The sequence below is a fragment of the Acanthopagrus latus genome, chromosome 4 (assembly GCF_904848185.1).
Source record: "Acanthopagrus latus isolate v.2019 chromosome 4, fAcaLat1.1, whole genome shotgun sequence".
Taxonomy (NCBI): Eukaryota; Metazoa; Chordata; class Actinopteri; order Spariformes; family Sparidae; genus Acanthopagrus; species Acanthopagrus latus.
In genome coordinates, this window is record NC_051042.1 from 33054882 (window position 1) to 33105424 (window position 50543).

Genomic DNA, 50543 nt, shown 5'->3' on the forward strand with positions numbered 1-50543 from the left:
TGATTTAATGGCAGGTTTTTATGCATTAATCATCTCCTCCACCCACACAAGGTTGGAAACAGATGCTTTTCTTTCCTCCCTGCGTGATAATGATGCAGATTGTGTCAGATAAAAATTTTTTTTAAAAAAGAGAGTTTATTAAAAGAAAAACAAAAAAAAGAGAACAAGAAGAATATCTGATGGATCAAGTGAAGGGATTTATTGTGACAGGAGGAAAATCAGCAGCTGCTTGAGCGCAGAAATTGTGCCGGAGGCGTCTCACCAGAGCTGGTAAAGAGCAAATGAAGAGAGAGGTGAGAACATTTGTTTGGGGGCATTTTATAGCATCTAAATTTAATATTTCATTTTGGGATGACCCAGGCGGCTCGGACCAGACTGATGGGTTCTTTCAGTCGGGTCTAATTGGGCGGCTGTTGTCGATGTTCAAGGTCACTGATACAGAAAATCGTCTGTCAATCAGTAAATCAGTCATATAATCATGACCGCTGCCTCCTGCTGCGTTAAACACACCTCGCCACACCTGAATGCACCGCTGATTGACTCTTGCCGGCCTCTGCAGGATGCTTTGATTTATCTCCAATCATCATCATCATCATCATCATCATCATCAGCCTCACCGGCAGCGCAACATGTAACCCTAATCAATACAGGAACCTCCTCAGATCAACCGGTTGTTTCACACCGATCCTCTCGTGTTGCTCTGTGATCTGGTGATGTCTAAACATGAGACTGTTAATTAGATTTTAAAGTAAAAGCTATAATGACTTCCTGCTTTCTAGGCCACCTGGGTGCAGCGGAAACAAGACACAACACTTCACGATGCGGCTGATCACCAGGAAAGGTGCGAAGAAACAACAGCACTGATGTCTTTGTACTGTGTCTACTGGAGTTAGCATGCTAACCAGCTAGCCTCAGCCCAACCTGTGTCCACCCTGTACCACAAGAGAGGTTGGGATATGCTAGCTGTTAGCATAATAAATGAACAAACAAAAACAGTCAACTAAATGTCAAGAAAGAAAAACTACATCTCCACACTTTCGCAATTCAATTTTCTCTCTTTTAACAAACTAAAACGAGCTGAAATTCCTCGTCAGCCCATCGTAAAACTCACTCAATCAAGACAAACACAGGAAGTACCACAACAACAACTTTGTTGTGGTACTTCCTGTTTTTGTCTTGATTTCTCTGCCTTCTGACGGAGCTTCCTGTGTATTTGGTGCTTGTGTTTTCCACAGTTTTCCCTGCTCACCTGTGTTCGGTTAGTCATCACTTCTTGTGTATTATAAGTCCAGGTCTTCCTCTCTTTTTCTTTGTCTGTTCGTCTGTTCTGTTTTGCCACGTCAGTCCTCCTTCTTTGGTTTGCTGCCGTTTGTATTTTAACCTCAGCTTTGTTAATTTAAAGCTCACCTTTTGTTCTGTCGCCTGCCTGCCTCGTCATGTCTCGTGTTTTAGTCCTCGCAACACTCAACTCAACAGGAACTGAGTGAAACTCCCCAGAACTGTGTCGGTTCGGCTCCACACTCACCTCCGGTCTGGCCCCAAAATTAATCCTGAGTTCACAGACTAAGATGTGAAAATATTTCACGCCTACTGTCTCGTCTCATCCCCTGATTCATAGTCCTGGTCAGAGCTGCTGTAAATCGCCTCTGTACTGTATCCTCTGTCTCTAAACTGGGATCTGTTCAGTCTCTGAGGGAGTGTTTAGTCCCAGTCTGGTGACCACTGTGCTCAGCTACCACTTAGCTTCACGGCTAACTGCTCCACTTGCTAACAGCAGCTATTTTCTCCAGCCAAAGAAAGCTACAACAAATTAGAGTGAAGTCCAGTACACTGAGAAGCTGTACATGTTATGCTGCCCCCTGTAGTTTTGGAGCTACCTTCAAAAATCTGGACATTTCTCACAAATTGCACCTTCAAGCTGAAACGTTTTCTTACAGCGTACCAGAGGAAAGAGTCCTCAAACTCGGGAAAACGTTAGCATTTTTACATTTTTTATTATTTATTCATGTGTCTAACAAACACGACGGCTAACAATGTTGTCTTGTCGAACAAGGAGACTCATGTTTACAACTTTACAACTTACAGATTCATTGTTTTTCATTTGTAGTACGTTGTAGTTGGAAGCTTACTGGTGGTGATGGTGACGTCATGCAACTGTTCATTTGTCCATTTATTTAATTTCCCAAAAATCACAAAAGCTGCGTTCACCTGTGGAGATTATCTCACTGCATGAAACGTCTCAGTATCATAAACTTGCGGTTTCCACAGCGTTTGATTTCTGCAATTATCGAGATTCTAATGGAAAACTCCCGAAGGCTTCTTGTGGAGGGAACCAGGGCGATGCTAACTGCAGAACGTCGTCCCTGCAGCACTCTGTTAGTGGCACTAATGAACGCTTTACGGGCGCCTTATTGGAAAGTGATAACAGATCGACTTTATTGATGGCACGCAGGGGAGGCGCAGCATCCCAGCAGCGGACGTCTTTGAAACGATGGCGTGCAACCTGGAATGATCTGCAGCAGAAGTGATCATGATTTAGTCCTCGAGTCCCTTTTTTTCCAGTTCATCTGCTCACCTGACATGTCAAACTCCTCTCGAGATCTCTGCTGGGAAAAGTCCTCCGAGTTAAAAATCACTCATCTAAACTTTATGTTGTTCAGAATGAAGATGGACAGAAACACGGATGACTCACTCGGCCGTGAAATTAGACGTGACAGCCCGTCGGTGGAGTCAAACTCACAGAGCTGCTTCATGTTTTTAAACTTTATATCACAGTTCCTTGACACCAGTACAGTAATGATGCTCATTAATCACAGTCTTATTTCACACCGATGACTCGTGAAACTGGAGATGGAGCAATTAGTGATGAGTCACCACTGGAATTAACACCCGACCCTGGCGGTTCTTCGCTGCGAGAGCCCGACTGGTACGCAATCTGATGACCAATCAAAAAGCAGCGCTGAGAAGACATGCTGGTTTATGTGTGTGTGTGTGTGTGTGTGTGTGTGTGTGTGTGTGATACAGAATAGCTCTGACGTGATCCTCTTATGTCACCTTCTTTCCTCTCCTCCCTCCTCGCCAAGTATCCGCTCAGGGTGTTTTCCGGAAAAGGAGTCGCTTTTTTGCGAACAAGGCGGCTCAGCGGTGGTCGTATCGGTGTGTGTGTTTGTGTGTGTGTGTGTGTGTGTGTGTGTGTTTAAGGCCAGGCTTCACATCCCACCTCCCCCATCTGTCAATCTGCTGCCTCACACTCTACATAAAACTCCCAATTTATCCAAAACAAGCTCTCACTCGACGGGAGAGTTATTATGCCTCCGGGATGCAACATAACACCTACAACATCGAACGACACCACCTGCAGAACTCTTCAGTTTTATGTTTATTTCCCTCGTCACGATTGTCACATCGGCCCAGGAAATACCACCGTCCTCCTTTTTGGACTTTTAGACGTGCGGGTGGAGAGCCTGCAGGTTTATTTATAGCTCCTGACTGTAAAACATTTCAGGGATATGAGAACACAGGATGAGGTTTCCAGAGAAATGGGTGTGATGGCATCAGTAACCAGGCCAGAAACACACAAAACCACAACGATCCGAGTGCTTTACACACACAGACTCACACACACATTGATTAGACGCCTCTTGAACTAAAGGAAATATTGGAAACAGAGAACTCATCAGAATCGGTGTCAATTAATTCGCTCAGGATAATAAATGTACAGGGCAGCATGTGAGCTGATTAACCTGATAGAGGAAACCACCCAGTCCAATTTTCCGGTGATTAAAGGAGTAATGAGTGGAGGGAAAAAAACCTCTGAAGCTTCTGTACAATCATGAGGCTGAACTTCATGTCCAGTTTCATATTTTAAGTTGACGGTGTTGTGCTCTGGTTGAGTTCCACTTGGTTAGAGTTTGAAAACGATCATGTTTTGACTTTAAATATCAGCGTCACGTTCCTGTCGCGTGTCTTTTGGGTTTCGTGGTGTCTTTTGCTCTTTCTCCTGTTTTTCCTCGTCAGCCTGATTTTCCCTCCACACCTGTCTTGTGTCTGTTTCATCAGCCCGGCCCTGTTACCTGAGTTCCTCCTCATTCTGCTCTCCTTCCACACCTTCACCTTTCCCTCCTTCCAGTGTTTTTTCCAGCCGATCAGCTCCTCCCGTTTCTAGTGTTTTTCCATTAATTTCCCTCACCTGTGTTTCTCCAGCTGCACCTCATCCCCTCGTCAGCTTAGTTCGTTTCTAAGTCCAGTCTTTTGTTCAGTCATTGTTGAGTTTGCTGGACTCTGTTTCCCTGATGTTCCTCCATGTTTGACTGTTTCTGGTACTGCCAGGATCCGGTTAAATCTCCTGCACCTGGGTCCATCTTCTGGTTTATTCACCAGAACACAGACAGAGGATGTCCTGACGTCTCGCTACAAAGCACGTCTTGCTTTGTCGAACGTCAGCTCAAATAAAAATAGTAAAAGTACATTTTATTCATGTCATATCAGCTCTTTTCATGGGAATCAAACAAAAAGTTGGTGAAGTCTTTCCACTCCGTCTGGTCCTCTGTTCAGGTGAGACGAGGGAAAAAGGAATAAATCTCAGGCAGATTTACAGGACGGACAGACGTGTGATAGACGACGTGTTCACACAAACACATCAGAAGCAAAATTAAACTAAAGAGGACAAAAATAAGAGTAAATACAGAATGAAGCAACAGACTTGAAGCGAGTTTCTCTGACGGATGTTTGAAGCAGCAGCGGCTCAGAGCTCGTCTCCGTCACAACACATCTGCTGTCGCTGCTTTTTGTTCCCTGCTGCTTGCTGTCGGCAGTGAACTCTCAGCGGAGCAACAGGTGGGCTGGAGCTGCTGCAGGAGATCACTCAGCTCCTCGCACAGACACAACGTGGGCAAACTTAACACGTTTGAATCCAACCATCAGGGGTCACCAGATTAATATTTGTTGTAGCGACTTCCCGTCAGTCACAAAGCTGGAAGTTAAATTGAAACTCTTAAAACTGCCTGTAGGTATAAATTTTTATTAGAACGCTGTAAACTCTGCACACAGGTGTAGACGAGGGCTGGTGTTCCTCTACGGCATCTTTCTTAATGTTAATAAGATTTGAATGAAATATTTCCCCTCAGGACGCGAAGCCGGTCGGACTCAAAGTGTCTGGTGTCCATTTTTATCCTCACTGATTTAAAGTTGGATCATCTGATCGGTAAACTCTCCAACAAGTTTGTGACTCTTGAGGGAAAATGATTTGAATCAATATAGAAGAAAAGGAGCAACTTTGTGAACGAGTTTCAAATATACTAACAGTTTTTCTCTTCCTCTTTACGTTGCACTTTTCAGGTAGAATGACAAAACAGGAACATGTACGTCAGAGCGATGAACCTGTAACAGTTACCGTTCGCTCTACGGAGCATTTTAGCATCTTCCAGCTCGTTCTTTTGTGTTTTTACAGGCAGAAACGTTGCAGTTTCGATTCCCTCTCACTGTTCTGGAAGCTCTGATAGACCTGATGTCAACCTGCCGAGCACCAAACAGTAGAGAACACATCATCATCAGTCTGTTTTTAAAACATAGGGAGACCCGCTAAGAATAGGTGACTGACTCCTTTCCCATCACCGGTAGCAGACAAGTTTTCTTTTCTTTTTTTGAAGGGTAAAAGTCTGATCTTTTCTAAACCTGGACAAGTTTTTGTTTTGTGCTGGAACCCAACAATGCTATGACCATCAACAAGTCCTACTAGGTCCAAATATGTGATGTGTTTTTTATTCTAACTGGATGTTGCATATTCATCATTATGAAGCTCTTCACATGCAGAACTGACACCAGAGGGGAAGTCGTGTAGTCACTTTTAAACTTTCAGCCAACTGAAACAGAGACATAAAAACGGGCAAACTTAACAAATCTGAATTCAGCGATCAGAGGTTATGAAATCAATATTTGTTTTAGCGACCATCAATCACACCGCTGGAAGTTTTAATCTCTCTGTGACATTTGGGCTTCAGGATTTGGAGATGATTTTTTAACTGAGTGATGGAAAGACAGATGAAAAGGTGTTAACGTGCCGACATCCAGAACAGATCAAAAAGGAGCAAATACTGACTGATATCTTCCTCAGGAGGCCAAAACAGAGCTGGAATGAGTCTGAATGTTGAATTTACATTAATCAGGTGAACAGAAACGAGAATCAATGAATTTTAATGTTCCTCTGTGTCTGCTGGATGTGTCCCAACATTTTCAAGTGATGATGTGTCACTTACTGTTTGTTCTGCTGCCCCAATGTGGCCAAAACAGTCACTGATCGCAGGTTTCCAAACTCTGTTCATGGTCACGCTCTGATTGTTTTGTCCCAGCGGTCTATAACTGAGGTTTCTGTGACCGAGGCGTACGGTTTATTACACCTCACATTTATTTAAGTGTTGAGTCAGCTAGCTCTAAATATAATTTGTTCTGCCACACCGTTGTTATTCATGCTTGGGAGTACACAATCTGAGAGCAGTTTGAGCCAGAATCCCCTGACGTCCTCGACAATACCACCGAAACCACCCGGGACACAGATCAGACGAGGCGAGCGTCTCCGTGAACTGTGAGCCTCCAGCAGATGGCTGTCAGGCGTACGGCGCAACAAAAAAACTAATGAACTAGTGGCGGTGAATGGAACGGCCTGGTTGTTGTGAATGAAATGTTAAATTGGTGTCTCACTCATTATAAAGCGAGGAGAGCGAGAGAGAGACATGAGTCATGCAGCCTGGAGCACAATCAAAGCTTCCTGCGCCTTCGTCTCCGTCGCTGCTGACGGACCCGAACGAGCGATCAATGCAGAGAGCCCGGATAACTCCGGCACAGGATTAAGTTCACAATACATGCAACAACAGCAGCAGTCCATGTTGTGTGCGTGTTTACGTTCATCCTTTGCATTGTCACAGTGGGATCAGCGGTTGCGTAAGAGGTAAAATGATATCATGTTGTGGCTGCGGGGCGGAGAACATGTTCAGTCTGACGGTGGACGAGCGTTTCGTGCAGCTGCTTCTGTTTCCTGACATCATTTATCACTGATAAGAAACTCAAAGAAAATGTTTCATTAATGTTCTTATCATTATTAATTATGATGCTATCAGAGATCTATTGCACAGACACACTAACACTTTATCATTCTGCACAACACTTTGTGATTCTGGTTCCAAGCGTTTGTTACCTCGTGTGTTCAACCGTGTCTGCTGTCAGATGGTTTACAGAAAAACTACTGAACTTATTTACACCAAACTTAACTGGAGAATATGAGACCTGAATCCAGCACCAGAGATGGAGCCCCATATCTTTTCTACAGAAGTTGCTCAGTGGTGCTTGAAGCCAAAAAGAAGAAGTGCACTCAGGTACTACAGACTCCTGTCGACCGAGCCGGCTAACTTCCAGTTTATCTCCCAGCTAACCTGAATGGAAATACAATGATTCAACAATGCAACTCTTCTAGACTTGCAAGAGCGAATAATCCAAATTATGACAGTGAAATGAGTCATTTTGCATTTTGCTCAAAACAAATGTATCCACCATTTTACAGACGCGTCTTTCACATTGTTAGCTTTGGAGGAAAACTCTTTTTGGTCCACAGAGCACCAGGTGACGATGTGATTGAGATGTGATGAGTGATTTAAGTGAAAAGATGAATGCTAATGCTAGCTGCATGATTAGATGAGCAGGCAGCTAAACTCTGTAAATCGCCTCTGTACTGGACTCCCTGTCATCAACATGGCGGCAGCTGACACCGACACCAGCCTTGTTCCCTTGGAGGCTGGTACAGTTAGCCACTGTTAGCTGTTAGCCACTGTTAGCTGTTAGCCACTGTTAGCTGTTAGCCACTGTTAGCTGTTACTTTAGCAACAAGTAGAGCCATCTGTTCATCATCCGTTTCATTTCAGCTCAACCGTATCGGCGCGTCACTTTTAATCCACCTGTTATTCTTCCACAACACAGTGGAGACTGTCGTGCCCAGGCGGAGGTATACGCTCTACAGAGTGCCACTCTTATTGCTAGAGGTCACCCGCTGCACAGATGACTTCGAATCACCTTCCCCCCTCAACGGCTGCTTGATTACGGCAGATAATCAGAGCTCGGTTTGTCCTCCGGGTCATCAGTGAACTCTGAAAGTCAAAACTACTTTCAAGGTGACGAACCTGTAAAATCACTGAGAGAAGAAATGAAGACGGAGGGAGTTTAACGCCGGCGCTGTTTGGTTTCCTCCATCAGTCACAGCAGAAAGGACCGACTGCGTCACAGAGTTTACATGCAGGAGAGGCTGTAAAATGTCATTCTGAGGTGATGATGGGGAAAAAAAGTAATGTGTTGCAAGTTACTGCGTCTCCACATGGAATACTAAATAAATCAGTGTTCTCAGGCTCGCTCATCACTGCTGTTGGTTACAGTGGAAGTGGATCCCGAGGCTGTAATCCAGCAGAGATTACCACTCAAAGATCTTGTTATGAGTTAAATTATAATCTCCTAATGACAACAGAGACACGCCCAGACATCAAACTGCACCCAGCTGACTGTCTGAATGCTCCTCACACTGCATAGAGATGACCTCATCACTTTAAACCCTCCAATCAGCGTCTGAGTGCGGAGTAATCCATTACCTCTCCGGTAACGGCCCCCCTGGCAGCGCTGCGCTTGTTATTGTTGACTTTTTGAGGCATATTTTGCCCAGCAACTTTTACGGGATGACTCACCCAGGGCGGCTGTTACGCATGACAAAAAAAAAAAAAAAAGAAAAAAGAAAAAAAAAAATCAAAGGATAAGGTGGAGCGAGCAGATGGCAGGAGTCAGATAAAAAGGTGTTTGGCGCGGGGGAGCGAGCTATTTGAGACGGGGACAGGGGACACATGATGCCGCGCACCGGGACCATCCAGAGCTCCAGGCTGCTCAGCGGGGCGCTGCTCTGCGCGCTGCTGCTGCTGCTCTCCAGCGTCGCCGCGGCCGAGGTGGTGGACGCCGAGTCGGAAGAGGAGCTGAGCCCCAGAGCGCTGCGGGACTTTTACCCCAAAGGTCCGAACCTGACCAGCGAGAAGCAGCTGGTAAGATTCAAATCTGCGACGCACAAAAAAAAAAAAAGACAGAAAACTTACAGAGAGAAATGTGAATTATTCTGATTGTATTCTAACATATTTTGCACTCTGAGATTCAGCTGTGTTGTGTTGAGTAAATATTCAAAATGTGGCCATTAAATCCAGTTTGTGACCCCCCAAAAATCAACCAAACTCCATTCAAAAATTCACGCATTTAAGATTTTTTTCGTTCACATTAATCTGATCGATTTGTGTCATTTTAAACAGAATCTATTATTTAAATAAAACTATATGATAGATTATTATATAACTTTGCAAACGTATTTGTTTTATTTGAACATATCTTGAGTGGTTTTTTTTAAATTTTTTTTTAAATCACGGTCATTGAGCGTCTTTTTTCTTCTTTCTTTCTTGGTTTCCTCGCAGCTCGGAGCTCTCCAAGAAGTTCTTGAAAAGCTGCAGGCTAAACGACTTCCTCTGTGGGAGAAGAAATTCGGCCAAGTCCCGACGGTACATTTATATCTCATACATTGTGATTGACGCTGTATTGGTTGATGCTTGTGTCTGCGGGGAGAAATGACCCGTCTGTCGCTTCTCCCTCAGTGTGATGTCGGGGAGCAGTGCGCCGTGAGGAAAGGCGCGCGGATCGGGAAGATGTGCGACTGTCCCCGGGGAGCTTTCTGCAACTTTTTCCTGCTGAAGTGCTTATGAGCCTCGCCGGATCTGAATGTAGCTGCTGCTTGGTGCGGAGAGGAGAAGAAGAAGAAGAAGAAGAAGAAGAAGAAAGAAAAAAAACTGTCACTTGATTCCTTTGTACAGTAATTATTTAGTTATATTTTTTATGATGCAGCTGAGGAGCAGGCGCGGTGACTGCCCGACCCAAACGAATACTATAGTAGTTCAATATGAGCAGGGCCAGTAGAAACACTGAGGTCATACCCCTCCACCTGCACCTCCACCTGCACCTCCACCTGCACCTCCACCTCCACCTGCACCTGCACCTGCACCTGCACCTGCACCTGCACCTGTTGTATAACTCAATGCATTTCTTTGCATTTTGACTGGACCAATAATCACTTATAGAGAATAATGTCACTGCAGCACATTGATGGAAACTGGACTCAAATTCCAACAGAAGAAGAAGAAGAAGAAGAAGATAAGTAACAACTGACTTAAATGTATTAAACTTAATAATCTGCTACTCTCGATAATAAACATGTCATAATAACATCATTAATACATCTATTTTAGTTCAGTAGATTAAGTTCAGTAATTTCACTGTTCAGAGACAATTAAATGATGAATAAATCATTTGTTAATGTTAAAAATATCAGTTGTAACTCTTTAATAATGTCCAAATAATGTTTATAAATGAGCTACACTGTAATTTTGAACATCAGTTGCAACTTGCCAACAAACAACTGTGAATAAATAGATTATAAAGCATTTAATTGCTTGTTAACAGTGAAATAACTCAAAAACTAAAGTTTGATTAGCTTTACATTTGTTTATTTGAATGATATGACAGATATTTTAAGGTGTGGGATGACCTCAGTGTCCTGGTAGCTGCGGCCCTGTGTACGATACGTAATAAAACATATTATATCACATAAAAGTGAAAGTCTCTGCAGGATATTATGGTGACAGACAGGAGATGAGAACACCACAAAGAACCATGACGTTCCTGTAAATATTCAGATCCACTTTATGTCTGTGAAACCACAAAAAAAAACATAGTTGTGATGTAATAGGAGCTGAGAAATAACCCACAATGCACAGCAAACTCACACACACACACACACACACACACACACACACACACACACACACACACACACACACACACACACACACACACACACACATACACACATATAAAGGGAGTATTATAGTGATTCTTCGTCTGGGCAAATCCAAAACCTGTGTTATGAACTTGAACTATTTTTGTTTCAGATGAATGTTTGTGTATGAGTCATGACGATAAATAACGATAGATAATAAACTGTGGACCATCTTGTTTTGTAAAGCAGTGGAGTCGCCTCTTGTTCTTTAAAAAAAAAAAGTGTGCCTGGAGTCTCTTACATAACGCTCGTGTTTTGATTTGTGTTGATGTTCGGTCAATATTTAGTGAGTGACGTGGATGTGACAGCCATCTGTGACGCCACACCTGCCAGGCCGGGGGTGGAGGGTGCTTAAAATGAAACCTAATCCAGCTGCAGAGGAAGTAGTTATGTAGCAGAGAGTGACTCTCACATCTGTCGCCGTGCCAACAGCCTCCCATTCACTGTCAAGAGAGCAGCTGATGACGTAACGTTCATGCAGATGGATGCAGATTTGGTGTGACCTGAAACTTGAAATTAAAAAAAAAACAAACAATATGCAGCTATTTTTTTTGCAGGGCAAATCACACGTCGGTAACAAACTTCATCATCTCCGTCACTCAAGCTGAAAATCAGGTGAAGTCTGAGCGATGCAGTGTTCTGTAAACACAACATAAACAAAACATAAAATGGCTCCATGCAGCTTATCCGGAGTAATCCAAGTCTTCCGGAAGCCCCCGACATCCCACATCGATTTGAAAAGACGTTATTTAAACCCTTGTTTAAGCTCAAATCTTCACTGCAGCTGCTTCATTTAAAGTGTTCGCACGCTGAAGTCTGAAGTGGCTGCATGAGCTCAAACGCACATCCAGGTTGTAAATAACATCTTTTTAAAATCAATTTGGGATCTGGAGGCTTTCAGAGACTCGGATGATACCGGACAAGCTGTAATTTTACAGTTGTTTGTGAGAATTATCGCTCCAGAAATGTTTTGTGGACAAGAACAGCCGACTCATCTTCACGAGGGCGTAGATAATCACTGAGGTTTCATTTGTGGACGAACTGTTCCTTTAAACATATTTACAGTTCTTCAGTTTTCACATTCATTAGCTGAAGAAGGGAAGTTTCACGGTGCACATCTGAGTGTCAGACGCCTCAGTACGAGCATCATATGGTGACATCACAACCAATATGCAATGTAAAGAGTTTCAGGTGCAACGCTGACAATGAAACACAAAATACCAAGTTCGTGTAAAAGGGAAAACAATAAAGAAAAGAAAAGAAAGTTATGAAATGACCAGAAAGAAATATCTACTTTTGACCTCTTATATCTTTAAATATTGTTTTATCTTAGAAGAGATGTGTTTTATTTGTGCACACATTTAAAATGCAAAAGGATTTGGTGGAAATCAATCAAGATTTCTTCATTAAAAAGTTAACAACTACAATCAGCTAGATTTTTGTTATATATATTTTGTCGAGTTGTGCACTTTCATTATCCCAGACGTTTCCAACAATGTTCAAACCAGAGAAATGAACAAGTTTTTTTCAAAGTCATGGTGTGTTTCATGAGGTCGCCCGTCACGATGATTAAAGTCAGAGAGCAAGAATAAAGTAACTATGAATAAAACATTACATCGTCTGGGAACATTTCTGTCTGAGGCATCGGGAGGATTTTCATCAGCAGTGCTGTTTGTTTGACTGTGTGGTCGTCACTCAGTCACCAGTGAGTGAGTTTGTCTGCAGGATCAACAGCAGGATTATTTTTGCTGTACATCAGCTGCAAACCAGCAATGAGCAGCACAGGATGTGTGTGTCTGTGTTTGACTTCAGGTCGATCACTGAACTCAGCACTCACCAGAGACTCTGGTTCTCTCTCTTCTGTTCCTCTCTCCTCGCTGCAACACAACGCTCATGAAGTAAAGTGCAGCAGCCGGCAGAGACGGATCCCAGCTGCAGTCTGGTTGATAAAGTCGAGTGAAGATAAAGTTACCTGTGAGCTCTCGTCCCGTCAGTACACAGCTCCGGATCAGAGCAGGATCTGATGAGACTCCAGGTGTTTATTCCTCCAGGAGGTCGTGGCTCTAATACCGACTCTGTGACCGGCCCTCTACTCAACACTCTGTAAACATCTCCTGTCTGTTTTCACAGAGAGCCCCCTGCTGGCAGATGTTACATGTTTATGTTTAATAGAAACTTATAAACTTCCAGCAAGACGTCCGAAACTTGTGCTCATTTTTCGACTTGCTGCAACAGATTAATAATCTTCTTTGAGACTTTTAAAGGTGCAATATGTAAGAACTGTCCACTTGTTGAACTCATACTCATGACAGATAGGGGGGCAGCATATCACCAGAGTAACAGCTAACTCCTGCTAACTGTAGCCAACATCACAAAGTTAGCTCAGTTAGCCGTGCAGCTAGCGGTTTGGGCTGAGAGCCTGGAGCACTGTGGAAGTGTTTGCACGAACAGGATCTTTAAACCTTTAAATCTGAGGCTAGCTGGTTATGCTATGCTAACCATTGCAACACAATACACAGACGTTATAACATCAGAACTGTTGATCCTCCACATCCTGTTGATAATCAATAATAATAAAACTGCCCGTGTGTTTCATCAAACACTCTCACATCATGGATTGTAATTTGACGATCGCATTTTCATTCATCGTCATGTGTCGTCTGCAATAAGAGAAGAAGAAGTAATTAAACCTTTATGAAATGTAAAAACTCACATCTCGGCCATTTTTACATGCTTTTAAATTCAACTGGGGGGACTGAATGAAAAAAATATAGTTAGAGAAAACCATTCAGTCACATATTGTAAAACCACTGGACAAACAGGAACATTTGCGGTGGTCGTGCCGACAAACAGGCTGTTTATCTAACACCTGAACAGCAATACCTTGTCCAGACAGCGAGGGATTCGCTATTGATTCCTCCGGGAATTACCTCCAATTCCGATAGAGAGATTGCATGTGTCTGTGAGGGCCTTTTTTTCACACGTTCAGACAGTTCGAACCCGCAGCGATCGCCCGTCGGGAGGAACATTTGTTTGTGTGTGATAATTTGACAGAGAGGCGAAGAATGACTGATAGAGATGTTGACGGAAAAACCGCGAAAACAGACAGAGCGACAGAGGCGGAGGGTGATTGAGAGCGTGATGGATGGAGAGACGGAGCAGGAGACAAATGATACAGTCTGAAATAGAGATTGCTCTCTCGGAATGACATTGTTGGGTGTAAACCGCTCAATACACGAGCTGCAGACAAAGCTGGAGGCAGTGAAGTTGATTTATAACACATTCAGATTAATGTGTGGAGCTCTGCCTGTGTTTGCTCGTGGTGTGTGTGTGTGTGTGTGTGTGTGTCAATGCAAACAAACTCGTACAAATGCAGATCTCGTGTAGCGTGACGTCTGTGACCGTTATCATCACCGCTCCTGACACGGGAGAATAAATATGGGAACGATGTACGTGACAAATCCAGTGATCGTGGTTTGAAAGTATCTTTTTACTTCTACTCGAGTAAAGAGAGTCGGTACTTTCGTCACCTCTGTAGATGTCGAGGATTTGTTTCTTCAACAGAGTTTTGACCGGTTGTGCAGCTGTGATCTTTTCTCTGCAGTTTGCACGTCGACTTTGTGTCGGCTGGTTTGAACAGGTCTGACAGTATTTTTCTAGCTGTGATAAGTGACTCTGTAACACGTCTGTTCAGGGTAGCAGGACACGGTCATCAGCATAGAGGATATATTACTCTCTCTCCCTCTAAGCAGTTTAATCTTTCAGGTGAAAATCACCTATAAGCAGTGCTGCCCTCTAGTGGTGACACCTGAGACCAACTATAAAAGACAAACAGATTGTCACATTATGAAAACACAGATGACACAGCAGCAGTGGTGGAACGTACTGGAATACTGTATTTAAATACAATTTTGAGGTACTTGCTCTTTTCTTAAATATTGTCATTTTAAGCTACCATCGTTCTATTAGACTTCATGGCCTCTACATTAATGTGATACTTGTTATTGTGCAGATTTAGACACAAACTAATACTTTATGATATATTATGAAAAGTTCAGTAAAAAGAGAAAAAAGTGATGAAAACAATAATGCATCAAAAGGGACATGATGAAAACACAATTCTGTGAAATGTGCATAATGATAATAATAATAATACTTTTGGTTATTTGACTGCAGAGGCAGAGTGACAGTATTCATTTACCCTGCAGAACTGCTACTTCAGTTGGACTAAACATCTGAGGACTTCCTCAAACACTGCAGAACTGTGTATCAACTTTTATTTGGAGCATGCTTTGTTCAAGTTGCAAATTTCCCGTCACAGGACATTCAAATCGACCCAAATCAACCCGAGCTGCTCTTGAATAAATCTGACGCGTCATCCTGCCGTCACCGTATGTGAAGCAGTTTATTTTAAGCACACAGATCATATCAGCGCTCGAGTTCAGATTGTCTAATGAAGTGCAAAATATCTCGGTGCGCTCATGTGAACGTGGTCCGGTCAGCTGTGTTGATGAGGCCGAGGGCGTCCTGCTGATGTAAACAGGTTTCAACTGTGCGGGGAGGTCAAGACTCAATGTCACTCAAATCGCTGAGAGTTTATAATTATTTGATCAGCACTTCTGGCTTCTCTTTAACCGTCTCTAATGAGGAACTGGGTCATCCAGTTCAGCGTCTCAACTAGCCAATTATCACTAATGAGAGGCAGAATGTGACACAATCCGACATATTGATTCCAAGAATTATTTTTTTCGTTTAGTGTCATTTTTCCCCCCGAGTGAGATGAGATCATTAAGTTCTGACAGAAAAGTTTTACAGTCTGTTTTCAGAGGGCTGCTGTACACAACATCTCCACGCTGTTAGGAAAATGCTGAGTTCTTTTCTTCTGCAGATAGAAACCAAATTACCTTTTTACTCGGTTAAATCGTTTTTATTTTAAAAAAAATATAAAGAAACAGGACCACTGTAAACGTACAGTTACACAGAACTGCGTGGTCACTCACACGTCAATGCAACTCTGTTCACCTTCAACCAAAACTGGAGAAAAAAAATCAAAAATCACAGCAGCACTTCACCCTCGAACACATCAGAACCGCACACGCTGTATCCAACTGTGTTCAAAGGAACTTTATTAATTATGACACCCCAATATTTTCAACAAAGCCAGTGGGTCAGTGTTTTTAAATCAGTGAGATTAAATAATGAAACAAAAAAAAAAATAGGTCTCCTTTAGTACTTCTGTGTAAAGTCTAACAGGTACTGTGGTTGGCAAGAAGAACACAAAAACTGTAAAGTACAGTCGATTCTTTGACGCTTTTCTTCAAGTGCAAGAAAATACTTTTATAAATCACAGCTGAACTCAGAACTGGACCGACTGGAGCTCTCTGGTCACCGTTACACCAACAGCATGTGGAGCAGTTAATGTGAACTCAGGAAAATGTACTACTTAAACTAGCAAGAGACAACTTCTTCTTTGCCATAACTTTAATCACTCTGGAGTAAATACGGCTCGCACAGTTTAAAGGCTTTAGGAAAATGACACCATCCGCGTTATCAACTTGGAACACTTTTAATAACTGTGGGAGGTAAAGAGGGAGAGCGATAAAAACCAAAGTAAAACAAGAATTAACAGACGGGCATTCAGTCGGTGAAGAGCACTCCCTCCGGATTGTGTCAAAAAACAAAACAACATCAGCTGTCTTCTACCTTGGCATGCTGCTAGCAGTACCAATGTTGCTAACGCTGTTTGTGACAGCGGCTCCAACAGTAAAACCACGAGGAGGACTAAAGTTGAAAGGTCTTCTGTTTCTGCTTTAAGGTGAATTTTTCTCAAAAACATGGGTGTCCCCAGATCACTTCAGTGAGGTCCAGTCCTGTTCAGCTCAAGTCTGTCGTGTGTGTTGAAATACAAATGCAACCCGTTACAGAAACAGCCATAAAACACCAGGGTTAATGACACTGTTACATACAAACAAATGTTGATACCTGACATGACATTTAAAAGTCACTTATGGTTTAAAAAAAAATTCAAATATCAAATTAATGCCTTAATTTACACAATACGTCAATTTCAACCTGTATGAACACTAAAGTCGATGTCATCATGTTTAGAAAACTCACAGTGAGGAAACTAAAAAAAAAAAAAAAAAAAAGAGACAAGTCATTGGTTCTTCCATGTGACTGTCGTTTCCCTTGCAAATGAGAATCTACACTAACAAAAGAGCAACAACGTGAGGCTGGAGAGGAAGCTGTCGGCGTGACTGCACAAGTCACACTCGTGAACACACAGCAGAATTAAACCCGTCACGACAGGAATGAACAAAGGGGAAAAATACATACACGACAAATAACCACAGCAATATAGTGCGATACATTCTCCTACAGTATCAAAGGTGGCATTCTGACATTCCTCCATTCTGACATCAACTTCAAACTGTTTTGACTTCTGGGTGATTTGCCTGTTCGAGGCAGTTTGACTTTTAATGATGGCACACAATCCAAAGCACTTCAATACACTGTTCACCGCCTATAAAACTCTGTAAAACTAAAAGCGGTTGAAATGCAGTCGATACAGTAAAATAATCTTTTTTTGTTGTTTTGCAGATGTATCCCAGATATTTGTGTGTCATCACTACTATGACTAATGCCAAAGTAGACTGTGATGGTTGAATTTACTCAGTGATCAGTCAGCAATGATGGTCAGCTGCATTACAGACTGGTCCCGACACCATCATGAATTTCAGTAGCTCCATTAATTGTCACTTCTCCAGGCTTCAAACAAGCATCACAGCAGGGCAAACGTCACAAAGTGTCTGCTCTATGAGGAGCCGTCTTCCAGCTGCTCGTCCTGAAAAGGGTAGCTGAGTGCAGGAGGAAAGCCCTGACTCCGAGGCTGTTCATCCAACAACATCAAATCCTCCACATCTCTCCCTTTGTACCTCCGTCTGCAGATCTTTACAGTCACTTTTCGCCCCTGAAAAGCTTTGAGGGCCTCTTTAGAAGCCATGGCTTTGGCAGCTGACTCATCACGTCCGTATCCTGTCCCCATGTAAACAGTCTGACAGCGAATCTCACACACGTGGCCTTCCTTCTGTGTGCGTGCTGTGGGGAGACCTGCAATGTCCTTCAGTGGCACAAACACACAGGACAAGGTCTGTTTACACGACTCCACGCAGCTCCGGAGAATTTCAAAATGGTCCAAGTTGGGGCCGAAGCCCCCAGCCGACACCAGCTTCCAAGCCACTGCCTTGTAGAGGCGGTTGAAGAAGGGCTGGTGCTCTGCTGGGGCCTGGGGAGGAGGTCCTGATTTCTGACCCACGGGCCGAGTAGCTGTCCTCCCAGCAGGTCGACTGTCGAGCTCATTAGGCCCACATTTGGCTTTCTTCACACAGCTGTCAGCATCGGCCTCTGCAAACGACACAACAGGAAGGACAGTGATGACTGCACAGAGAAACAGCTTTAATGAGGAAACAGACTCCAGCCTCAGGTGTGGGTGTGTAAAGGAAAAAAAAGCTGCATGTAGGTAATTACACTGGGACCCTGCTGCAATGGAAAATAACACTGACACATGGTGAACCATAACAAGCTACAGGCTGTTTGTTTGTATACACACTTAGTACCTTCCACCGCTGAACTTATTCATAGCTTTCTATTAAATCACATCATTTATAAAGGCTATTCAAGGTGACCACTTCATGGCAAAAACACATTCAGTACAGTGGAGTTCAGAAGCCTGAGACCACATTAAAAATATGGTTTTGTTGCGTAAACCTGGACATAACAGAGTGTTTGATGGTGCTGCTGGATTGCACCATGCTGAGAATGTGCTTTTAATATTCTTTCAACCCACGTGTAAAAAATATGTTGGTGCTAAGGCAATCCTCTGGACCAACCGGCCTCGCATAGAGTGTCCAGGTACTGTACCACCTACGCAGTTAGATGCCCTACCAAATGCCAATGTAAGACCTCCGTTACAAAATATAACAAACCCGTAACACAAATGAGTTAATAACCTTAACATCTAATGGTTTGTTTCCTGGTCGTTGGAGCCTAATCACTCTTTACATAAAACAATACAACATCACTATTAACCACAATACGTACTTCAGGCTAAATTCTACACGTTTCACACAAGCACTGAAAGTAAATACAGTCTGCTTTATTAAAACTGTGCGGTGTCTCACCAGTTGTGGCGTTCCTCTTTCCTCTGACTCCATCTATTGTCGTTCTGTGAGTTGGGGCATCTGTGACAACTATCCCCTCACTCATCTCCTTGATCTTGTCCATCACAGCCTGAGGATAGCTGGGGGGTGAAGAGAACAGAGACAAGTGGAATCATCATCTGCACACCTCGATCTTTGCTTTCTGTAGTTTGTCACCATGTGTTTCTTACCTGCAGCCCAGGAAAACGTGATTGGCCCACACCATGGACAGGGACAGCAGCCTGTCCAGACTGCTGCTGGGGACTCCCGGCTCCACAGTGGGGAAAGCCTCCATGTTCCTCAGGATGAACTCTCTCCGAGCCAGCCACTGTTTCCTGGTCTCACAGTAGCCCCTTAAAGTCTCGACCCATTGGGCCAGCTGCGGATTCTGGCCCAGGTAGTCTGAAACTATGTCCTCTCCGCTCCTCTCCCCCGCCATCCCTGCAACAACAATACAACGTCAAACAAGAAGCGCACACTTCATTCCTTTAAATGGCAAGTTAGTTTAGCTAGCTTGAATCGGACTAACTGATCTAATTAAACCACGTAACTCTACAGATGACTTGCTATAGCTGTAAACCTACTAATTAGCATTTTTAGATCTGGTGTTTTGTTGCTAACTCGCCTGATAGTAGCCCAGTTAAGCTAGCCGTTCACTGTTTTCAGGAGTGCCACTGACAAACTGACTTTAGCAACTAACGTTAAGTTACGCTAAGCGGCTAGCCGACTCTTAACAGCTCCACTTAAAATCACACTGATAGTTTCACCCTCGAGATAACATGATTAAAATAATGCGAGTTGCGTTAACTATGCATATAGTGTACTAATAATGTGTAGAGTGATCATTTTGACTGGTAACTACGACATACCAAGCTCTCTCCGTTGCGAGGTGTTGCTAGCTAGCTACATGGCCGAGTGATGACGCAAGATTGAAGGCGCTACGTTTGCACAGGAATGGACTACATTTCCCAGAAGCGCAGTGCCAGCTTTCGCTTCATTTGTTCCCCCACATAGTTGATTTAAGCCCCGAATCGACAAAGGCCTCGCCTTCATGTCGTCTCTAGCATAACAAAGCCGACTAATGTCCGCGACATTTTAAAATTAAAGTACACGACAGGCAAAAGCAAACAGCCCGCGCCCCGTGATGCTTTGCGTCGCGACGTCACCAACCTGCGACAGCTTCGGGCGGCAGTTTGTTTTGGTCATTGAATTGAGTCTCGCCGCTGCACGATCGTCGATTTCAGTGATTTAAAGTTGAATCATAATGATTCACGAGCTGTTACTCGCGTTGAGCGGCTACCCGGGGACGATTTTCACATGGAACAAACGAACAGGACTGCAGGTAAGAATGAAAGACTGCAGCTCTCTGACGAAGAGACGCTAACGTTAAGTTGCATGTTAGCTAATATGTTTTAGACCTGTCAAACCCTGCTGTTTCTGTTATACAGGCCAAACATATTGAAATTATATCAATGTGCCTAATGACAATAATGTTCTAGCTAGATTTACTAACGTGAAATTCAGCAGTTACAAGTGAATTATGCAGTAGCAGGCTACAGACTGCACTGGATTATTTACCTGCCTCAAATTATTCAGAACAATGAGGGCAAATTGGAAATAAGGAAACACCTGAATTAGGTTTTATTAGAACTACCTGGAGAAGACAGAAGAGAAGCTATAATGAATTATATTATTCTAAATGTGTCAGGCATATACAGTTAGCATTAAAAAGACGCCAGTTGCAAACTTTAAAGGCCACTGTATAGTTTTGAAGAAGAAATTGAAATGAATTATCTTAATATTCACAATATTAATGAGGTTATATGGCACAAGTAATAGCCTGTAAACGAACTGAATCTGCAAAGTAACTAGTAACCAAATTTATCAGATTAATATAGTGAAAAAACCCATATTAGTTGACTCCTAGTTTAAACCTGACTAGTCCAGAGGCAGAGGAGAGAAAGCATTGTGTTGTTGTTGTTGTTGTTGTTTTTTTCAAACATAACCACTTTGTTTGACCCGCAGGTGTCACAGGACCTTCCCTTCCTCCACCCCAGTGAGACCAGTGTCCTCAACCGGCTCTCTAAACTGGGCTCAGATTACATTCGCTTTACAGAGTTCATAGAACAACACACGGGCCATGTGCATCCACAAGTGAGTGAAAGTTATTTGGCTTGGAAACATTTTAATTCTAAAATGAAAATTTAAACATGCATCTTTTTAGGAATCCTGACTGTTCATTCAAAGTAGTTTTTTAATGTTTGGCTACATTTGTAGTATTGTTGTTCTATGAAGATATAAAGTTGTACTTTGCCTTTTCTATCTACTACAGGGTTTTTACTTTTTTCTTCAATTTGTTCTTTAGGAACATCACACGAATCAGCCCAACCAGACGGGACTTCATGGAATTTACTTGCGGGCTTTCTGCACAGGGCTGGACTCCATGCTGCAGCCGTACAGACAGGCCCTGCTGGACCTTGAGCAAGAGGTAAAACCATGTTGCAGCCAAAAAGACTAAATGTTGAAGCATGTGATGGAATGCTCATTTAACTTGTGTGTATGTTTCAGTTTCTTGGAGATCCACATCTGACAATATCTCATGTCAATTACAAGCTTGATCAGGTACATTTCTGAAGAGACAATTTAAGATTTTACCATTTGAAATACGTTGAAGACACTCTCACATTGGGAAGTCTTTCCACAGTGTACACATCTGTCTGTCTAACACTGAATTTTTCTATTTGTAAAGTTTCAGTTGCTGTTTCCTTCAGTGATGGTGGTGGTAGAAACTATAAAATCACAGAAGGTAAGAACTGTTTATGAGGTAATTCACCAGGAAATGTAAATTCAGTTTGGAGCACAGTGCTGCTAGTTGAACATGAGAGGGAAAGACTCGACTGACTGATTACATTAGGCTTCACCACAGAGACCCAGAAGATAAAGAAAACAGAGAAAGAAAGACAATCAGGCGATTAGTTTTACTTGCAAGGAGAACAGAGTGTGCGTACTGTCTCACGCTCCAAACTGCTCTGCCGCACTCCCTGTTCTCCTATCTTTTATTTCCTTAGGGTGGTTACAGAAAGGTCATTGTGGTTAACTCTTGCACAACTTTATTTTTCTCAGCACATGCATCTGCTAATATTGTCTTCCTCTTTCAAAGTAGGACATAGTCAAGGTTTCTCTTATCTGGTTATGAAGCAGCTGCACAGGGAGTTCGTGGACTCGCTATAGTAGCAAGTGTGTGATTTCTCTATGCAGACAAGAAGCTGACTCAGCAACAGTTACTCTTTGCAAAACATTCAATAAGCGAGTGATAATATGTACAGTGATTCCAACAGGGTTGTATGTAACTGCAACACTGAAGTGAAAACCAGAGCTCTTGTTGCACATTTTACCCACTTTATCACCACAGAAGCTGTTAGAAACACAACGAGAGAAGTTGTTTGTCAAAAATTGAGAGCAAAAAAAATTTTCTTTGAGGGGAAGCATCGGTATTCGCAGAGGTAGCACTGTGGGAACCTCCTTAATTAAGAAAATGACAAGAAGTCTGATCTGTACAAACATCTGGGTACCAGAACTGACAGTTGTGTACATTTTGTGTCGTGTGTGTAACTTCAGATCCACGGCTGTCAGATCCTGGAGACGGTGTACAAGCACAGCTGTGGGGGGCTTCCTCCCGTACGCATGGCCTTAGAAAAGTAAGTCAGCTCACTTTGGGAAAGACTTGATTCCAAGTTTTAAAGTTGTGTTTACATCGTTGGGGTAGGCTGTCGACTGTTGTGTAAAGATTGATGACACGACAGCTCCCCAAAAGTGAAGCCAGAACATCTTGATCGCCCCCTGGTGGCTGGATGCAGTATAAGTTATGAACCCCGCCCCCTCAGAAGTGAAATGATTAAAACTTGAAGCTTAAAAGTACGAGTTAAAAAATAATTTGTCTGTAAAGAAATGAGTAACAAGTAGAAAACAAGTTGTAATGTATTGTATAATAAAAATAAAGGATTGATTCCAGCTTTTTACTTTGAACCATTTTTTTACACTACAATGCATTTCATAATTTCATTCATTATCTTGTTTTTTTTCCACACTTCCTGCAGGATTCTCGCTGTGTGCCACGGTGTGATGTACAAGCAGCTAGCAGCCTGGATGCTGCATGGATTGCTGCTGGACCAAAGCGAGGAGTTTTTTGTGAAGCAGGGGCCCAGTGCAGGAGGAGCCGCTGCCAACCAGGAGGAAGAGGAGGAGGACCTGGGGCTGGGAGGCCTGAGCGGGAAACAGCTCAGAGAACTGCAGGACCTGGTGAGAGCCGACACCCCAACACTGAACAGCCGCTCAGTTTGTGTTTAGGAGTCTTCATGATCATCTGTGTTTGTTGTGGTGCAGAGGCTGATCGAGGAGGAGAACATGTTGGCTCCGTCTCTCCAGCAGTTCTCCCTGCGGACAGAGATGCTGCCTTCTTACATTCCCATCAGAGTGGCAGAGAAGATCCTGTTTGTTGGAGAATCAGTCCAGATGTTTGAAAACCACAACCACAGCCCCTCGAGAGCTGGTAGTCCACAGTGCTATGATCTCTGCAAAGTCTAGATTTAGTCTTTATTTCACCAAGAGAATACGACACATGATGGTTTTGTTGTGTTTAGGCTCCATACTGAAGCACCAGGAGGACCTGTTCGCTGCCGAGCTGCACAGACTCAAACAGCAGCCTCTTTTCAGCCTGGTGGATTTTGAAAATATGATCGATCGCATCAGGAGCACAGTGGCAGAGGTGAGCTCAGATACTGCTGTGTAATAGATAGTTAAGCTTCAACGCTCAGTGTGACTAAATGAAAATGTCACAATCTGTCTAACTTCCAGCATCTGTGGACTTTGATGGTGGAGGAGTCGGATCTGCTGGAACAGCTCAAGGTACATATGAATCACTCCTGGCTCTGGATCCCAAATCATGACGTGAGGAAGAAACAGTACTAATGTTTGTATTTGCTTGCAGATTATTAAGGACTTCTACCTGCTGGGTCGTGGCGAGCTCTACCAGGTTTTCATTGACCTTGCGCAGCACATGCTGAAGACGCCTCCGACAGCCGTCACTGAGCACGGTAGATTTTAATACTTAGACCTAAATCAGATCTGTGAAGTTCGTCTCAGACTTTAATGTTTAATAGGTACAGAATCATTCTGTAGCTGTTGCTGCTCCTGTTTTATAACAGAGCAATAGGCTCAAACTACTGAGAGAACAGTGGTGGCTTCATATCAGCCACTGAGTCACGATCTCACAGGTTTTAGCTTTTGAAAGGTTTCTTTATTAAAGGGAAAAAGTTGTTTTCTGGGTACACTTGTGTTTTTAAAATGTATATTACTGAAAGAAGCAACATAGTATCAGAGTTAGGACTGCATGATAAAGTAAAAAAAAAATAGATAGGTTGTAATGTTATGTCAGATGATGTGGTTGCAGTAGGATTTGTGATTAGTGGAAATGATCATTTTGGCATCACAATTTGAATTTTCACTGGAAAAACTATTACAATCAATTGCCAAACAAACATATTTCCTTAAATCATTTACTTTTATTAAATCAAATGATCTTATGTTAAACTGTTCTTCTATAACATCCGCAAAACCCAGCATGTGCTGTAAAATAAATGACATGCTCTTTGTTTTTAAATTGATGTTTGCATATATGAGTAAAAGTCAAACACATAAACAGAGACAAAGTGATGTTTATTTTTGTTGTAGAACAGTGTTGATAATGTGTAGCTAAAAGTATAATCTTAAACTTTAGATGTTTTCTCTGTTACCTGGTGATTTTAAGCAAAAATGTCAGAACATTTTCTGGTTCCAGCTTCTCATAAATGAGGATTTTCTGCTTTTCTTCATCATTTATGACAGTGAATAAAGAGTCTTTGGATTTTGGACTGTTAGATGAACAAAAGAAGCAATTTGAGGACATCACTTTGTCTTCTGGGAAAGTGTGACATGCATTTACAACATTTTATAAACAAAATGATTATTTGTTAAAGTAATCAGCAGATTGATTGATGGTGACAGTAGCTGTTAGCTGTTAGCTGTTAGCTGTTAGCTGTTATAAGAAGGAACCGTCTGTGTTCCAACATGTTCTCTGTTCCTCAGATGTGAACGTGGCCTTTCAGCAGGCGGCTCATAAAGTTCTCCTGGACGACGACAACCTCCTGCCTCTGCTGCACCTCACTGTGGACTACCAGGGCAAAGACAGCAAAGGTGTGCTGCTGACACACACACACACACACACACACACACACACACACACACACACACACACACACAGCTCACTTCACGTTCACTATATAAAACCTTACTTACCTTGATGTTTGGCGCCACCCAGTGGTTGTAAGATGTATTTATAAATGGTTTCACCACTAACAGAGCAGCTGGTTCATTTCATGCCAACTCACCCAACATTCACAGCGTTTCCCCGTTCATCTCTTTCTTGAAAAGAAATCTTGTAGGAAGTTCTGTTAAATTCATGGGACTTTGTAAATCCAACTGTTATATTCTTAATACTTTTTTTACCATTTTCCTGATTCATTGTATGTTATTCTACACCTCACCTATTACTTATTTTTCACTGGATTGCATTGAAATTTGTTCTGAGCATCCAAGAGACAGTAAAGAAACTTGGAAACATTCATTAATTTAAATAGTTGGTGCTGAATGTTTACAATAATCAAATTAATGTTAGACTGACTTCGTCCTGTTCGGTGCTCATTCTCTTGATCTCTGTAATTTTGTCCGATTTAGTAATTATCATTATTATATTTGTGTATTTTTCAGAGTCGACGGGCCCCAGAGACGGAGCCACTCCTCCCCAGGACACTTCCCCTCGCGAGGTCCCTCCTACAGGCTGGGCGGCTCTCGGTCTCACCTACAAGGTTCAGTGGCCGCTGCACATCCTCTTCACTCCTGCTGTCCTGGAGAAGTGCGTTCTCATGCAGTTTCACATTTCTAGGATTTACTCAGTGGTTTGCTGAGTGCAGCTGTTGAGCCTCCTCTCCTGTGTGTTCAGGTACAACGTTGTGTTCAGGTACCTCCTGAGTGTTCGGCGGGTGCAGTCGCAGCTGCAGCACTGCTGGGCTCTACAGATGCAGAGGAAACACCTCAAGTCCAGCCAGACTGATGCTGTCAAGTGGAGGTTACGCAACCATATGGCCTTCCTGATCGACAACCTGCAGTATTACTTACAGGTAATGAAAGTGAAGGAGGCACCACATGTGTACACAATATGTATGAATGCACATTTCCCAAAGACAGAACAGATGGAGAGCACAGGAGGTTTTTAAGAGCAATCATGCTTCAGTTTGCTTTTCATATCTGCTGCTTTGAAGGTGAGAGAGAGAAACTAGGATTGCCAGCAGGCCAGACAGTCTGGTTTTAGCTCAGGCAAGTGTGTCTATGGGATTATTTTCTTATGATTTAGTCACAGCAGAGTCACAGCCCTCTCATCAACAAACATCTCGCCCTGGAAAAGCCACCATGATCAGTTCTTCATGCTGTTATGGAACCAGTGCTTAGAGCGGCCAAAGTCTCACGTCACAGCAGTAATTTGTCACATCAAGATTCACTGAAAAGTCTCATTGGACGCGACATCAACAAATACAATTCGGTGAAACTGTTCGAGGCAACGTTACCTGGCTCACTGACAGTCCTACGTTTGACTCTGTTGTCTTATATAAGAGAACACATCTCTTCTCAGAAAAGGCCTGTATCTTCAATCACACTGCATCAGCTGAGTTGTTTTCCTGCTGTGTGTCTCAGGTGGACGTGCTCGAGTCTCAGTTCTCTCAGCTGCTCCAGCAGATCAACTCCACCAGAGACTTCGAGAGCATCCGTCTGGCCCACGACCACTTCCTCAGTAACCTGCTCGCCCAGTCCTTCATCCTGCTGAAGCCGGTATCAGTCACACTGGTCTAATTATGTTGGAACTTCATCAACTGTTGAAATGAATCTGTTGTTTCTAACGAAGACCGTTTGTTCACTTCTGTCCTCAGGTGTTTCACTGTCTGAACGAGATCCTCGAGCTGTGTCACAACTTCTGCTCTCTGGTCAGCCAGACGGTGGCGTCGCTGGACGAGAGAGGAACTGCTCAGCTGGACATCCTGGTCAAGGTGAGACACTGTTAATGTCTCTCCTCATCTCTCTAATGATGTAAAAATTGAACGGTATGTTTTATAAAACCACCACGTTTCAATTCCAGGGCTTTAGACGCCAGTCCTCCTTACTGTTTAAAATCCTCTCGAGCGTCAGGAACCATCAGATAAACTCGGATCTGGCTCAGCTGTTACTGCGACTGGACTACAACAAATACTACACCCAGGCTGGAGGCACGCTGGGCAGGTAGGACAGACTTTGAATGTTATGTGTGGTGGGATGAAACGTCCAGATGCAGATTGTTTACAGTATCCAGCACCTTTTTTGTTTTAGACTGCTCCTATCAAACAGGCTCAGCGTTCATCCATGTATTTATTTTTTCTTTCTTTTCAGTGTTTAAGAGCGCCGGGGATTCAGATTTGAGTCGATCTCTGCTAAACTGTCACACCGGACAGAACACATGTCACATGCCTGCTGCAATTATCTTGAAAGAGTCAGTTCACCAACGTTGTTCAGTCATTTTCCGACCTCAGCTCCGGTGTTATCCAGCAATGCCGACAGTTTCTGGTGGATGGATTTGACTTTAGTGACTCAAGCTGTCGTTCTCTTTAGTTCTACAAACACGTTTCAGCTGGTGGACCTCCTGAGGCACTTAGCTTAGCATTAATGCCATTGGACATCACCTGCTGTTCCAACTTTTTATGCTAACTGACTTCATATCCAGCTTGCAGACAAAAGTGGTATGAATCTTCTCATCTGAGTCTCATCTCCTAAAATGTCGACCTATTTCTCTAAAGTACTTAGTTTTCAATTATTGGTTTCAACAGTAACTCACAGTGGGCCAAACTTATATAAGTTTGCTTTGTAGCCCTGAGGGTTAACTGAAGGTTTTTCTTTCTGGTGATCCATTTTCTAAGTCTGACCTGAGTTATTTTATCTCCTGTGATTACAGGACAAGTTTTGCCAAGATGTCCCTGAATTGCTTATTTTTTTTCTTATGTGAAACAGATTTTTAAAAAAGTCAGGAGGGATTTTTGTTTTCCCATGTTTCAAACCAAGTGAATTTTTTTCCCCCATTTTCAGATTTTTTTTTCTTGTGTGAAACATTCAAATAAACTTCAGGAAAAAAAAAAAAACTTTTTTTGGTCCTCACCAAAACTTTCTTTTCCCAAAGTGTGAAACCAAGTGGAGGAAAAAAAAGTGTTGGGTTTTTGTTGTAAGGTTCATTTTGACCACAATACCAAACTTTTTTTCCCCCACTCAGTTGCACACAGAAATAAACAGAAAAACTGCATTTTCACCAGGGAGCTTAGATTATCCTGGTAAAATCCTTTTGTGTCGACCAGATCATAAAAGTAAAAGTATATTCATCAAACAGTAGAGAAAATGGATCACCAGCAAATAAGAAAGTCTGCACATGAAACATTTAATTGCTGTTAAATTCGAACAGTGCTGAGATTATAACAAAGTCTTTTCACTTCAGTGTGTTTGGCTGGAAGCTCTTCTCAGAAACTTTACACACTCTGACACTGTCTGCAGCTGAGAGACAACTGAGGAAATGTTTTCTGCATCACTGTTTTTGTATAAAGTGTAAATATTAAAACCTTGTTATGTACCATTTTCTTCTGTAGAGAAAATAAATCATTTAAAATGAAACAAGGGTCACAGTTTATTATCCCATAAAAACAGACAGGATAAAGGTATATACAGCAGAGGCATGCAACAGAACTAATGCTGAACTACGGAGACCTCTGAGGGTCATGGGGGGAATTTTTCTCGGACTACTTTTGTGTTACGTCATGATCATTTTTGCGTTTCCCCACAATGTTTTTTTTCTGTCAGTTCTTTCTGAGCTGCGTCGTAATTAATCAAACACACTGATCGCAGGAGAGGTCGATGTGTTTGATCCATAATAACGCTGCTCAGGAGGAACTGAAGGAGAACATGATTACGTTGGAACACAGAACAAGTCCTAAAAAAATCTGCACCGTGACCCTGAGGGGGCGCCGTAATGAACATTTAACATGGTCGAAGGCATTTTGCACGTGTAGAGTCGGATTATGACGAGTAGTCATGGCGATACTGAGGCTTGCTGTGGAAACCCAGGCACTCTCCGCGGATGACGCTCTGGATGAGCCACTCAGGAGACACCAGCGGGACTTCCTGTGATGTCACATTTTTCTCTACCAATGGTGGACAGGCACGGTCTGTCACCACGACGTCATACTTTCCGGCAGGAATGTCTGCAGACGGAGGGAAGAACAAACTGTCATTAACAAAGTCCCAGCAGGAACGACGTGGACGTCACGCGGTGCAGTCTGTACCTGAACTGTCCTTGTCGGTCTGGAACTGTCGGACAGACGAGCCTCCGCCCAGTGTGATCAGCTGCGCCCACAGCTCCACCGGCTTCTCAAACACCAGCAGGACCCGCAGAGCCTTGAACGGGCTGCAGCGGGGATGCCTGATTGGAGATGATAGGAGAAAATATTAAAAAAGTGAGTCCATTTTCCGTCGACAGCATCTCATTGCTTGGCTTCCAACACAGGCTTTCTGGGTCTTGCTGACAGAAGAACAAATATTTAGCTCTTTGACTTAAATGCCAATAAAACCCTGATTACAGCTAAACTATAAACATGTAAAGCACGTGGAGGTGCAGCTTGATCTTACCATTCTACGATGGAGTCGTCCGGCCCCACACCAGCCGGCAGCAGGTAGTTCCTGTAGTTGAGCAGCTTGTTGTCTTTGCAGCAGTCTCTCACCCACATGTGCGACACACACGGCACCCCGCTGGCCAAACACAGCAGATACTTTCTTGTGCGACAGTGCTGGTCTGCGATCAGCAGACTCTGGTAAGCAGCCTTACACTGCAGAAGGAACAAACAGGGCAGAAAGACACATGGAGAGCTTTATGAATATACTGGAGCTCGACGTTTGAGATGTTGAACACAGAATAAAAGTGACTGGACAGCAGAGAAAACTGACTTCAACAATATTTCTACACAATATCAGCATTGGAGGTATTGATTCGTTTACAGGAGCCAACGTGGGGAAATGGACGACAGTTTTTTTAAGGGATTTTTACTTTTTTTTTTTAGTCCCCCCCCCAAAAAAAAATCCAGTGTGATACGGAATGGGACAAAAAACTAAATAAAAAAAAAATCATTGTTTCACAGATTGATTTTTTTTCTTTGTTTTTTCTTTTTTTTAACTCAGTTTCACACCTGAAAAAGTCGTTTTTATTGAAAAAAAAAAGAAGAATAAAAAAATCTTCAATGTTTTTGTTTACACATGAAAAAAATCTGGTTCTTCAGATTTTTTTTTTTCCACTCGGGGGAAAAAAAAATCTCAGGACAAAAACTCAATTTCACACTCAGTACTCAGTTTCACAGTTGTTTTGTTTCTCACCTGTTCTTCGTTGAAGTCCGGCAGGATGAAGCCTCCACCTGCCTGCAGTTGAGACTCTGTGTATGTTTTGTTATACGGACCTGTCTGCACGTAATCTGTTGAAAGAAAACATGTGAAATGATTATCAATCGACAATTACAGGAGACGGTTTGGTTTGAATAATTATCCTCATCTTGTCATTCTCCGACTCACCCTCGCCTTCATCCTCCTCGTCGCTGCTGAGCTTGTTGGTCAGCCGGTCGCACTCGGACGAGACGGTCAGCATGAAGGCAAAGCCCATGAAGAGAGACGTGTTCTGGGGCAGCGGGCCGTGAGTCTCTGCCACGTCACAAGACCGACCGGGGAGATCTGTGCCGCTGCCGGAGGTGTTACACACACCGACCCGCTGAGCTGAGGACAGAACCACGTGTCACAAACTGTCAGATAAAATCACAGATGGGCTTAAAAGGTCCGTTCAACCAAATGACTGCAGATTGTTGAGGATGAGCTTTTCAGCTGCTGACTGTTCTGTGACATGACGCAGAGAAACAGGGACACTGTTTCTGGAAACATGTCCAACTGTTGTTGCTACAAGAATCTGTAAAGATTTAACCTGCATGTCCGAATGAAATGAGATTCTTTTATCTGTCATTTGGCTCAATTGACCTTTTTAGCATCAAATATCGATTCTGGCTCAGTTAAACTGATTCCAAATACACAAATACACCCGTGACTCTAAAGAAACACACACTCTCTCTTCCCTCCACCTGTGGACCAACACCACGGTAAAACTGGTGCATGTTGTTAATTACCAGGTCAGCCTCAGCAGCAGCAGGATGGACGGACACAGACCACATGCAGGTCCAACTGTCTCAGTTACGTTCAGTACAAAAACCACATGATACTGACATCTATCACTTCATCAAGACATAAGAAGATTTAAAAAGCATGAATAGTAGAAGTAATGTGAATGAGTTACAACAGCAGGTTCTAAAAACCATTAATATACAATTTCATCTGAAAAGTGTCAGCATTAAAATCAAAATAAGTATTATTAAAATAATGTAAAACTACATTTGACAAATTATTGCGAACAAATGTGGTTTTCTAAAAGAATATCAGCTGATATAATGATAGAGTTTTGTTTTTTTTACTCCCCTGATATCAGCCAAACATATCGAATAATAAGTGTATACCAAAACCTTAAATAAGTTTTATAAAAGTACATTCACACTAGAATAATATATTATGTTTAAAATCTAAAAATAAAAATCTAGAATAAATATGGAAAAAAGGTGTATTTTGGAGTTTTCCAGGTAAAGAAAATGAAAAAATTAAATAATTTCATGATAAAAAAAAATAAAAAAGTCCTCCAGTTAAAATCCTGATATAACACAGCCCCCCCCCCCCCGTCGGTTGAGATGCAGTCATGGTTTCGGCGAGCGGCGCTCTGTACCGGCTCTGGCGCCCCTGCGGCCTCTCTTGGCCGGCGTCCTGTCGTCCTCGGAGCTCATCAGTTTCCTCTTGCTGGAGGTGCCGGGGGTCCGGGGGCTGCTGGAGGAGCCGCGGTTGGGAGTGTTCTCACCCGCGGGGCCTCCTCTGCGCCTCCTCTTCCCCTCCACCAGGTTATCTAAGAAGAATCAACATTTATTAATTACCTGTGAGTCTATGATCGCGACACATCCGTCTGTGTCCAGCTGTGGCGGTCTTACCCAGGCTGATGTCGGAGGCCTTTGCCAGGGGAGTGGAGGGCTCGTAGGGCCCGAGGCTGTGCTGCTCCCTCAGCTTGTTGCCCTGCTCCAGAGACAGGATGACCGCGGTCCGGTTGTACCACTGCTTCTGACCGTCCTTTTCCACATTGTAGAACAAGTCCTGCCCCTCAGTCTTATGGCCCCGGACGACACCTGCACAGACGCACACAAGAGACAGACGATCAGCGATTTGTTCGTTTTGAGACTCAAAATGAACATCAGAAAAATATTCTTTGAAATATAAAACATGGGGCCGATCACCTGACAGAGACTCCTCATCTCCTCACATGAACATCCTGAATATTCTTTTTACTGACGAGAAAGACGGTCACACCTGCACCTCCTCTCCTCACCTATGCTGAAATACTCGTCCTCCAGCAGAGCGGTGACCTCCGTCTCCAGGGGAATGGGATCACACAGCAGGATATCCTTCCCCGCCACCTCACACTCGTAACCATCATCGAACCTCAGTCGGAATCTCCCCTCGCCGGCGTCTTTGATGATGCGGCCCGAGTAGAAGTAGCCGTTGGACGACCACTTGGCCACCACCCGCAGGCCGACGAAGCTGCTCCCGGCCGAGCTCGCCTCCTCCGACGATGACCTGAGGGAGTCGGAGTGGCTGGGCAGCTCGGCGTCTGTGGGGCTGGTGGGGAGGCGTGGAGGCAGCATGCGGGTGAAGGGCTCGTCCTCCGAGGAGTAATGTGACGGACCGTCAAGCCTCTGCAGTGAGCCACCACCACCTCCACCTCTCCTTAGAGGGACAAACAAAGAGTCCGTCAGAAGAAACATCGGACGAGGAATTAAAGGTTCCTACAACAACAGCTGCCGGCCTGAAGCTGAGTCTTTAACTGCTGGAGCGCTTGTCTTGTGTAATAGTCATACACACTGCTGTAACACGCTGTACTGCTTTGTTAAGTAAGTTTAAGAGAGAAAAGCTCTTGTGGGGAGTTGGGGGGGTTCGTCCTGGGTCCGTCATGATTGTGAACCGGGGCAGGAGAACTTTGGTCCCACTCTGGGGAGAGTCCGTCCAGGGCACAGATCCACTCTGAGAGGTGATACTGATCATGGGGAATCAAACGGGCGCAGCACAGTTTGACTCGCAGTGGCCAAAAATGCAGATGAAAAGCTCTAACAGGTAAGAATCTGCAGACAGGTGATGTCAACAAAGTAACAAGAAGTACCCGAGTTATCTTTGAATGCTAACTCGACCGTGATAAAATAACTTAAGCACAAAGTATATTAAATACGCTGTTTCGTTTGATTACTGATCATTTTTCAGGTAATTTTTCAGGATGTAAATATTCTCCTTGCCTCCTGAATGTTACACATGATTATAAACTGATTATCTGGACTGTTGTTCAGACAAACAAAACCAAAAGTAGAACATTTTATGGATTAAGTGAGAAAAACACACGACTCCTGACATTAGTGGTTAGTTGCAGCTCTGAGTGAAGGTTAGGCAGCAGAAGATCAGTGAAAAGAGTAAAAGTTCAGTGTTATCTGAGACAGTGTAGGCAGTGTTGGTTCGTGCAGTCGGCCTGTTGTTACTGACTCCTGGTCCGGGGTTTCTGTGACTGCGGGGCAAGCCTCAGAGAGGACTCACCTGGACATGGGGGAGCGGGACGGAGGCCGGCCCCTTCTGGCCCGTCCTCTGGGGCTCAGTGGGACGAAGGCCCGGGACCCCGGGGTGCCGAAGCCTCTGTCCATTGCGAACACTGACCCTGCCCTGTGACCCCTGTGACCCCTCTGTTGATGCCCGCCTCCCCTCCTGGGACTGCAGACACACAGAGGGGACGAACGGAGCCGGTCAGGTTGCACAGGCACTGGTCTGAGGCCACGCTCAAAACCAAAGACACGCCACTGGATGAGTGGTGACTGGTGACCCCAGACTCATGCCTGTGAGCAACCTGAACCTGGAGCAGGCAGGGATCAGTGAATCACTGAGAAATTAGGATGTTAGAAAGTCAAAGAAGGTGAAGGAGTGACACAGGAAACAGCATGCGGCTAGTACAGACAGATAAAGCGGAGAGACTTCACTGACAGGACTGAGGACAAAGAGAGATTTCGATTGGCTGCGCTGAGCTGGAGGCAGTACCTGATGGATTTGGCTCCTCGGCTGGGCGGCATGATGAAGTCTGGCCTGCTGAGGCTCGTGCTGCCGCTGGTTCCTCCAGAACTGTGCTGCAGGCTGGACGCCTTGGAGGACAGAGAGCTGATGTCAGCCAGGTCACCAGAGGTCACGGAGCTGCTGCCTGTGCGGCACGGAGAGATGTCGCTGTCCAACACCTGGCAGTCCACCACTGGCTCCTCGCTCTCCTGGTAACATGGAAAAAGAGGAGTGAGACTCATTTCAAGTTAAAAACAAAAAAACTTTGAACATGTAGATTTTAAAACTGATTAAAGCTGAAAGGTTGTTCTTGTTCTTATTCTACCCTCAGCGCACACACACACCTTTCTAAATGAAAAGTTTCATGGCTTAAAGCTAAATAAAGTCTAAAGAGACCTATAATATAAATATGTACATATTTCAAGCTCTATACTTTTATCCTGTGAGTCCAAAAGAGCTGATTTGCACCATACCCATCTCAAAACTTCATAATTTACTCATCTGATTTTGGCGAAACAGGATCATGTTTCACAGAGAAAATAACTTTTGATTTAGAGAGTTTTCTGGTGGATAACTTAGCTAATTTACTCAGTTAGCCGTGCATGTAGCTGCTACAGCTAGCAGCAGTATCAGCTAGCTAACTCTGCTCAGACCTGGAGAAGTGTTTACACCTGTGGTGAAGGAGCTTTAGGCTGCCAGGAGGAGGTGGTATTCAAGCCCAAGTCATAATAAGACCACTAACTGCACAGTTAACTGGGCTAACTGGCTAACAGAAGCTGATTTTACAGTTTAGCAGCAGTTAGCGGTTACTGTCTGTCTAGAGTAAAAATCTGAAAGTTGAATGCGGAATGAATCATCTGTCTGTTACCTCCACGACTTTGCGATCCACCTCTTTGCCGTCCTCATAATACACGTCTGTGATGATCCGTGTGATGGTGGTCCTTACTTCCTGGATGGTGCGCACGTGTCTGCGGTGGGAGGGGCCTGTGTTTCTTCTGAAGGACGGAGTCTCTCGCTCACCCTTTAAGACAGAATGCAGCCGTGTCAGCTGGACAGTGTTCACAGACACGAACACACCGTCTCTACGTTTACACCTGTACAGTCTGCGTACCCTGCCAGCTGGGGAGCGCAGCCCCGGAGCATCGAAGCTGGTCTGCTGGGAAACTGTCCGCTGACGGAGCTGAGACACACAGGACAGAGTGATCAACACCACCTCCACACCCGGCGCCAGCACAAAACAAACACCTGAGCACCGTTGTTAGCGGACGTTAGGCTGTTTGAGTGGGACGCACTTCCACCAGTCTGAGATATAAAAGGCTGTTTTAATGTTGAACATTTAAAATTCAACATTCGGTAACTTTATCACCTCAAAACAACACGACGGCTGTGCTGCACTCAGAAACTGTGTTGGGGGGGCAAATCACACAAAGTGTCAATTTCTCAACATAAAAATAAATAAGAAGATTTAGCAGATTGTATTCAAACTGCATTCATTTGAATTTGTTAACGTTTAAACTAACGTGAAACTGAACTATAGTCATTATGTGCTGAGCTACATAACCCTCAATTCTCAAGTCAGGACGGTACAGTCCAGTGTAATGCTGTAGACATCAAGCGGTCACTGCCATGGGGGATAATTCAGGTCATAATTCAAAATTTAAATTAAGTGGGAACAAATGAAATAATTATTACTACACAACGAGGATTAACCAGACCAAAAGGAAATGTGAAAATAAAACGAAAAGCTTCACCACTTGGCGTTTGACCTTTTGATTCTTTCTGGATATTTTTAGTAGTGTAGTAAAATAATAATCTTCGCAGTCGTCTCTCTTTTAATTTGTATTATGGTGATAAACGTTATACCACAATAACCATGTTCAGGATCCCTCCAGCATGAACAAATTATCACAAACTCTAATCTGTTAATCTCCGCGCTGACCTTGCTGATCCTCTGTGCGGTGTTAACCTGACTGACCTTGGACGGACTGGAGCTGATGCTGTTGTCAAAGACCTGCTGGGAGACCCTCTGCCTGGCCTCTGTCCTGATAGTGTTGGGCTGCTCCGGAGCTTCAGGTGGTCCTCGCCCGCCCTGCGACTGCTCTGCAGGGCCGGGACGATCCTTGGGGTTCTCCTGCGATGTAGCCAGCGCTTCCTGTTGCGACGGCTCCGATTGGCTGTTTGGAAGGCTGTTGCATCCCAGCGAGGACGCCTGGGAGCTCCTCTGCGGCGAGGCGAAGAGATCCCCTCTGCAAAGATGTTGAAATGTATAAATGTGACGCTGCGGGACGTCGGAGAGACAAAAATATCTCACCTCAACTTATATTAAGCACCAGAAGCCATGTTTTAATTAGCTAAACCTTCGGCCTGTCCTCCGGCTCCACCTTGATGTTTAACCATTTTTGTATATTGTGAGGGTAAATGATGTAGTGAAGGAACAAGTGGATGAAAGACAAAACTCCACGGCAGGAGATGTTTTGTAAAGTGACCTCACTGTGTCAGAGCAGGAGGACAAACCTCGCTGCTCCTCGTGTCCCGAGAGAACGCACACTTGGTGCAAAAAATAACCATCCATCCAACCGCCAGGCTCAGAAAGTAGGTCCCTCTCTCTTTCTCACACACAGCAGTGGCCAAAGTCCTATTTCTGTCTATTAAAATACAACAGGGGGAAGCTATTCAAACTTTCCAGGGTCAAATGGACGTGTGCAGCTCGAGCAGGTCAGACTGAGGCGATCTCAGTCAAACATGTAAACTACAAACTACCGGGATGAAACAAACCTTCCTTGTGAATTCTGTCGGGGGTTTTCAAATCCTACACACGGCCGTGTTACAAATCTAGACTGCAAAGCTGGTAGAAGTGGAGCACCACTGACATGTTCCTCCCCTGGTACCTTGGTACAACATCTGTCTTAAATCTGCCAGAGATTTCTGCTCCGTGACGATGCCGTGTTAATGCTGCGGTACCAAGTGCAGGAAGATGCGCCAGTGACATTCTGGTTTGGTGACGGTGTAAAAGAATCACATCTGGCTCTGTGAGGTGACTTTACATTCAGAGCAGCCCCGGATACCTTGTTTCTGGAGGCTTGGGAGCTTCGAAGTTATCAACAGCGAATATTTAAGGAGTCAGTTTGGGGAGAAGGGAGTAGCTGTATTGTTTTACAGTATTGTTGTTTCTTTTGTTATCTGAATCGAATAAATGAATGTCATGCTGAGCAGTTTGGCTGACTCGATGAAATAAATGATAGAACCTAATATGAAGAAACAGACATCTTTCATCTTTCTATATACAGTCATGTTGCACATCCTAACCTTAAAAGGGACATTACAGAAGTAGATGCACTCCTGCAGTGTGACAGTGAGTGAGCTCACCTGACAGGTGTGGTGTCGTCCTCTGCGTCCTGCTGCCTGTGCACCTGCCTGACACGACTGAACACTGACGGGCTGCTGGGGCATGAAACATCTGTGTTACGACTTGTTCCAAAGCATTCAAATAACTAACTGACCTGTCGGTGATACCTTGTGTGTTTAAGAAGTAAAGAAAAGCTTGAGCTGCATAAAACTGCAGCTGGGCTGTAGCAACAAAGGTGAATTTAATTGATTAGGTTTTATCAGAGTTCAGTTATACCAGGTTTTAAAAAAAGTTCTGATAGATTAAGACTTAAACATCATCTTCCAGCAGCAGAACAGGTGTGTTTTCCAGCCGTGTGACTGTGTGAGGCTGAGGAGGAAACCAGCAACATATAATAACATGGAATCCAGTTAAAGTGCCAGTTACCTGGTTACAGCCTTTGCAACGGTGGTAGCCTTGATCCCAGATCCAACCTCTTCTGATAGTGTTGGCTCTGTGGGGATAAATGTATTACTGAGAGGGCGATGAGTGCATCCAGCGTCACCATAGATACCGTCTTCAAGAACACACACACTTCCAGAGTCGAGCGTGAACGCGTGAGAGATCTTACTCTGCAGGCTGAAGCGCTCCGAGCTGCCTTCTTCCACGGGAGTCACCAGCTTCATCCTCAGACTCAGCTTCCCGTCTCCCTTCTCCACCGTGTCCTCCCCGCTGTCCCCCGACGTGATGGCACTGGCCGCCATCGCCACATCTGCAGACACATCGCTCGCCACATTTGACTTATCGTTGAAGGAAGTGATCTCTGGGGAGAAGAAAAAGGAAGCAGCTCTGCGTCAGATCTTGTTAAAACACTGCTTGACATTAAGAAGAGAAGAGAAACGAGCTTCAGTGCGTCCGGCACCAGAACCCACCGATGGGAGTGCTGTGTCTCAGCGTCTGCTTCAGCTGGTTGATTAGAGGGGGCGTGGCACCGACGACAGGACCAATCAGCTCGCCTTCTTTAGGAAGTGTGAAGTGGAACGAAATCTCTGTAGTAGGAAATCAGATTTGGGATCAAATTAAATTTGTTTCAGTGCAGCTTTCCTGTTAAATCCAAACATCTATAGATTAATTATTACAATTACAGACCTAATATTTGTATATATATGTAATCATACATTAATTGCTGAGATCTGGGAACATGATGACATCACTAAAATAGCAGACGACCAGACAGGTTTAAAAACAACCCTGTGATCGCCAATAATATCAGGAAGAGAAAACAACAGTAAACAGAACTCTAACCTGGGTTTTGTTGTCACCAATGTCATTTTGTTTGTTTGTTTGTTGTTTGGTTGGTCGACCGGATTTCAAAAAAACTACTGAATGGATTTCCAAAAAAAGTTGAGAACGTAAATCGACCTCTTTAAGTTTTGTTGTGGATTTGGACAGATCAAAAATTGAGTTTTTGACATTTAATGACCAAACAATTACTTTGTAAATCGTGAAGTAATCATCAGAATAAGCGATAGTAAACATAGTCGTTGGTGGCAGCCCGACCCACATGACTCCTCTCATGATCTCGTGTACTGGGTCCAAAGGATCGACTGCTTCTAACTGAGTAGTGGATATCACAGTCACGCCTCCGATGTCCAGCTTACCTCCCGAGCTGTCACTCAGGCTCTTATCTTTGAGCCCCTCTGGTTCTGGTCCCGTCTTCTCAGTCTGAGACAGCCTATCAGAATCCACGTGCACCTTCTTCACCTGAGCCTGGGACTCGTGGCCGTTGGTGGAAGCAGTCACTTTGTCTCTGATTGGCTGGGAACTGTTGGCCTTCGACTGCGGCGTCACATCCTTCTGAAGGATCTGAGAGTCTCGCTCGCTGTCTGTGACGACGATGACACTGTCCTCTCCTCTGTCCTCACTGTCCTCCTCCATGGGCTCAGGAGACAACAGCTGGCTCTGGGAGAGAAGCAGAGCCATTCCTGAAGCCCTGCCTCCCACTGTGTTCTCCTCCTCCTCCTCCTCCTCCTCCTCCTCCTCCTCCATCACCTCCTCCTCCTCCTCCTCTTCTGCTTCACCCTGGTCACGCTCGTCCATCATGTCTTTGACTCTTTGACTGTTTCCAACAGCTCCACACTTTTGTGAGGATGATTCTACAGACTGACTCTTTGCTCTCGAGTCTACAGAGCTCTTCACCACATCCACAGCAGACGTCTGAGAGATCATGGACTGAGAGGGCAAACTGCAGGGCGTCGTGTCTGAAAGAGTCTCCTGCACACAGCTGTTCACAGTCAGATCCGAGGAATCAAACTTTGGTTGAGAGCAGGATACAACGTCAGCAGAGCTCGCCTCCTTTGTGTCTTTTACATTCACATTTTGTACATTCAAAGAAGTCGTTTTGTGCAGGTCAGACTTCTGTGACGGGTTGGTCTTGGACTGCTCGTCCTTGGCACATTCGCTGCGATGCTTTGCTGTTTCAGAAGACGTGGAAGCTTTGGAACTGGTGGCAGTTTGTGACTCTGGCGGGACACCGTTGCTCTTGCTCCTCTGATCGCTGTGTGAGGTCACAGAGTCGCTGGTGTCGGCGCCGGGCGGCTCCTCCAGGTCTTCTATCTGCGTGGCCTGGCTGTCCTCCTCCTGGTGTTGAGGCGTCTGCTGAGCTGGACTGTTGCTCTCAGTGTTCACCGAGAGCTGCAAAGGCAAACTGAAAGGAGCCGAGTCAAGACGCTGAGACTGTGACTCCGTCTTCTTTTCTGACTGCTGCGGTGCCTCCTGACTCTGCGTCGGGATGAACACGTCCTGAGAGGAAAGAGAAAACACAGAAACAGAATATCATGAACCACGGCTGCGACTACATGATGTCATTATAGATGAACTTCTATACCTTTAACAAGCACTACCAGTGTAGAAATACTCTGTTACCAGTAAAAGCCCTGCATTCTCTAGTACAGAGGTAAAAGTACTCATCCTCAGGAAGAACGGCCCATTTCAGAATCATCTATATTACATCACAGATTGTGATTATTGATTCATTTATGTGGAAACATCACTTAAAGTGTAACTCTACTCTGTTTTCTTCAGAGGACAACACTGAAAGAAAAGAGAGTTTATTCAATCGTTTAGTCGACGTAAGTGATGGATCACCAGTTAACTTTCATTTTCCCGGATGACTTGGCACATTTATATTTCAATGTGTTGCGTCCAAATCATAAAACATTTGGACAAGTAAAAAAGACAGAAATGTGGATTAAGTAATTAGTTGAACAAAACAATTAATTCATCAAACATTCTGATTCTCGATAGACAAACAAGAGGTTTTGCTGATTTTCTCTGTTGAACATTAGCAATTTTCTGTGACATTTCATGCAACAATGAATTGATTCATTATAAAATTAATGAATGGGTGAGTGGGGTGAATGAATAGGTTCATGCGTACATGGGAGAACTCTGGCTGGGAGGGAATCGAGAGGGTTCGCTCCAACACAAAACCAGGGGAATTCTGGGATACAGGAGTAGAAGCAGATGGGTGTGGCTTAGAGGCGGCCTCCGTGTCCATCGGTTCTTCTTTTTCCGCTGCTCGGTCTTCAGGGGGCAGAGAAGTGTCCATCGGTTCATCAGCACCTGACAAAGGAAATTAATTTTGCCTCCATTTAACAGCTGACCTCCTCTCTCAATTTATATTCACTCGTTAAAGTCGGCAAAGTCATTTACCGTGTTCATTCTCTGCTTCGGTTGGTGAGCTGGGAACAATTAAAGGCGTGTGGGAGAAGTTGTCTGGAGTGGGAGCGACGTAGTCAACAGAGCTCCTGGAGAAAAGGGAAAGAGAGCAGAATATCAGGACACTTTCAAGGTTTTCTAGCGTGTGTGTGGACAAGATAACTCATTATAAAAAGGTGCAGACTTGTGACTTACTGTGACAGACTCTCCTGCACCAGTGTTCCCTGTCCGGACAGGTGCAGCAGTCGCAGGGTGCTGGCTGGTGTCGACGTGGGCGGACCCTGCTGCTCCGGCTCAGACACGGTGCTGTCGACTGCAGCGCCTGAGAGACAGAATAAAGGAAAACAACACACCACTGTGAGCTGTAACGTAGAAAGTATTGATAGCACATATGTACACACAAAACTTGGAGATGTTGTTTTTAGTTTGGTTTAAGAATTTGAATTATCAAAAGATTGTCTGGTAGCACAACAAGATGGTTTCTAGATCATTACAACTTTCAAACAAGAATCAGCGTGAAGGTTTTTAAATGTTTGCCTTCTTTTCTGTGTGTGTGTGTGTGTGTGTCACATTCACCATCACACACAAGGTGGAAAAACAGGAAAGAGGATAGAAGCAGATCAAAAACTGTTAAACTTTTATATAAAAAGATTTGATATATAAATATTCTTATTAAGACATGGGTTTATCCAGAGCTAATGATGACAGTGGCTAAGGAGTGAGACATCTTGCTTTATTTCTCATCTCTGTTGAAAGCTGACAGGACTCATGTAGACACACTTTACATCAGGCTGTCTTTCAGACTCAGCATCGGCTTAAGGATGTTCGAGCGCTGCTGGAACAGAGATGGATGAAAGTGTGTGTCATCACATCGTGATTGATGAGGGAAAAAATAAGTGTGTTCGTCTCAACCGATGTGTTTCCATCACAACCATTCAGAGATGGAACGCCTGTCTGTACTGCAGAGTCATTTGATTCAGGGTTGAAAACCAATTATAGACATTCACATGTAAATAAAAGCCAGATATCAGAGGGTGTTTTGTCCACTGTGGAAGGAGTCAAGGTTTTGTTAAGCTGGGAGTCGACAAGAATCTGTGTGATTATGTGTATGGTGCAAAAAAACCCCAACAAAAACCAGCATGAAATTCCTTTAAATACCCACATCTGTATGTACTCACCTGTCTTGTCAGGGTCAAACATGTCCTCCTGTGAGGACAGGATCTCACAGTCCTGCTGGTCCTGCTCAGACGAGGCCTGGAGGCCTTGTGAGTGCAGCAGAGCCTGAACACTCAGCTGCCTGCCGGACTGACCCGGAGACTCCAGTGAGCTGCTGGAGCTCACCTCTGATCTGGAGGGCGACAGAACAAACAGCGCTCATATCAAACCGGCGTGTGATCTCCAGCGAACGGCAGATTTCTGACAGCACGTGGAGCTGTACCTCACTGCCTTGTTGTCCCGACTCTCTGAAGTCCTGGGGCTGACGTTCTGCTCCGCCGCTGATGAAAAGTAGGTATAAGTTAGACTGACTCTTTAAAACATTTATTGTCAGTGTGAATGCTTTGATCAGGTACTGAATAATTAACCATTACACCCAGCTGTCATGCCACCGTTAGATAAACCCACACACAGCGTACATGTATGTATTTCACCAGATTACAGGACAAGCTATGAGTGGTTCCCCTGAAGCAGGTAGAAATCAACTCTCTTCATAGTTCATCTTTGCATCTTCAGCAGTTAAATAGTAACCAGAGAGCTAAAAAGACAAGTGTCAATGCAACTAAGATGAACTGGAGCCACTGACGAGACATATTTCAAAGGTAATACCAACATGAAGAGACTTATTAACGTGTTTTTAACCTCTGGAACATCTTCATGGTGAAGAGCATCGTCTTACATGTCCGCACAAAGTCTCCTGTAAGTGTTCATGTGAGATCTGGTGACTCTGAAGGCTACAGTACGTGACTCACATCATTTTTACACTAATCAAATCAACACTTTTCAGTGACCTGAGGGTTCCCTGTACGTTACATTTTCCTTTTATTTGTCACTCGCTGGTAGATTTAAATTGAATTCGTCATATTATCCAGGTACGAAGCCGGACTGCAGCCTTATAACAGTGGAAATTCAAGATGTTCAGGTCGTGTTCTCTGTATCGATTCAGAGAGGATTAGAGGTCTGAAAAAGAACCAACTACAAAGAGCATCTATAAATAAAATCCTTTATACCTAATTTGGTGCGTCTCTCACTGTCTGGCTGAGGCACGGTGTCGTCTTCTTCTTCTTCTTCTTCTTCTTCCCGACTGTTCATCACCTCACCGCGCAGATCTTGACTCTGAGAGAGCTCCAGGAAACCAAACTGAGAGTGTCCCTCTGAAACACAGATGCACAGATGTCGCTATATTAAAGTGATATATGTGGGAATTTTTAATTCTCAACACGTTCTCTACTGGAAGTGTATGTCAGAAGAGCTCCTACCCTCAGACTGAATGCAGTGTGTTGTGGAATCAGCTCCAGACTCCATGTCCGTGTCCTCTGGTGAACACCTGAAAGAACAAGACGAGAAGAGTAAAAAACACGCTGTCCGTCATCACTCAGCAGAACTGTCGGGTCCACGCGTACTTCTTCTTGTTCGGAGGAGGGCAGATGTTGAGAACTTGACTCTCCTCCTGGAATGCTGAACTGGGGTCAGCAGACGTTAGAATGCCGGGGTCAGCCTGGTTGTTACTCTGGGAGCTCTCTGATTGGCTGTCAGTCTGGGAGCTTCGGCTTCCAAGTGGGGAGGAAATCAGTTCCTAAAAAAAAAGTTAGAAAATAAATGTAATTACTTTTACAAAGCAATATAAAAGAAGTATTTTTTGAAGGGAGTAGCAATTTAGGTTCCCTTTATAGTCCTGGTGAGGTGAAAGAAGAAATATTCTGATTTAGACGATAAAAACAACCTTTTTAAAGCAGCTACAGCTAGAAAAGAAGGACAGTGATTCACACTGATTTTAAGGGGTTCTGGATTTGTCTCAGTCACTGCGGTAAAAAAAAAATTGCCATGTTGAAAGAAAATACTATCAAACCTAAAAGTTACGACAGACAACTTGTTTGATTTAACTTCTGAGGTAAATTCTGAAGTAAATACAGATTCCAAAAGTGTACAGACTTTAGAAAAATAATGCCATCCACATTGCTTCCCTATAAACCTCGCCTTCATAATACAGTGAAAAAAAAAAGTTTGTACAAAGGCACAAAGGAGGCGCTTCTACCACCGTGCAACCAACTGTGGAAACTCAATGCTGTAAAAGAACAAGAACCCATGAAGAAGAAGAGCGATAGAAACCAAGGTAAACAAACTGAGATGAGGGTTTGCAGGTCAAATTGGAACTGGTTGTTTTTTTTGATTTGGACAGTAGACAGGCTGCCAGCAGGAACTATGTTGCTAACGCTGTCCGCCAACAGAAACGCCACAGGGAAATGCTGAGAGGGTCGCAGGTGTCTGGAGCAGATCCCAGATGACACTGGATGAGCAGCGACCCTGGACAAGTCACCAATTCATCACAGGGCTGACAGACATCAGCAGGATATTCAGACAGTTTTTGTACTTGTGACTAAACTTTGTTACGCAGGCAGGATATTTACAGTTCGACAACAAACTCCATCTTGAGAGAAAGCTGACTTGGACTCTACAAAGCGACACTGATTAAACACTACGGGGCACAAAACAACAGCGCAAAGAAGACAAAAAATAATAATAATAATAATCACACGAGAGTACAAGAAATACAGCACAGATAACACAACAACACACCCTGAGGTCGTTTCATGCTGCAGTTCAGCCTCTGTAACCTCTGCTGATTTTAGGCTGTTAAAATTCCAGCTGATAAGCACAAAGGAATTCTTAACTGATCGTACCGCTGTGATCTTCATCTCCTACGTAACGTTCAGAGATCATACTGAGAGTACAGAATATGAGCCGGTCTCCAGCCCGTTCAACTGAAACAGGAAACTTCACTTTTAACTCACAAATGATCTCAATCATCTCTGAAAGAAAGGTTTTTATATCAGCACATTATGGACAACATATATGCTGATTCTGATATGATGAGAAAGTTCTGGCTGATAATATTCACCAACCAATATTTCAGTCAGACTCTGCTGTCATCCAGAATAAAAAAAACATCACGATGTCTGCCAATTTGTCCAGAATGTCAGCTGTCTCTTGGCCTCTCATCCAAACCCATCAAGTGACTATGAATAATGGATGGTCGGATGGATGGATGGACGGATGGACGGATGGATGGATGTGGCCATCTGTGGACAGACTGTGTGCAAGATGGGGATGAAAAAGCCAAAATGGAAAAGTGTTTTGCTGACAATTGTGGCTAGAAATTAAGTAGTCAGATGTACCGTCCTCTCTAGCTCCTAATATCTGTACTTCTGTAAAGTTGTGTTTTTTTCTTTGGCCTTTTTTCCTCAATATGGGAGGTTTTTCCTCACTTAAATGATAAGACACAGTTCAGTACAGTACAGATGTTAAAGCCCATTGAGGCAATGTGATTGGGGCTATATAAATAAAACTGATTTGATAATTGTATTTACATATGTATAACAATTATGTTATCAAATATGATGCACTGTTTCAATGCAACCATCTCCATTCTAAAAAGGCAGTGAAAGCAGTTCATACTAATAATACATCTGTATGGGGAACCTCATTATATTACAGTGTCATAACAACAATGAGGGTCATTTTGTAAACATAATAAGTACTTTTACTTTCGTTAGGAACATGCTGCTGATGTAACTTCTGTACTTTCCCTTCACTAACTCGGCTGCAGGAGTTTTACTTGTCCTGGTTAATTCCTCCAGGATCTTCATTTAACACTGACGACCAGCAGCAGTTTAGCACAGTGACTTGTTTTGTTGTGTGTCCTCCATTAACCACCATAAACAGGCTCACCCGTGGAAAACCCGCATCATCATCATCATCATCATCATCATCATCGACAATAGAAGATATAAAGCAGCCCTGGATGTTGGTAAGAAACAGATGTAAGCTCGGTTTGCAGCCTACCAGAACCGGGCTGCGGGCGGTGGGCTGCAGGCTGGACAGGCGACGGGCCAGCAGAGCTCGGTAGCTGCTCTCGGGATCGTCTTCCAGGGCGACGCTGTCCGGCTGGGAGTCCTCCACGATCAGACACGGGTTCTCGGGCTGAGGCAGGCTGGAGTCCAGTTCACTTCCGCTGGGATCCATGAGGTCAGGCCGAGGGCAGGAGACGAGCTGCTGTTAGCTAGCCAAGCAGCAGAAACACAACGGAGGCATGTGAGCGTACAGCCGGTTACCTGAAACTAGCCAAGGTGCTAACGAGCTAGCTAAAGTTAAAAGGCTACAAGCTAATGCTCCGCCCAACAACAAAGCCTGGAGTTTCTGCCCACTGAAGAGTGAAAGTGCTCCGAACAAACCTCAGCGCACAGCCGGAGCTCGGTACTTCAGCCGACAAGTTAATCAAGTCATTGAGATATTAATTAATATCAGTATTTATCCGGTTACAGGTAATTTTCTCCTGTAAACACACCAACACACCCCTCACCTCAGCTCAACTCCGCTCCTCGCGGCAAAACCACCCAGGAGTGATTTCATTGGTCGAGTTGGGCGATGACGTCACGTGAAAATGCTCGTTAGTTTTATGGTTGCAGGATCTTTTTTTTAAACCTCTGCCTGTTGTGTGTCGTCTATATTTTTATTTACCTCTTTGGTTTTGTTTGTTTCTGTTGTTGTTTGTTTGTAATATCTCTGTAATAACTGTAATATTTATTTAACCTACATTTGATCTGTATGTGCTGCAGTTGTATATATTGTTTGTCTGATATTTGTAAAACTGGAAGATGACATGCATTCAATATAATATGCTCAATATTGGCTCTACATATTTGATTGATTAATAATTTGTTTTATAAAATTTAGAACGATGAATGCACTTTTTATCTGGCTGCTGTTTGTTGAGCAGTTTCACTTGTACTGGTGTATTTCTCTGGGATCTGAGTGCTTCATTCACCACTGACGACCAGCAGCACTAAGTTAATGACTTGTTTTGTTGTTGTTTGTTAAGCACCTTAAACAGGCATCATTGTTTACTTTTTAATAAAACTTTACTGTCTTGCGTTTTATATGTTTTCTTTTTAATTCAAATATCAGTATATTGTCATATATATTGTGGGTAATGATGGCACAAGTTTTGAAAAGGAAGACGAATATGTGGAATAAAAATGTAGATATCTTTGGTTCTGCTGTATCGATTTTGTTTTATTGCTTTTAAACTGTGGAGTACAATGCTTGACCAGTGAACAGCTTTTAAAAGACAGCACCGACATTACCCACAATGCAACTTGATCACTGAGTGACATCACTGGAGCCACAAACTACTTTTTGCATGTAAACACACTTGAATGTGTGAAATTGGCGCAGTTACCCTTTAATGCTTCTAAATACTTTCAGCATCACATCTTTATTGTGCTTTAAAATAAATTAAACAAATTGCAAACTGATTTTATTTCCATCATGTAGTATTTCAGTCCAGCCCCTCGGCACCCACAGTATTAATAACCTTTTCACTATATTCTCTTGCATTTTAAATGTTAAAGATGCCTCAATGTGTTGACATGTAAGACGTTTTCCACTCTGTAAAGGCAAATTATAGGAAAGAGGGAAATCTAGGCCAGTGCGTCCCTCACTGGGATCTCAGAGACCTTCAGAGCACCTTGAGGGGCTTCCAGGGACTCCAGCAAAATGAGATATAGGTTGACTTTCACAATCACTTCGCTCAGCTGAGACTCACTGAGGTGTTTTATCACAGATTTCTTCCCCTCCTGCTGTTACCTTCCCTCCTCCTGCTATCTAATTTCACATTTTAATCATCTCTGAGGCAAGTTTCAAAGAAAGACAAGGGGGGAACTTAAAACTCAATCATGTTGGTTTAAGGTGCAGTGGATGTGCATCTGAGCCATTCTTCATATTAAAGAGCACAAAGACTGAATCACCGGTTCAGAGCAGGTCTATCTGCCTCATCCTTCACAGTTTAAGCACCCTCTTCTTCTCTCCTGGAAAGTGTGATAACTGTGTTCATAACAGATACAAATCTCTGTCCCAGAGACTGTGGGGATTTTAAAACATTAAAATTAGACGCATGCTGTAATGAGGTTTTAATGGCGTGATGCTCACAGTTTAGAGGATTAACAGGCGGCCTTTCAAATATTAACATCACTTTGTCATCCTCATTTGACAGCCTCAGTTTCCATGGAGACGCCACATTTCCTGTTACAGCAGCAGTCTATGATAAATGCAGATCACAGAGAAATTGGCAGAGAAAGTCTAAAGCAGCAATCATTGGACTGATTAAGGCTGCCGGGGTGGAGGGGGGGAGCCGGAGCAACACAGCCGAGACACCGAGGGGGTGAACTCACACTGACACTGGAGAAGAAAATCACAGGTTGGATTGTCTCCTCACTCCAGAACCATCTTGTTCCAGAGATAAGAAGACCCTGAATAGGAGTCATTAAAAGCACAAATGCTTATTAATACATGTTCAAAGGGCTTCTGAAGGACTCTTTAAGGTGTCAGATGACTAAATATCACAGTGCTGAAACACCAGCAGGCAGCATGAGGTCATTTGAATTCACTACACACAGACAACAACTTCTTATTGCGTTATCTTCAGCAGGTTTTCACAGAATTCAAATTTGCCTGATTTCAGCTGACAGAGGCTCATCTGTGTGTGTGTGTGTGTGTGTGTGTGTGTGTGTGTGCGCAGCCTCTGGGTCTTTATCTGTCCTGCCCCAAGTCAGCTGAAGGTGTTCCCTGCCAGGCAGCAGCCATGGGCCCGGCCACAGCTCTGCTTCCCAGGGAAGCAGCATCAGCATCAGCAGGGCTCATGATACTGAGCAGCATTTCAACATGAGCACACTGAGCTGGAGACATCCTGGCTGGGAACAATGCAATAATGAACACCTGCTTCTGCTAAATGAGCACTCTGCGTCTTCCACCCTGACAACAAAAGGATTTGGAAACATAATTCCCAGCTCCCCTCTCGGGTGCATGTGGCCAACAGCCTCCTGCAAGCCAGACTTCACCGGCTGGCACCGCAAAGTTCAGCGTAACGTCGTCATTTCTGCAGGTCGGGCTGACACCCACATTAAAGAAATGCGCAGCCACTACCCAAAATGTCTAATCTGAGCCACCTCTGCTGGCTGACAGACACAGAAAACCCCCCGGCTGTAATCACCCGCCGCTCCGCGTCCTCCGAACCATCACCAGCCGCTCTCATTTCAACCGTAATGCAAAAAGAAATATAAAGACTTTTTGTTTTTGTTTTTTTTTTACCTTAGGAATCAATACGTCAGCTCTCGCGTCTTCCAATTTGTTTCACCGTCCCGTCGGTTGCAATAATAACGCGTCCAACATCGCTCAGTCCTCCCTTGCCTCTGTTTTGCTGAGAGTCAGGGTGTGGAGTACACACGCATGGCACGTAAAGATGCAAAGGCATTTTTTAATGTAGATCCCATGCTCGTTTCCTCTGGAGTCACACACAGCCGCTTCACTCAGACGACGATCTGCATCATTAGATTCATTTAGAGATGCGGAATTATTATAATTTTTATATATATATTTTGTTACCAGGGTGTACTTTAAAATAACTTTTCAAATAAGGCGGACAACATACAATCCAATCTGTTTTCAGCGTTTAAATGTGATTAGATTTAAATGTATGTTCAGTTGTTGAGGCTGTCTAATGTATCATTCAGTTTTGTCAGGAGCTGTCACATTTATTCAGTGGTTAAGTGGAAACCTTTGCAGATCATTCACACCCACTCTATTGAACTGGAGCATGGAAATGTATCTGTGGGGAAACAAAGAAATAGTGTCAGACAGACGGGAATAAAAAGCCATTTGTTAGCATGTTTTTAGACTAAACTGAATATTTTCAGCTTGAATATATAGTTTGTACAATTCAAAAGGTTTCAAAAGTTTATTTTATCATCATTTTAGAATGCCAGGTTTGTAAATA

At 43.7% G+C, this 50543-nt stretch overlaps 4 protein-coding genes across 12 annotated transcripts; 2 read left to right on the top strand and 2 right to left on the bottom strand.

Annotated features, from left to right (window-relative positions):
• Positions 1 to 8794: 8794 nt before the first annotated feature.
• LOC119018808 (cocaine- and amphetamine-regulated transcript protein) lies at positions 8795 to 10918 on the top strand. Its single transcript, XM_037096790.1, has 3 exons — positions 8795 to 9062; positions 9480 to 9563; positions 9657 to 10918. Exons 1-3 carry the CDS (start codon positions 8871 to 8873, stop codon positions 9762 to 9764), a joined length of 384 nt encoding a protein of 127 aa, XP_036952685.1. The 5' UTR covers positions 8795 to 8870; the 3' UTR covers positions 9765 to 10918.
• Positions 10919 to 15956: 5038 nt separating this feature from the next.
• LOC119018594 (CDKN2A interacting protein) lies at positions 15957 to 20108 on the bottom strand. 2 transcript variants are annotated; one of them, XM_037096392.1, is made up of 4 exons: positions 19962 to 20108; positions 19284 to 19533; positions 19075 to 19193; positions 15957 to 18298 (listed from the first exon to the last, which is right to left on the bottom strand). In XM_037096392.1, exons 2-4 carry the CDS (start codon positions 19529 to 19531, stop codon positions 17709 to 17711), a joined length of 957 nt encoding a protein of 318 aa, XP_036952287.1. In that variant the 5' UTR covers positions 19532 to 19533; positions 19962 to 20108; the 3' UTR covers positions 15957 to 17708. The 2 variants fall into 2 exon arrangements, with proteins under 2 accessions (XP_036952287.1, XP_036952288.1); XM_037096393.1 differs by lacking the exon at positions 19962 to 20108 and adding an exon at positions 19718 to 19901.
• A 115-nt stretch (positions 20109 to 20223) lies between these two features.
• On the top strand, positions 20224 to 27957 carry tubgcp4 (tubulin, gamma complex associated protein 4). Its single transcript, XM_037096391.1, has 18 exons — positions 20224 to 20434; positions 21118 to 21246; positions 21458 to 21580; positions 21661 to 21714; positions 21842 to 21898; positions 22711 to 22790; positions 23190 to 23391; positions 23476 to 23641; positions 23733 to 23857; positions 23947 to 23997; positions 24080 to 24185; positions 25216 to 25323; positions 25897 to 26041; positions 26129 to 26306; positions 26878 to 27012; positions 27111 to 27227; positions 27317 to 27456; positions 27604 to 27957. Exons 1-18 carry the CDS (start codon positions 20357 to 20359, stop codon positions 27608 to 27610), a joined length of 2001 nt encoding a protein of 666 aa, XP_036952286.1. The 5' UTR covers positions 20224 to 20356; the 3' UTR covers positions 27611 to 27957.
• A 904-nt stretch (positions 27958 to 28861) lies between these two features.
• On the bottom strand, positions 28862 to 50108 carry tp53bp1 (tumor protein p53 binding protein, 1). Of its 8 annotated transcripts, none has more exons than XM_037096385.1 (28): positions 49859 to 50108; positions 46556 to 46772; positions 44116 to 44288; positions 43972 to 44039; positions 43723 to 43866; positions 42936 to 42993; positions 42676 to 42845; positions 41693 to 41819; positions 41492 to 41586; positions 41217 to 41401; positions 39439 to 40579; positions 38710 to 38826; positions 38409 to 38600; positions 38225 to 38291; positions 37819 to 37893; positions 36428 to 36698; positions 35564 to 35632; positions 35321 to 35473; positions 34441 to 34661; positions 33949 to 34119; positions 32699 to 33096; positions 32307 to 32498; positions 32051 to 32224; positions 30808 to 31005; positions 30616 to 30710; positions 29878 to 30074; positions 29535 to 29671; positions 28862 to 29453 (listed from the first exon to the last, which is right to left on the bottom strand). In XM_037096385.1, exons 2-28 carry the CDS (start codon positions 46733 to 46735, stop codon positions 29269 to 29271), a joined length of 5253 nt encoding a protein of 1750 aa, XP_036952280.1. In that variant the 5' UTR covers positions 46736 to 46772; positions 49859 to 50108; the 3' UTR covers positions 28862 to 29268. The 8 variants fall into 8 exon arrangements, 7 of the variants coding, with proteins under 7 accessions (XP_036952280.1, XP_036952282.1, XP_036952283.1 ...); XM_037096387.1 differs by lacking the exon at positions 49859 to 50108 and adding an exon at positions 47073 to 47144; XM_037096388.1 differs by lacking the exon at positions 49859 to 50108 and adding an exon at positions 46945 to 47085 and having other exon boundaries at positions 37819 to 37890.
• Between the last annotated feature and the right edge of the window lie 435 nt (positions 50109 to 50543).

Coding starts and splice junctions, on each gene's coding strand:
- LOC119018808 (XM_037096790.1), top strand. CDS start 8,871: ATGATGCCGCGCACCGGGACCATCCAGAGCTCCAGGCTGCTCAGCGGG. Junction 9,063..9,479: donor TGACCAGCGAGAAGCAGCTG/GTAAGATTCAAA, acceptor GTTTCCTCGCAG/CTCGGAGCTCTCCAAGAAGT. Junction 9,564..9,656: donor AATTCGGCCAAGTCCCGACG/GTACATTTATAT, acceptor CTTCTCCCTCAG/TGTGATGTCGGGGAGCAGTG.
- LOC119018594 (XM_037096392.1), bottom strand. CDS start 19,531: ATGGCGGGGGAGAGGAGCGGAGAGGACATAGTTTCAGACTACCTGGGC. Junction 19,194..19,283: donor CACGTTTTCCTGGGCTGCAG/GTAAGAAACACA, acceptor TTCACCCCCCAG/CTATCCTCAGGCTGTGATGG. Junction 18,299..19,074: donor AAAGAGGAACGCCACAACTG/GTGAGACACCGC, acceptor TGTCGTTTGCAG/AGGCCGATGCTGACAGCTGT.
- tubgcp4 (XM_037096391.1), top strand. CDS start 20,357: ATGATTCACGAGCTGTTACTCGCGTTGAGCGGCTACCCGGGGACGATT. Junction 21,581..21,660: donor TGCTGGACCTTGAGCAAGAG/GTAAAACCATGT, acceptor TGTATGTTTCAG/TTTCTTGGAGATCCACATCT. Junction 23,642..23,732: donor CCACAGCCCCTCGAGAGCTG/GTAGTCCACAGT, acceptor TGTTGTGTTTAG/GCTCCATACTGAAGCACCAG.
- tp53bp1 (XM_037096385.1), bottom strand. CDS start 46,735: ATGGATCCCAGCGGAAGTGAACTGGACTCCAGCCTGCCTCAGCCCGAG. Junction 40,580..41,216: donor CCCAGCCAGAGTTCTCCCAT/GTACGCATGAAC, acceptor CTTTCCTCTCAG/GACGTGTTCATCCCGACGCA. Junction 38,827..39,438: donor CCTGAGTGACAGCTCGGGAG/GTAAGCTGGACA, acceptor TTCCTACTACAG/AGATTTCGTTCCACTTCACA.